Source organism: Mesoplodon mirus (genome assembly GCF_964341445.2).
Source record: "Mesoplodon mirus genome assembly, contig: HAP1_SCAFFOLD_513, whole genome shotgun sequence".
Lineage (NCBI taxonomy): Eukaryota > Metazoa > Chordata > Mammalia > Artiodactyla > Ziphiidae > Mesoplodon > Mesoplodon mirus.
In genome coordinates this window covers 439,925-511,726 of record NW_028295483.1, presented here as the reverse complement: position 1 = coordinate 511,726, position 71,802 = coordinate 439,925, and the positions used below count along the sequence as shown (strand labels likewise).

Sequence of the window (71,802 nt, the reverse complement as noted above, 5' to 3'; positions counted from 1 at the left end):
AATATTGAACTTCTAATAAAATAAATAAAACATTTTAATAATTGATATTAATAATCAACTTCAAAATTAAATTTCTTTGTCTGCATTTTCTGTTCAATTTTAAAAGAGAAGTCGCTTTCAGTAGTGTTCCAAAGTGAGTGATCGCACCTTCTATGATATGAAAAGAGATCCGATTGCCATTAGCTGTTCTTAAGTGCTGAACATAACTGAGAGAAATTTTAACAAGACACTCTCTGTCACTGGCAGGAAATCCATCTCCGTCCTTTGCGGGGGCAGTACCGAGCTCGTGTTTTAATGGACGCAAATGCAAACCGTGGTTCTCACATGACTTTCTGAAGAGCCCCTGCATCAGGCCCAGGTACCTTGAGTGGACTAAGTCTCACTTTACGGCAGTGGCATCAGATGGTGGCTACAGAAGGTTGCCAACGTCCCTTTGTGCTCTTACAGGCTCTGCAGACCTGGGGACGAAAGGACCAAGGAACTGTGCCCTCAGGAATCCCAAGTGACTGGAGGGACACAGCGTCGGGGCCCCAGGCAGTGTCACCCACTATTCAGGAGGTGGGTGGAGGCTCCGCAGCTTCAGTTCATCCAGTCCCTTCCAGTATTTAAAATTGTTGTCAAGATGCTGCATTAACTCAGGCAGGTCTACAAAGGTGTCCCAAGCAACAAACATGTCTGTGATGAAATAGTCAATGAAAGAGACTTGGGATTTGGGGATGCTGCAGGTATTTCTGTCAAAAACTGGCATCACCACAGGCAAGTCCTGTCGCTTCTCTTCATCAGTCTGAGAAAAACATTCTTCTGAGATACGTGCGGCCCACTCGATGCCCTTTTCCAGCATGTTCCCAAATGCTGGGATGGTGCCTGCCCCTCCTACTGCAGCAGCCTTGCTGTGGTAGGTAGATGGCACGTTGTCTGGCCCAAAGTAGGAAGAGAAGCGGTGCTGGGTGCCCCACTTAGTCCTGCCCGAAAGTTAAGTGGTCTGGATGCCTCTGAATGAGTGAGGCCTGGGGCTGACACACCAACTCCAAGGCTCCCACTGGCCGTAGGGGTTGCAGGTCACATGAACAGTGGGCCCGGTGTGGTGTAGGCAAAGAGCGAGCTACCGTCCCAGTACTGGGCATCCTGGTGGCAACTCCAAAGCCAGTAGCAATGGACACAGCCCTGGGGAGAATGCCTGGGTTGTCGTCAAAGGCCCGCTGTGTGTTGCTGGTGGTGGTGAATAGGGAAGAGGGCAAAGCTGACTGCAGGAGGCTGACTCGCGGTGGCTAGGCTGCAGGAGTGGCTAGGACTTCATCTTGTGCTGAGGCTGCTGGGTTTTCCAATAGAAAATACTGGTTAGGCCTCTGCCCATCATTGTGCCCCAGTTTGGCCTGAGACGGGAGGCCTGGGTGCAAGGAAGCTTGAAGTGTTGGGCTATCTGTTGGTCGCATTGCAGGTAAATGTGTCGAGGCATAGACTGAGGCTACCAATGGGTGGTGTGTTCCCAGACTGGGAACAGCCCAGTGAAATGGCTGTTAGTTCTGCCAGGAGACAGGGGCAGATTGGAAAATGACAGCTTGGGAAGGAGGTGTGGTGTCCATAGGTTCACTGGCAGAGCTTCTGCCTGCTGAAGCCGTAAGTGGGGGGCTGGGAAAACAGGAGCCGAATGGAAAATGACAGCCTGGGAAGGACGTGTGTTGTCCATAGGTTCAGTGTCAGAGGTTCTGCCTGTTCAAGCCGAAATGGGGGGCTGGGGAAAAGAGGAGCACAGTGGAAAATGACAACCTGGGAAGGAGGTGTGTGATCCATAGGTTTAGTGTCAGAGCTTCTGCCTGCTGAAGCTGTAAATAGAGGGCTGGGGAAAACAGGATCCGAATAGAAAATGACAGCCTGGGAAGGGGGTACATTGTCCATAGGCTCAGTGTCAGAGTTTCTGCCTCCTGAAGCTAAAATGGGGGGCTGGGGAAAACAGGACCCCAATGGAAAATGACAGCCTTAGAAGGAGGTGTGTTGTCCATAGGTTCAGTGTACGAGCTCCTGCCTGCTGAAGCAGGAAATGGGGGGCTGAGGAAAACAAGAGCCAAATGGAAATTGAAAGCCTGTGAAACAGGTGTATTGTCCATAGGTTCAGTGTCAGAGCTTCTGCCTGCTGAAGCAGTAAACGGGGGGGGGGGGGGGCTAGAGAAAACAGGAACCTAATGCAAAATCACAGCTTGGGAAGGAGCTGAGTTGTCCATAGGCTCTGTGTCAGAGCTTCTGCCTGCTGAAGCCATAAATAGGGGTCTGGGAAAACAGGAACCTAATGGAAAATGACAACTTGGAAATGAGGTGTGCTGTCCATAGGTTCACTGTCACAGCTTCTGCCTGCTGAAGCCGTAAATGGGGGGCTGGGGAAAACAAACGTCAAATGGAAAATGACAGCCTAGGAAGGAGGTGTGGTGTCCATAGGTTCAGTGTCAGAGCTTCTGCTTGTTGAAGCCGTAAATGGGGGGCTGGGGAATACAGAAGCCAAATGGAAAATGACAGCCTGAGAAGGAGGTCTGTTTTTCATAGGTTCAGTGTCAGAGCTTCTGCATACTGAATCCGTAAGTGAGGGGCTGATGAAAATAGGAGCCGAGTGGAAAATGACAGACTGGAAGGAGGTGTGGTGTCCATAGATTCAGTGTCACAGCTACTGCCCTCTGAGCTATGATTGGGGGGCTGGCGAAAACAGGAGCTGAATGAAAATGACATCCTGGGAAGGAGGTGTGGTGTCCATAGGTTCCGTGTCAAAGTTTCTGTATGCTGAAGCCATAAATGGGGGGCTGTGGAAAACAGGAGCCCAATGTAAGAAGACAGCCTGGGAAGGAGGTGTGTTGTCCATAGGTTCAGTATCAGACCTTATGCCTGCTGAAGCCGTAAATGGGGGGCTGGGGTAAACAGTAACCGAATGGAAAATAACAGCTTGGGAATGAGGTGTGTTGTCCATAGGTTCAGTGTGGGAGCTTCTGCCTGCTGAATCCGTAAGTCGGCGTTGGGGAAAACAGAAACCGAGTGGTAAATGATAGCCTGGGAAGGAGGTGTGTTATCCACAGTTTCAGTGTCAGAGCTTCTGCCTGCCGAAGCCGTAAATGGGCGGCTGGGGAAAACTGGACCGTAATGGAAAATGACAGCTTGGGAATGAGGTGTGTTGTCCATAGGTTCAGTGTCAGAGCTTCTGCCTGCTGAAGCCCTGAATAGGTGGCTGGGGAAAAGAGGAGCTAGATGGAAAATGACAGCCTGGGAAGGAGGTGTGTCTTCCGTAGGTTCAGCATCAGAGCTTCTGCCTACTGAATCCTTAAAGGTGGGTCTGGTGAAAACAGGAGACGATTGGAAAATGACAGCCTGGCTAGGAGGTGTGTTTTCCATAGGTTCAGTGTCAGAACTTCTGCCTGCTGAAGTGGTAAATGGGGGGCTGGGGAAAACAGGAGCCGACTGGGAAATGACAGCCTGGAAGGAGGTGTGGTGTCCATAGGTTCAGTGTCACAGCTACTGCCCTCTGAGCCATAAATGGGGGACTGGGGACAACAGGAGCTGAATGAAAATGACATCCTGGGAAGGAGGTGTGGTGTCCATAGGTTCAGTGTCAAAGCTTCTGTTGGCTGAAGGCATAAATGTGGGACTAAGAAAACAGGAGTCGAATGACAAATGACAACCTGGGAAGGAGGTATGTTGTCCATAGGGTTAGTGTCAGAGCTTCTGCCTCCTGAAGCCTTAAATGTGGGGCTGGTGAGAACAGGAGCTGAGTGGAACATGACAGCCTGGGAAGGAGGTGTGTTGTTCATAGGTTCAGTGTCAGAGGTTCTGCCCGCTAAAGCCATAAATGGGGGCCTGGGGAAATCAGGAGCCTAAGGGAAAATGACAGCCATGAGGGAGGGCTGATAGTCATAGATTCAGTGTCGGAGTCTCTGCCTGCTGAAGCCATAAATGTGGGGAGTGGGAAAACAGGAGCCGAAAGGAAAATGACATCCTGGGAGGGAGGTGTGTTGTCCATAGGTTCAGTGTCAGAGCATTACCTGCTAAAGCCGGAAATGTTGGTCTGGGGAAAACAGGAGCCGAATGAAAAATGACAGCGTGGAAGCAGGTGTGTTGTCCGTAGGTTCAGTGTCAGACAGAGCTTCAGCCTGCTGAAGCTGTAAATGGGGGGGCTTAGGAAAACAGGAGCCGAAGGTTAAATGACAGCCTGGGAAGGAGGTGTGTTGTCCGTAGTTTCAGTGTCAGAGCTTCTGCCTGTTGAAGACATAAATGGGGCGCTGGGAAAAACAGGAGCCGACTGGAAGATGACAGCCTGTGGAGGAGTTGTGTTCATAGGTTCAGTTTCAGAGCTCATGCCTGCTGACACCATAAATGGGAGACTGGGGAAAACAGGAGCCAAATGGACAATGACAGCCTTTGAAGGAGGTGTGTTGTCCATAGATTCACTGTCAGAGCTTCTGCCTCCTGAAGCCGTAAATGCGGGACTGGTGAAAACAAGAGCCTAGTGGAACATGACACTCTAGGAAGGAGGTGTGTTGTGCATAGGTTCCGTGTCGAGGATCTGACTGCTGAAGCCATAAATGGGGGGCTGGGGAAAACAGGAGCCAAATGGAAATTGAAAGCCTGGGAAAGAGGTGTGTTGTCCATAGGTTCAGTGTCAGAGCTTCTGCCTGCTGAAGCCGTAAATGGGGGCTAGAGAAAACAGGAACCTAATAGCAAATGACTGCTAGGGAAGGAGGTGTGTTGTCCATAGGTTCCGTTTCAGAGCTTCTGCCTGCTGGAGCCGTAAATGGGAGTCTGGGGAAAACAAGAGATGAATAGAAAATTACATCCTGTGAAGGAGGTGTGGTGTCCATAGGTTCAGTGTCAGAGCTTCTGCCTGCTGAAGCCGTAAATGGGGGGCTGGGAAAGCAGGTGCTGAATGCAAAATGACAGCCTAGGATGTAGGTGTGTTGTCCGTAGGTTCAGTGTCAGAACTTCTGTCTGCTGAAGCCGGAAATGGGGGGCTGGAGGAAACAGGAGACAAATGGAAGAAGACAACCTGAGAATGAGGTGTATTGTCCATGGGTTCAGTGTCAGAGCTTTTGCCTGCTGAAGCCGTAAATTGGGGGGCTGGGGAAAGCAGGGCCTTAATGGAAAATGACAGCATGGGAAGGAGGTTTGGTGTCTATAGGTTCAGTGTCACAGCTTCTGCATGCTGAAGTCGTAAATGGGGGGCAGGGGTGATCAGGAGCCAAAGGGAAATTGAAAGCCTGGGAAAGAGGTGTGTTGTCATAGGTTCAGTGTGAGAGCTTCTGCGTACTGAATCCTTAAATGTGGGTCTGGTGAAAACAGGAGACGAGTGGAAAATGATAGCCTGGCTAGGAGGTATGTTGTCCATAGGTTCAGTTTCAGAACTTCTGCCTGCTGAAGCGGTAAATGGGGGGCTGGGGAAAACAGGAGCCAAATGGAAAATGACAGGCTGGGAGGAGATGTGGTGTCCATAGGTTCAGTGTCACAGCTACTGCCCTCTGAGCCATAAATAGGGGACTGGGGGAAACAGGAGGTGAATGAAAATGACATCCTGGGAAGGAGGTATGGTGTCCGTAGGTTCAGTGTCAAAGCTTCTGTTGACTGAAGGCATAAATGGGGGACTGAGAAAACAGGAGTCCAATGAAAAATTACAACCTGGGAAGGAGGTATGTTGTCCATAGGTTCTTTGTCAGAGCTTTTCCTGCTGAAGCCGTAAATGGGGCGCTGGGAAAATAGGAGCCAAATGGAAAATGACAGCCTGGGAAGGAAGTTTGTTGTCCATAGTTTCAGTGTCTGAGCTTCAGCCTGCTGAAGCCGGAAATGGGGGGCTTTGGGAAGCAGGAGGCAATTGGAAAATGAGAGTCTGGAAGGAAGTGTGTTGTCCATACCTTTAGTGTCAGAGCTTCTGCCTGATGGAGCCACAAATAGGGGGCTGGGGAAAACAGGAGCCAAATGGAAATTGAAAACCTGGGAAAGAGGTGTGTTTTCCGTAGGTTCAGTGTCAGAGCTACTGCCTGCTGAAGCCGTAAATGGGGGCTAGAGAAAACAGGAAACTAATGGAAAATGACTGCTAGGGAAGGAGGTGTGTTGTCCATAGGTTCCGTTTCTGAGCTTCTGCCTGCTGGAGCCATAAATGGGGGTCTGGGGAAAACACGAGATGAATGGAAAATGACATCCTGTGAAGGAGGTGTGGTGTCCATAGGTTCAGTGTCAGAGATTCTGCCTGCTGAAGCCGAAAATGTGGGGCTGGGAAAGCAGGTGCTGAATGCAAAATGACAGCCTAGGATGTAGGTGTGTTGTCCGTAGGTTCAGTATCAGAGCTTCTGCCTGATGAAGCCAGAAATGGGGGGCTGGGGAAAGCAGGGCCCTAATGGAAAATGACAGCCTGGGAAGGAGGTTTGGTGTATATAGGTTCAGTGTCAGAGCTTCTGCCTGCTGAAGCCGTAAATGGGGGGCAGGGGTGAGCAGGAGCCAAATGGAAAATGACCGCCTGGGAAGGATGTGTGTTGTCCATAGCTTCAGTGTCAGAGCTTCTGCCTGCTGAATCCATAAAGGTGGGGCTGGTGAAAACAGGAGGCGAGTGGAAAATGATAGCCTGCGAAGGAGGTGTGTTCTCCATAGGTTCAGTGTCAGAACTTCTGCCTACTGAAGCGGTAAATGGGGGGCTGGGAAAACAGGAGCCCAGTGGAAAATGACAGCCTGGGAAGGAGGTGTGTTGTCCATAGGTTCAGTGTCAGAATTTCTGCCTGCTGAAGTGGTAAATGGGGGGCTAGGGAAAACAGGAGCCCAATGGAATATGACAGCCTGGGAAGGAGGTGTGTTGTCCGTAGGTTCAGTGTCAGAGTTTCTGCCTGCTGAAGCTGTAAATGGGGGGCAGGCGTGATCAGGAGCCCAATGGAAAATGACCGCCTGGGAAGGATGTGTGTTCTCCATAGCTTCAGTGTCAGAGCTTCTGCCTGCTGAAGCTGTAAATAGAGGGCTGGGGAAAATAGGAGCCAAATAGAAAATGACAGCCTGGGAAGGGGGTGTGGTGTCCCTAAGTTCAGTGTCAGACTTTCTGCCTCATGAAACTGGAAATGGGGGGCTGGGGAAAACAGGAGCCCAATGGAAAATGACAGCCTCCGAAGGAGGTGTGTTTTCCATAGGTTTAATGACAGAGCTTCTGCCTGCTGAAGCCTAAATGGGGGCCAGGGGAAAATGGGCCAAAGAGAAAATGACAGCCTGTGAAGGAGGTGTGGTGTTCATAGGTTCAGTGTCAGAGCTTCTGCCTTTTGCAGCTGTAAATGGGGCATTGGGAAAACAGGACCTGAATGGAAAATGACAGCCTGGGAAGGAGGTGTCTTGTCCATAGGTTCAGTGTCTGAGCTTCTGCCTGCTGAAGCCGTAAATGGGGGGCTGGGCAGAACAGGAGCCAAATCGAAAATGACCGCCTGGGAAGGAAGTGTGTTGTCCATAGATTCAGTGTCAGAGCTTCGGCCTGCTAAAGCCGTAAATAGAGGGATGGGGGAAACAGGAGCCAAATCGAAAATGACAGCCTGGGAAGGGGGTGTGGTGTGCATAAGTTCAGTGTCAGAGTTTCTGCCTCCTGAAGATGGAAATGGGGGGCTGGGGAAAACAGGTGCCTAATGGAAAATAATAACCTGGGAAGGCGGTGTGTTGTCCGTAGGTTCAGTGTCAGAGCTTCTGCCTGCTGAATCCCTAAATGGGGGACTGTGAAAAACAGGAGCCCAATATAAGAAGACAGCCTGGGAAGGAGGGTGTGTTGTCCATAGGTTCAGTATCAGACCGTATGCCTGCTAAAGCTGTAAATGGGGGGCTGGGGAAAACTGTGACCTAATGGAAACTAACAACTTGGGAATGAGGTGTGTGGTCCATAGGTTCAGTGTGAGAGCTTGTGCCTGCTGAAGCCCTAAATGGGGCGCTGGGGAAAACAGGAGCTGGGTGGAAAATGACACCCTGCGAAGGAGGTCTGTTGTCCATAGGATCAGTGTGGGAGCTTCTGCCTGCTGAAGCCATAAATCGGCGTTGCGGAAAACAAAACCGAGTGGTAAATGATAGCCTGGGAAGGAGGTATGTTGTCCACAGTTTCAGTGTCAGTGCTTCTGCATTCTGAAGCCCTAAATGGGTGGTTGGGGAAAAGAGGAGCCGGATGGAAAATGACAGCCCGGGAAGGAGGTGTGTTGTCCGTAGGTTCAGTGTCAGAGCTTCTGCCTACTGAATCCTTAAAGGTGGGTCTGGTGAAAACAGGAGACGATTGGAAAATGATAGCCTGGCTAGGAGGTGAGATGTGTTGTCCATAGGTTCAGTTTCAGAACTTCTGCCTGCTGAAGCGGTAAATGGGGGGCTGGGGAAAACAGGAGTTGAATGGAAAATGACAGCCTGGAAGGAGGTGTGGTGTCCATAGGTTCAGTGTCACAGCTCCTGCCCTCGGAGCCATAAATGGGGGACTGGGGACAACAGGAGCTGAATGAAAATGACATCCTGGGAAGGAGGTGTGTTGTCCCTAGGTTCAGTGTCAAAGCTTCTGTTGGCTGAAGGCATAAATGGGGGACTGAGAAAACAGGAGTCGAATGAAAAATGACAACCTGGGAAGGAGGTATGTTGTCTATAGGTTCTTCGTGAGAGCTTTTCCTGCTGAAGCCATAAATGGGGGGCTAGGAAAACAGGAGCTGAATGGAAAATGACAGCCTGGGAAGGAGGTTTGTTGTCTATAGGTTCAGTGTCAGAGCTTCTGCCTGCTGAATCCGTAAAGGTGGGGCTGGTGAAAACAGGAGCCGAGTGGAAAAATGAATGCCTGGAAGGAGGTGTGGTGTCCATAGGTTCAGTGTCAGAGTTTCTGCCTGCTGAAGCCGTAAATGGGGGACTGGCAGAAACAGGAGACCAATGTAAGAAGACAGCCTGAGAAGGAAGTGTGTTGTCCATAGGTTCAGTGTCAGAGCTTCTGCCTGCTGAAGCCGTAAATGGGGGGCAGGGGTGATCAGGAGTCAAATGGAAAATGACAGCCTGGGATGGCAGTGCGTTGTCCATAGCTTCAGTGTCAGCGCTTCTGCCTGCTGAAGCTGTAAATAGAGGGCTGTGGAAAATAGGAGCCAAATAGAAAATGACAGCGTTGGAAGGGGCTGTGGTGTCCATAACTGCAGTGTCAGACTTTCTGCCTCCTGAAGCTGGAAATGGGGGGCTGGGGAAAACAGGAGCCCAATGGAAATTGACAGCCTCTGAAGGAGGTGTGTTTTTCATAGGTTTAATATCAGAACTTCTGCCTGCTGATGCCTAAATGGGGGCCACGGGAAAACAGGGGCCGAACAGAAAATGACAGCCTGTGAAGGAGGTGTGGTGTTCATAGGTTCAGTGTCAGAGCTTCTGCCCTTTGCAGCTGTAAAGGGGGCATTGGAAAAACAGGACCGGAATGGAACATGACAGCCTGGGAAGGAGGTGTGTTATCCATAGGTTCAGTGTCAGAGCTTCTGCCTGCTTTAAGCCTTAAATGGGGGGCTGGGAAAATTATAGCTGAATGGAAAATGACAGCCTGGGAAGAGGTGTGTTGTCCATAGGTTCAGTGTCTGAGCATCTGCCTGCTGAAGCTGGAAATGGGGGGTTGCGGAAAACGGGAGCCGAATGGAAAATGACAGCCTGGGAAGGATGTGTTGTGTCTATAGTTTCAGCGTCAGAACTTCTGCCTGATGAAACCCGTAAATGGGGGGCTGGGGAGAACAGGAGCCAAATGGAAAATGACAGCCTGGGAAGGTGGTGTGTTGTCCATAGGATCAGTGTGCGAGCTACTGCCTGCTGAAGCCCTAAATGGGGCGCTGGGGAAAACAGGAGCTGGGTGGAAAATGACACCCTGGGAAGAAGGTGTGTTGTCCATAGGTTCAGTGTGGGAGCTTCTGCCTGCTGAAGCCGTAAATCGGCATTGGGGAAAACAGCGCATGGTAAATGATAGCCTGGGAAGGAGGTTTGTTGTCCACAGTTTCAGTATCAGAGCTTATGCCTGCTGAAGCCGTAAATGGGCGGCTGGGGAAAACAGGAAGCTAATGGAAATTGACAGCTTGGGAATGAGGTGTGTTGTCCATAGGTTCAGTGTCAGCGCTTCTGCTGGCTGAAGCCCTAAATGGGTGGCTGGGGAAAAGAGGGGCCCGATGGAAAATGACAGCCTGGGAAGGAGGTGTGTTGTCCGTAGGTTCATTGTCAGAGCTTGTGCCTACAGAATCCTTAAAGGTGGGTCTGGTGAAAACAGGAGATGATTGGAAAATGATAGCCTGGCTAGGAGGTGAGATGTGTTGTCCATAGTTTCAGTGTCAGAACTTCTGCCTGCTGAAGCTGTAAATAGAGGGCTGTGGAAAATAGGAGCCGAATAGAAAATAACAGACTAGGAAGGGGGTGTGGTGTCCATAAGTTCAGTGTCAGACTTTCTGCCTCCTGAAGCTGGAAATGGGGGGCTGGGAAAAACAGGAGCCCAATGGAAAATGACAGCCTCTGAAGGAGGTGTGTTGTCCATAGGTTTAATGTCAGACCTTCTGCCTGCTGAAGCCTAAATGGGGGCCATGGGAAAACAGGTGCCAAAGAGAAAATGACAGCCTGTGAAGGAGGTGTGGTTGTTCATAGGTTCAGTGTCAAAGCTTCTGCCTTTTGCAGCTGTAAATGGGGCGTTGGGAAAACAGGAGCCGAATGGAAAATGACAGCCTGGGAAGGAGGTGTGTTATCCATAGGTTCAGTGTCAGAGCTTCTGCCTGCTGAAGCGGTAAATGGGGGGTGGCGGGCTGGTGAAAACAGGAGCTGACTAGAAAATGACAGCCTGGGAAGGAGGTGTGTTATCTATAGGTTCAGTGTCAAAGCTTCTGCCTGCTTAAGCCTTAAATGGGGGACTGGGTAAACTGCAGCCGAATGGAAAATGACAGCCTGGAAGCAGGTGTGTTGTCCGTAGGTTCATGGTCAGAGCTTCTGCCTGCTGAAGCCATAAATGGGGGGGCTGGGAAAACAGTAGCCGAATGGAAAGTGACAGCCTGGGAAGAGGTGTGTTCTCCATAGGTTCAGTATCTGAGCTTCTTCCTGCTGATGCTGTAAATGGGGGGCTGCGGAAAACGGGAGCCGAATGGAAAATGACAGCCTGGGAAGGATGTGTGGTGTCTCTAGGTTCAGCGTCAGAAATTCTGCCTGCTGAAGCCGTAAATAGAGGGCTGGGGGAAGCAGGAGCCGAATCAAAAATGACAGCCTGGGAAGGCAGTGTGGTGTGCATAAGTTCAGTGTCAGAGTTTCTGCCTCCTGAAGTTGGAAATGGGGGGCTGGGGAACACAGGAGCCCAATGAAAATGACAGCCTGGGTAGACAGTGTGTTGTCCATAGGTTCAGTGTCAGAGTTTCTGCATGCTGTAGCCCTAAATGGGGGGCTGTGGAAAACAGGAACCCAATGTAAGAAGACAGCCTGGGAAGGAGGTGTGTTGTCCATAATTTCAGTATCAGACCTTATGCCTGCTGAAGCCGTAAATGGGGGGCTGGGGTAAACAGTAACCTAATGGAAAATAAGAGCTTAGGAATGAGGTGTGTTGTCCTTAGGTTCAGTGTGGGAGCTTCTGCCTGCTGAAGCCGTAAATTGGCGTTGGGGAAAACAGAAACCGAGTGGTAAATGATAGCCTGGGAAGGAGGTGTGTTATCCACAGTTTCAGTGTCAGAGCTTCTGCCTGCTGAAGCCTTAAATGGGCGGCTGGGGAAAACTGGACCCTAATGGAAACTGACAGCTTGGGAATGAGGTGTGTTGTTCATAGGTTCAGTGTCAGAGTTTCTGCCTGCTGAAGCCCTAAATGGGTGGCTGGGGAAAAGAGGAGCTAGATGGAAAATGACAGCCTGGGAAGGAGGTGTGTTTTCCGTAAGTTCAGTGTCAGAGCTTCTGCCTACTGAACCCTTAAAGGTGGGTCTGGTGAAAACAGGAGACGGTTGGAAAATAATAGCCTGGTTAGGAGGTGTGTTTTCCATAGGTTCAGTATCAGAACTTCTGCCTGCTGAAGTGGTAAATGGGGTCTGTGGAAAACAAGAGACGAATGGAAAATGAGATCCTGTGAAGGAGGTTTGGTGTGCACAGGTTCATTGTCAGAGCTTCTGCCTGCTGAACCCGGAAAAGGGAGGCTGGCGAAAACAGGAGACCAATGTAAGAAGACAGCCTGAGAAGGAGGTGTGTCGTCCATAGGTTCAGTGTCAGAGCTTTTGCCTGCTGAAGCCGTAAATGGGGGGCAGGGTTGATCAGGAGCCAAATGGAAAATGCCCGCCATGGAAGGAAGTGTGTTTTCTATAGCTTCAGTGTCAAAGCCTTGGCCTGCTGAAGCTGTAAATAGAGGGCTGGGGAAAATAGGAGCCGAATAGAAAATGACAACCTGGGAAGGGGGTGTGGTGTCCATATGTTCAGTGTCAGAGTTTCTGCCTCCTGAAGCCGTAAATGGGCAACTGGGGAAAACAGGATCCTAATGGAAAATGACAGCTTGGGAATAAGGTGTGTTATCCATAAGTTCAGTGTCAGAGCTTCTGCCTGCAGAAGCCCTAGATAAGTGGCTGGGGAAAAGAGGAGCTAGATGTAAAATGACAGCCTGGGAAGGAGGTGTGTTTTCCGTAGGTTCAGTGTCAGAGCTTCTGCCTGCTGAAGCTAGAAATGGGGGCCTGGCGGAAACAGGAGACCAATGTAAGAAGACAGCCTGAGAAGGAAGTGTGTTGTCCATAGGTTCAGTGTCAGAGCTTCTGCCTGCTGAAGCTGTAAATAGAGGGCTGGGGAAAATAGGAGCCGAATAGAAAATGACACCCTGGGAAGGGGGTGTGGTGTCCATAAGTTCAGTGTCAGAGTTTCTGCCTCCTGAAGCTGGAAATTGGGGGCTGGGGAAAACAGGAGCCCAATGGAAAATGACAGCCTCCGAAGGAGGTGTGTTTTTCATAGGTTTAGTGTCAGACCTTCTGCCTGCTGAAGCCTTAATGGGGGCCAGGGGAAAACAGGGGCTGAAGAGAAAATGACAGCCTGTGAAGGAGGTGTGGTATTCATAGTTTCAGTGTCAGAGCTTCTGCCTTTTGCAGCTGTAAATGGGGCATTGGGAAAACAAGAGCTGAATGGAAAATGACAACTTGGGAAGGAAGTGTGTTATCTATAGGTTCAGTGTCAAAGCTTCTACCTGCTTAAGCCTTAAATGGGGGACTGGGAAAACTGGAGCCGAATGGAAAATGACAGCCTGGAAGCAGGTGTGTTGTCCATAGTTTCATGGTCAGAGCTTCTGCCTGCTGAAGCCGTAATTGGGCGGCTGGGAAAACAGTAGCCAAATGGAAAGTGACAGCCTGGGAAGAGGTGTGTTCTCCATAGGTTCAGTATCTGAGCTTCTTCCTGCTGAAGCTGTAAATGGGGGCTGTGGAAATCGGGAGCCGAATGGAAGATGACAGCCTGGGAAGGATGTGTGGTGTCTCTAGGTTCAGCGTCAGAACTTCTGCCTGCTGAAGCCGTAAATAGAGGGCTGGGGGAAGCAGGAGCCGCATCGAAAATGACAGCCTGGGAAGGCGGTGTGGTGTGCCTAAGTTCAGTGTCAGAGTTTCTGCCTCCTGAAGTTGGAAATGGGGGGCTGGGGAAAACAGGAGCCCAATGAAAATGACAGCCTGGGAGGGCAGTGTGTTGTCCATAGGTTCAGTGTCAGAGCTTCTGCCTGCTGTCGCCCTAAATGGGGGGCTGTGGAAAACTGGAGCCCAATATCAGAAGAGAGCCTGGGAAGGAGGTGTGTTGTCCATAGGTTCAGTGTAAGAACTTATGCCTGCTGAAGCTGTAAATGGGGGTTGGGGAAAACTGGAACCTAATGGAAAATGATAGCTTGGGAATGAGGTGTGTTGTCCATAGGTTCTTTGTCAGAGCTTTTCCTGCTGAAGCCGTAAATGGGCGACTGTGAAAACAGGAGCCGAATGGAAAATGACAGCCTGGGAAGGAGGTTTGTTGTCCATAGTTTCAGTGTCTGAGCTTCTGCTTGCTGAACCCAGAAATGGGGGGCTTGTGGAAACAGGAGCCGAGTGGAAAATGAGAGCCTGGAAGGAAGTGTGTTGTCCATAGTTTCACTGCCTGAGCTTCTGCCTGCTGAAGCCACAAATGGGGGGCTGGGGAAAACAGGAGCCAAATGGAAATTGAAAGCCTGGGTAAGAGGTGTGTTTTCCATAGGTTCAGTGTCAGAGCTTCTGCCTGCTGAAGGCATAAATGGGGGCTTGAGAAAACAGGAACCTAATGGCAAATGCCTGCTTGGGAAGGAGGTGTGTTGTCCATTGGTTCCTTTCAGAGATTTTGCCTGCTGAAGCCGTAAATGGGGGTCTGTGGAAAACAAGAGACGAATGGAAAATGAGATCCTGTGAAGGAGGTTTGGTGTCCACAGGTTCATTGTCAGAGCTTCTGCCTGCTGAACCCAGAAAAGGGGGGCTGGCGGAAACAGGAGAACAATGTAAGAAGACAGCCTGAGAAGGAGGTGTGTCGTCCATAGGTTCAGTGTCAGAGCTTTTGCCTGCTGAAGCCATAAATGGGGGGAAGGGTTGATCAGGAGCCAAATGGAAAAGGCCCGCCTTGGAAGGAAGTGTGTTGTCTATAGCTTCAGTGTCAAAGCTTCGGCCTGCTGAAGCTATAAATAGAGGGCTGGGGAAAATAGGAGCCGAATAGAAAATGACAGCCTGGGAAGAGGGTGTGGTGTCCATAAGTTCAGTGTCAGAGTTTCTGCCTCCTGAAGCCGTAAATGGGCAACTGGGGAAAACAGGATCCTAATGGAAAATGACAGCTTGGGAATGAGGTGTGTTATCAATAGGTTCAGTGTCAAAGCTTCTGCCTGCTTAAGCCTTAAATGGGGGACTGGGAAAACGAGCCGAATGGAAAATGACAGCCTGGAAGCAGGTGTGTTGTCCATAGGTTCATGGTCAGAACTTCTGCCTGCTGAAGCCGTAAATGGGGGGCTGGGAAAACAGTAGCCGAATGGAAAATGACAGCCTGGAAGCAGGTGTGTTCTCCATAGGTTCAGTATCTGAGCTTCTTCCTGCTGAAGCTGTAAATAGGGGGCTGCGGAAAACAGTAGCCGAATGGAAAGTGATCGCCTGGGAAGAGGTGTGTTCTCCATACGTTCAGTATTTGAGCTTCTTCCTGCTGAAGCTGTAAATGGGGGGCTGTGGAAAACGGGAGCCGAATGGAAAATGACAGCCTGCAAGAGGGGTGTTCTCCATAGGTTCAGTATCTGAGCTTCGGCGTGCTGAAGTTATAAATGGGGGGCTGCAGAAAACGGGAGCCGAATGGAAAATGACAGCCTGGGAAGCAGGTTTGTTGTCCATAGTTTCAGTGTCAGAGCTTCTGCCTGCTGAAGCTGTAAATAGAGGGCTGGGGAAAATAGGAGCCAAATAGAAAATGACAGCCTGGGAAGGGGGTGTGGTTTCCATAAGTTCAGTGTCAGACTTTCTGGCTCCTGAAGCTGGAAATGGGGGGCTGGGGAAAACAGGAGCCCAATGGAAAATGACAGCCTCCGAAGGAGGTGTGTTTTCCATAGGTTTAATGTCAGAGCTTCTGCCTGCTGAAGGCTAAATGGGGGCCAGGGGAAAACAGGGGCCGAAGAGAAAATGACAGCCTGTGAAGGAGGTGTGGTGTTCATAGGTTCAGTGTCAGAGCTTCTGCCTTTTGCAGCTATAAATGGGGCATTGGGAAAACAAGTCCCGAATGGAAAATGACAGCCTGGGAAGGATGTGTGGTGTCTATAGTTTCAGGGTCAGAACTTCTGCCTGATGAAACCCATAAATGGGGGGCTGGGGAGAACAGGAGCCAAATGGAAAATGACAGCCTGGGAAGGCGGTGTGTTGTCCATAGAATCAGTGTGAGAACTTCTGCCTGCTGAGGCCCTAAATGGGGTGCTGGGATAAACAGGAACTGGGTGGAAAATGACACCCTGGGAAGATGGTGTGTTGTACATAGGTTCAGTGTCAGAGCTTCTTCCTACTGAAGCCCTAAGAGGGGGACTGTGGAAAACAGGAGCCCAATATAAAAAGACAGCTTGGGAAGGAGGTGTGTTGTCCATAGGTTCAGTATCAGAGCTTATGCCTGCTGAAGCCGTAAATGGGGTGCTGGGGAAAACTATGACCTAATGGAAAATTACAGCTTGGGAATGAGGTGTGTGGTCCATAGCTTCAGTGTGAGAGCTTGTGCCTGCTGAAGCCATAAATCGGCGTTAGGGAAAACAAAACCAAGTGGTAAATGATAGCCTGTGAAGGAGGTGCATTATCCACAGTTTCAGTGTCAGAGCTTCTGCCTGCCAAAGCCATAAATGGGCGGCTGGGGAAAACTGGACCCTAATGGAAAATGACAGCTTGGGAATGAGGTGTGTTGTCCATAGGTTCAGTGTCACAGCTACTGCCCTCTGAGCCATAAATGGGGGACTGGGGAAAACAGGAGCTGAATGAAAATGACATGCTGGGAAGGAAGTGTGTTGTCCATAGGTTCAGTGTCAAAGCTGTTGGCTGAAGGCATAAATGGGGGACTCAGAAAACAGGAGTTGAATGAAAAATGACAACATGGGAAGGAGGTATGTAGTCCATATATTCTATGTCAGAGCTTTTCCTGCTGAAGCCCTAAAAGGGGGACTGTGGAAAACAGGAGCCCAATATAAGAAGACAGATTGGGAAGAAGGTGTGTTGTCCATAGGTTCAGTATCAGAGCTTATGCCTGCTGAATCCTTAAAGGTGGGGCTGGTGAAAACAGGAGCCGAGTGGAAAAATGACAGCCTGGAAGCAGGTTTGTTGTCCATAGGTTCATGGTCAGAGCCTCTGCCTGCTGAAGCCGTAAATGGGGGGCTGGGAAAACAGTAGCCGAATGGAAAGTGAGAGCCTGGGAAGAGGTGTGTTCTCCATAGGTTCAGTATCTGAGATTCTTCCTGCTGAAGCTGTAAATGGGGGGCTGCGGAAAACGGGAGCCGAATGGAAAATGACAACCTGGGAAGGATGTGTGGTGTCTCTAGGTTCAGCGTCAGAAATTCTGCCTGCTGAAGCCGTAAATAGAGGGCTGGGGGAAGCAGGAGCCGCATCGAAAATGACAGCCTGGGAAGGCGGTGTGGTGTGCCTAACTTCAGTGTCAGAGTTTCTGCCTCCTGAAGTTGGAAATGGGGGGCTGGGGAAAACAGGAGCCCAATGAAAATGACAGCCTGGGAAGACAGTGTGTTGTCCATAGGTTCAGTGTCAGAGCTTCTGCCTGCTGTCGCCCTAAATGGGGGGCTGTGGAAAACAGGAACCCAATGTAAGAAGACAGCCTGAGAAGGAGGTGTGTTGTCCATAGGTTCAGTATCAGACCTTATGCCTGCTGAAGCTGTAAATGGGGGTTGGGGTAAACTGGACCCTAATGTAAAATGACAGCTTGGGAATGAGGTGTGTTGTCCATAGGTTCAGTATGGGAGTTTCTGCCTGCTGAAGCCGTAAATCGGCGCTGGGGAAAACAGAAACCGAGTGGTAAATGATAGCCTGGGAAGGAGGTGTGCTATCCACAGTGTCAGTGTCAGAGCTTCTGCCTGCCGAAGCCTTAAATGGGCGGCTGGGGAAAACTGGACCCTAATGGAAAATGACAGCTTGGGAATGAGGTGTGTTCTCCATAGGTTCAGTGTCAGAGCTTCTGCCTGCTGAAGCCCTAAATGGGTGGCTGGGGAATAGAGGAGCTAGCTGGAAAATGACAGCCTGGGAAGGAGGTGTGTTTTTCGTAGGTTCAGTGTCAGAGCTTCTGCCTACTGAATCCTTAAAGGTGGGTCTGGTGAAAACAGGAGACGATTGGAAAATGATAGCCTGGCTAGGAGGTGTGTTTTCCATAGGTTCAGTGTCAGAACTTCTGCCTGCTGAAGCGGTAAATGGGGGGCTGGGGAAAACAGGAGCCAACTGGAAAATGACAGCCTGGAAGGAGGTGTGGTGTCCATAGGTTCAGTGTCACAGCTCCTGCCCTCGGAGCCATAAATGGGGGACTGGGGAAAACGAGCTGAATGAAAATGACATCCTGGGAAGGAGATGTGGTGTCCATAGGTTCAGTGTCAAAGCTTCTGTTGGCTGAAGGCATAAATGCGGGACTGAGGAAACAGGAGTCGAATGAAAAGTGACAACCTGGGAAGGAGGTATGTTGTCCATAGGTTCTTTGTGAGAGCTTTTCCTGCTGAAGCCATAAATGGGGGTCTGTGGAAAACAAGAGACGAATGGAAAATGAGATCCTGTGAAGGAGGTTTGGTGTCCACAGGTTCATTGTCAGAGCTTCTGCCTACTGAACCCGGAAAAGGGGGGCTGGCGGAAACAGGAGACCAACGTAAGAAGACAGCCTGAGAAGGAGGTGTGTCGTCCATAGGTTCAGTGTCAGAGCTTTTGCCTGCTGAAGACGTAAATTGGGGGCAGGGGTGATCAGGAGCCAAATGGAAAATGCCCGCCTTGGAAGGAAGTGTGTTTTCTATAGCTTCAGTGTCAAAGCTTCAGCCTGCTGAAGCTGTAAATAGAGGGCTGGGCAAAATAGGAGCCAAATAGAAAATGACAGCCTGGGAAGGGGGTGTGGTGTCCATAAGTTCAGTGTCAGAGTTTCTGCCTCCTGAAGCCGTAAATGGGCAACTGGGGAAAACAGGATCCTAATGGAAAATGACAGCTTGGGAATGAGGTTTGTTGTCCATAAGTTCAGTGTCAGAGCTTCTGCCTGTTGAAGCCCTAAATGGGTGGCTGGGGAAAAGAGGAGCTAGATGGAAAATGACAGCCTGGGAAGTAGGTGTGGTGTTCATAGGTTCAGTGTCAGAGCTTCTGCCTTTTGCAGCTGTAAATTGGGCATTGGGAAAACAAGAGCCGAATGGAAAATGACAACCTGGGAAGGAGGTGTGTTATCTATAGGTTCAGTGTCAAAGCTTCTGCCTGCTTAAGCCTTAAATGGGGGACTGGGAAAAGTGGAGCCGAATGGAAAATGACAGCCTGGAAGCAGGTGTTTTGTCCATAGTTTCATGGTCGGAGCTTCTGCCTGCTGAAGCCGTAAATGGGGGGCTGGGAAAACAGTAGCCCAATGGAAAGTGACAGCCTGGGAAGAGGTGTGTTCTCCATAGGTTCAGTATCTGAGCTTCTTCCTGCTGAAGCTGTAAATGGGGGGATGCGGAAAACGAGAGCCGAATGGAAAATGACAGCCTGCAAGGGGTGTGTTCTCCATAGGTTCAGTATCTGAGCTTCTTCCTGCTGAAGCTGTAAATGGGGGGCTGCGGAAAACAGTAGCCGAATGGAAAGTGACAGCCTGGGAAGAGGTGTGTTCTCCATAGGTTCAGTATCTGAGCTTCTTCCTGCTGAAGCTGTAAATGGGGGGTTGCGGTAAACAGGAGCCGAATGGAAAATGACAGCCTGGGAAGGATGTGTGGTGTCTCTAGGTTCAGCGTCAGAAATTCTCCCTGCTGAAGCCGTAAATAGAGGGCTGGGAGAAGCAGGAGCCAAATCGAAAATGACAGCCAGGGAAGGCAGTGTGGTGTGCCTAAGTTCAGTGTTAGAGTTTCTGCCTCCTGAAGTTGGAAATGGGGGGGCTGGGGAAAACAGGAGGCCAATGAAAATGACAGCCTGGGAAGGCAGTGTGTTGTCCATAGGTTCAGTGTCAGAGCTTCTGCCTGCTGTCGCCCTAAATGGGGGGCTGTGGAAAACAGGAACCCAATGTAAGAAGAAAGCCTGAGAAGGAGGTGTGTTGTCCATAGGTTCAGTATCAGACCTTAGGCCTGCTGAAGCCGTAAATGGGGGTTGGGGAAAACTGGACCCTAATGTAAAATGACAGCTTGGGAATGAGGTGTGTTGTCCATAGGTTCAGTATGGGAGTTTCTGCCTGCTGAAGCCGTAAATCGGCGCTGGGGATAACAGAAACCGACTGGTAAATGATAGCCTGGGAAGGAGGTGTGCTATCCACAGTGTCAGTGTCAGAGCTTCTGCCTGCTGAAGCCTTAAATGGGCAGCTGGGGAAAACTGGACCCTAATGGAAAATGACAGCTTGGGAAAGAGGTTTGTTGTCCATAGATTCAGTGTCAGAGCTTCTGCCTGCTGAAGCCACAAATGGCGGGCTGGGGAAAACAGGAGCCAAATGGAAATTGAAAGCCTGGGTAAGAGGTGTGTTTTCCATAGGTTCAGTGTCAGAGCTTCTGCCAGCTGAAGCCGTAAATGGGGGCTTGAGAAAACAGGAACCTAATGGCAAATGCCTGCTTGGGAAGGAGGTGTGTTGTCCGTTGGTTCCTTTCAGAGCTTCTGCGTGCTGACGCCGTAAATGGGGGTCTGTGGAAAACAAGAGACGAATGGAAAATGAGGTCCTCTGAAGGAGGTTTGGTGTCCACAATTTCATTGTCAGAGCTTCTGCCTGCTGAACCCGGAAAAGGGGGGCTGGCGGAAACAGGAGACCAATGTAAGAAGACTGCCTGAGAAAGACGTGTGTCGTCCATAGGTTCAGTGTCAGAGCCTTTGCCTGTGGAAGCCATAAATGGGGGGCAGGGGTGATCAGGAGCCAAATGGAAAAGGCCCGCCTTGGAAGGTAGTGTGTTGTCTATAGCTTCATTGTCAAAGCTTCAGCCTGCTGAAGCTGTAAATAGAGGGCTGGGCAAAATAGGAGCCGAATAGAAAATGACAGTCTGGGAAGGGGGTGTGGTGTCCATAAGTTCAGTGTCAGAGTTTCTGCCTCCTGAAGCCATAAATGGGCAACTGGGGAAAACAGGATTCTAATGGAAAATGACGGCTTGGGAATGAGGTTTGTTGTCCATAAGTTCAGTGTCAGAGCTTCTGCCTGCTGAAGCCGTAAGTGGGTGGCTGGGGAAAAGAGGAGCTAGCTGGAAAATGACAGCCTGGGAAGGAGTGTGCTTTCCGTCGGTTCAGTGTCAGAGCTTCTGCCTACTGAATCCTTAAAGGTGGGTCTGGTGAAAACAGGAGACGATTGGAAAATGGCAGCCTGACTAGGAGGTGTGTTTTCCATAGGTTCAGTGTCACAGCTACTGCCCTCTGAGCCATAAATGGGGGACTGGGGACAACAGGAGCTGAATGAAAATGACATCCTGGGAAGGAGGTGTGGTGTCCCTAGGTTCATTGTCATAGCTTCTGTTGGCTGAAGGCATAAATGCGGGACTGAGAAAACAGGAGTCGAATGACAAATGACAACCTGGGAAGGAGGTATGTTGCCCATAGGTTTTTTGTGAGAGCTTTTCCTGCTGAAGCTGTAAATGGGGGAATGGGAAAACAGGAGCCGAATGGAAAATGACAGCCTGGGAAGGAGATTTGTTGTCCATAGTTTCAGTGTCTGAGCTTCTGCTTGCTGAACCCAGAAATGGGGGGCTTGTGGAAACAGGAGCCAAGTGGAAAATGAGAGCCTGGAAGGAAGTGTGTTGTCCATAGGTTCACTGACTGAGCTTCTGCCTGCTGAAGCCACAAATGGGGGGCTGGGGAAAACAGGAGCCAAATGGAAATTGAAAGCCTGGGTAAGAGGTGTGTTTTCCATAGGTTCAGTGTCAGAGCTTCTGCCTGCTGAAGGCATAAATGGGGGCTTGAGAAAACAGGAACCTAATGGCAAATGCCTGCTTGGGAAGGAGGTGTGTTGTCCGTTGGTTCCTTTCAGAGCTTCTGCCTGCTGAAGCCGTAAATGGGGGTCTGTGGAAAACAAGAGACAAATGGAAAATGAGATCCTGTGAAGGAGGTTTGGTGTCCACAGGTTCATTGTCAGAGCTTCTGCCTGCTGAACCCGGAAAAGGGGGGCTGGCGGAAACAGGAGACCAATGTAAGAAGACAGCCTGAGAAGGAGGTGTGTCGTCCATAGGTTCAGTGTCAGAGCTTTTGCCTGCTGAAGCCGTAAATGGGGGGCAGGGGTGATCAGGAGCCAAATGGAAAAGGCCCGCCTTGGAAGGAAGTGTGTTGTCTATAGCTTCAGTGTCAAAGCTTCGGCCTGCTGAAGCTATAAATAGAGGGCTGGGGAAAATAGGAGCCGAATAGAAAATGACAGCCTGGGAAGGCGGTGTGGTGTCCATAAGTTCAGTGTCAGAGTTTCTGCCTCCTGAAGCCGTAAATGGGCAACTGGGGAAAACAGGATCCTAATGGAAAATGACAGCTTGGGAATGAGGTGTGTTATCAATAGGTTCAGTGTCAAAGCTTCTGCCTGCTTAAGCCTTAAATGGGGGACTGTGAAAACGAGCCGAATGGAAAATGACAGCCTGGAAGCAGGTGTGTTGTCCATAGGTTCATGGTCAGAACTTCTGCCTGCTGAAGCCGTAAATGGGGGGCTGGGAAAACAGTAGCCAAATGGAAAATGACAGCCTGGAAGCAGGTGTGTTCTCCATAGGTTCAGTATCTGAGCTTCTTCCTGCTGAAGCTGTAAATGGGGGGCTGTGGAAAACGGGAGCCGAATGGAAAATGACAGCCTGCAAGAGGGGTGTTCTCCATAGGTTCAGTATCTGAGCTTCGGCGTGCTGAAGCTATAAATGGGGGGCTGCGGAAAACGGGAGCCGAATGGAAAATGACAGTCTGGGAAGCAGGTTTGTTGTGCATAGTTTTAGTGTCAGAGCTTCTGCCTGCTGAAGCTGTAAATAGAGGGCTGGGGAAAATAGGAGCCAAATAGAAAATGACAGCCTGGGAAGGGGGTGTGGTTTCCATAAGTTCAGTGTCAGACTTTCTGGCTCCTGAAGCTGGAAATGGGGGGCTGGGGAAAACAGGAGCCCAATGGAAAATGACAGCCTCCGAAGGAGGTGTGTTTTCCATAGGTTTAATGTCAGAGCTTCTGCCTACTGAAGGCTAAATGGGGGCCAGGGGCAAACAGGGGCCGAAGAGAAAATGACAGCCTGCGAAGGAGGTGTGGTGTTCATAGGTTCAGTGTCAGAGCTTCTGCCTTTTGCAGCTATAAATGGGGCAATGGGAAAACAGGTCCCGAATGGAAAATGACAGCCTGGGAAGGATGTGTGGTGTCTATAGTTTCAGCGTCAGAACTTCTGCCTGATGAAACCTTAAATGGGGGGCTGGGGAGAACAGGAGCCAAATGGAAAATGACAGCCTGGGAAGGCGGTGTGTTGTCCATAGAATCAGTGTGAGAGCTTCTGCCTGCTGAAGCCCTAAATGGGGTGCTGGGATAAACAGGAACTGGGTGGAAAATGACACCCTGGGAAGATGGTGTGTTGTACATAGGTTCAGTGTCAGAGCTTCTTCCTGCTGAAGCCCTAAGAGGGGGACTGTGGAAAACAGGAGCCCAATATAAAAAGACAGCTTGGGAAGGAGGTGTGTTGTCCATAGGTTCAGTATCAGAGCTTATGCCTGCTGAAGCCGTAAATGGGGTGCTGGGGAAAACTATGACCTAATGGAAAATTACAGCTTGGGAATGAGGTGTGTGGTCCATAGCTTCAGTGTGAGAGCTTGTGCCTGCTGAAGCCATAAATCGGTTTTGGGGAAAACAAAACCGAGTGGTAAATGATAGCCTGTGAAGGAGGTGCATTATCCACAGTTTCAGTGTCAGAGCTTCTGCCTGCTGAAGCCGTAAATGTGCGGCTGGGGAAAACTGGACCCTAATGGAAAATGACAGCTTGGAAATGAGGTGTGTTGTCCATAGGTTCAGTGTCAGCGCTTCTGCATTCTGAATCCCTAAATGGGTGGCTGGGCAAAAGAGGAGCCGAATGGAAAATGACAGCCTGGGAAGGAGGTTTGTTGTCTATAGGTTCAGTGTCAGAGTTCTGCCTGCTGAATCCTTAAAGGTGGGGCTGGTGAACACAGGAGCCGAGTTGAAAAATGACAGCCTGGAAGCAGGTGTGTTGTCCATAGGTTCATGGTCAGAGCCTCTGCCTGCTGAAGCCGTAAATGGGGGGCTGGGAAAACAGTAGCCGAATGGAAAGTGACAGCCTGGGAAGAGGTGTGTTCTCCATAGGTTCAGTATCTGAGCTTCTATCTGCTGAAGCTGTAAATGGGGGGCTGCGGAAAACGGGAGCCGAATGGAAAATGACAGCCTGGGAAGGATGTGTGGTGTCTCTAGGTTCAGCGTCAGAAATTCTGCCTGCTGAAGCCGTAAATAGAGGGCTGGGGGAAGCAGGAGCCGCATCGAAAATGACAGCCTGGATAGGCGGTGTGGTGTGCCTACGTTCAGTGTCAGAGTTTCTGCCTCCTGAAGTTGGAAATGGGGGGCTGGGGAAAACAGGAGCCCAATGAAAATGACAGCCTGGGAGGGCAGTGTGTTGTCCATAGGTTCAGTGTCAGAGTTTCTGCCTGCTGTCACCCTAAATGGGGGGCTGTGGAAAACAGGAACCCAATGTAAAAAGACAGCCTGAGAAGGAGGTGTGTTGTCCATAGGTTCAGTATCAGACCTTATGCCTGCTGAAGCTGTAAATGGGGGTTGGGGAAAACTAGACCCTAATGGAAAATGACAGCTTGGGAATGAGGTGTGTTGTCCATAGGTTCAGTATGGGAGTTTCTGCCTGCTGAAGCCGTAAATCGGCGCTGGGGAAAACAGAAACCGAGTGGTAAATGATAGCCTGGGAAGGAGGTGTGCTATCCACAGTGTCAGTGTCAGAGCTTCTGCCTGCCGAAGCCTTAAATGGGCGGCTGGGGAAAACTGGACCCTAATGGAAACTGACAGCTTGGGAATGAGGTGTGTTCTCCATAGGTTCAGTGTCAGAGCTTCTGCCTGATGAAGCCCTAAATGGGTGGCTGGGGAAAAGAGGAGCTAGCTGGAATATGACAGCCTGGGAAGGAGGTGTGTTTTCCGTAGGTTCAGTGTCAGAGCTTCTGCCTACTGAATCCTTAAAGGTGGGTCTGGGGAAAACAGGAGCCAAATGGAAATTGAAAGCCTGGGTAAGAGGTGTGTTTTCCTTAGGTTCAGTGTCAGAGCTTCTGCCAGCTGAAGCCGTAAATGGGGACTTGAGAAAACAGGAACCTAATGGCAAATGCCTGCTTGGGAAGGAGGTGTGTTGTCCGTTGGTTCCTTTCAGAGTTTCTGCGTGCTGAAGCCGTAAATGGGGGTCTGTGGAAAACAAGAGACGAATGTAAAATGAGATCCTGTGAAGGAGGTTTGGTGTACACAGGTTCATTGTCAGAGCTTCTGCCTGCTGAACCCGGAAAAGGGGGGCTGGCGGAAACAGGAGACCAATGTAAGAAGACAGCCTGAGAAGGAGGTGTGTCGTCCATAGGTTCAGTGTCAGAGCTTTTGCCTGTTGAAGCCCTAAATGGGTGGCTGGGGAAAAGAGCAGCTAGATGGAAAATGACAGCCTGTGAAGTAGGTGTGGTGTTCATAGGTTCAGTGTCAGAGTTTCTGCCTTTTGCAGCTGTAAATGGGGCATTGGGAAAACAAGAGCCGAATGGAAAATGACAACCTGGGAAGGAGGTGTGTTATCTATAGGTTCAGTGTCAAAGCTTCTGCCTGCTTAAGCCTTAAATGGGGGACTGGGAAAAGTGGAGCCGAATGGAAAATGACAGCCTGGAAGCAGGTGTGTAGTCCATAGGTTCATGGTCGGAGCTTCTGCCTGCTGAAGCCGTAAATGGGGGGCTGGGAAAACAGTAGCCGAATGGAAAGTGACAGCCTGGGAAGAGGTGTGTTCTCCATAGGTTCAGTATCTGAGCTTCTTCCTGCTGAAGCTGTAAATGGGGGGCTGCGGAAAACGAGAGCCGAATGGAAAATGACAGCCAGCAAGAGGAGTGTTCTCCATAGGGTCAGTATCTGAGCTTCTTCCTGCTGAATCTGTAAATGGGGGGCTGCGGAAAACGGGGGCCGAATGGAAAATGACAGCCTGGGAAGGATGTGTGGTGTCTCTAGGTTCAGTATCAGAACTTCTGCCTGCTGAAGCCATAAATCTGCGCTGGGGAAAACAGAAACCGAGTGGTAAATGATAGCCTGGGAAGGAGGTGTGTTATCCACAGTTTCAGTGTCAGAGCTTCTGCCTGCCGAAGTGGTAAATGGAGGGCTGGGAAAACAGGAGCCGACTGGAAAATGGCAGCCTGGAAGGAGGTGTGGTGTCCATAGGTTCAGTGTCACAGCTACTGCCCTCGGAGCCATAAATGGGGGACTGGGGACAACAGGAGCTGAATGAAAATGACATCCTGGGAAGGAGGTGTGGTGTCCCTAGGTTCATTGTCATAGCTTCTGTTGGCTGAAGGCATAAATGCGGGACTGAGAAAACAGGAGTCGAATGACAAATGACAACCTGGGAAGGAGGTATGTTGCCCATAGGTTTTTTGTGAGAGCTTTTCCTGCTGAAGCTGTAAATGGGGGAATGGGAAAACAGGAGCCGAATGGAAAATGACAGCCTGGGAAGGAGATTTGTTGTCCATAGTTTCAGTGTCTGAGCTTCTGCTTGCTGAACCCAGAAATGGGGGGCTTGTGGAAACAGGAGCCGAGTGGAAAATGAGAGCCTGGAAGGAAGTGTGTTGTCCATAGGTTCACTGCCTGAGCTTCTGCCTGCTGAAGCCGTAAATGGGGGTCTGTGGAAAACAAGAGACAAATGGAAAATGAGATCCTGTGAAGGAGGTTTGGTGTCCACAGGTTCATTGTCAGAGCTTCTGCCTGCTGAACCCGGAAAAGGGGGGCTGGCGGAAACAGGAGACCAATGTAAGAAGACAGCCTGAGAAGGAGGTGTGTCGTCCATAGGTTCAGTGTCAGAGCTTTTGCCTGCTGAAGCCGTAAATGGGGGGCAGGGGTGATCAGGAGCCAAATGGAAAATGCCCGCCTTGGAAGGAAGTGTGTTCTCTATAGCTTCAGTGTCAAAGCTTCGGCCTGCTGAAGCTGTAAATAGTGGGCTGGGCAAAATAGGAGCCGAATAGAAAATGACAGCCTGGGAAGGCGGTGTGGTGTCCATAAGTTCAGTGTCAGAGTTTCTGCCTCCTGAAGCCGTAAATGGGCAACTGGGGAAAACAGGATCCTAATGGAAAATGACAGCTTGGGAATGAGGTGTGTTGTCCATAAGTTCAGTGTCAGAGCTTCTGCCTGCTGAAGCCCTAAATGGGTGGCTGGGGAAAAGAGGAGCTAGATGGAAAATGACAGCCTGGGAAGGAGGTGTGTTTTCCGTAGGTTCAGTGTCACAGCTTCTGCCTGTTGAAGCCGGAAATGGGGGCTTGGTGGAAATAGGAGACCAATGTAAGAAGACAGCCTGAGAAGGAAGTGTGCTGTCCATAGGTTCAGTGTCAGAGCTTTTGCTTGCTGAAGCCGTAAATGGGGGGGGGCAGGGGTGATCAGGATCCAAATGGAAAATGACCACCTGGGAAGGATGTGTGTTGTCCATCGCTTCAGTGTCAGAGCTTCTGCCTGCTGAAGCTGTAAATAGAGGACTGGGGAAAATAGGAGCCAAATAGAAAATGACAGCGTGGGAAGGAGGTGTGGTGTCCATAAGTTCAGTGTCAGAGTTTCTGCCTCCTGAACCTGGAAATGGGGGGCTGGGGAAAACAGGAGCCCAATGGAAAATGACAGCCTCCGAAGGAGGTGTGTTTTCCATAGGTTTAATGTCAGAGCTTCTGCCTGCTAAAGCCTAAATGGGGGCCAGCGGAAAACAGGGGCCGAAGAGAAAATGACAGCCTGTGAAGGAGGTGTGGTGTTCATAGGTTCAGTGTCAGAGCTTCTGCCTTTTGCAGCTGTAAATGGGGCATTGGGAAAACAAGAGCCGAATGGAAAATGACAGCATGGGATTGAGTTGTGGTATCTATAGGTTCAGTGTCAAAGCTTCTGCCTGCTTAAGCATTAAATGGGGGACTGGGAAAACGAGCCGAATGGAAAATGACAGCCTGGAAGCAGGTGTGTTGTCCATAGGTTCATGGTCAGAGCTTCTGCCTGCTGAAGCCATAAATGGGAGGCTGGGAAAACAGTAGCCGAATGGAAAGTGACAGCCTGGGAAGTGGTGTGTTCTCCATAGGTTCAGTATCTGAGCTTCTTCCTGCTGAAGCTGTAAATGGGGGGCTGCGGAAAACAGGAGCCGAATGGAAAATGACAGCCTGGGAAGGATGTGTGGTGTCTCTAGGTTCAGCGTCAGAAATTTTGCCTGCTGAAGCCATAAATAGAGGGCCGGGGGAAGCAGGAGCCGCATCGAAAATGACAGCCTGGGAAGGCGGTGTGGTGTGCCTAAGTTCAGTGTCAGAGTTTCTGCCTCCTGAAGTTGGAAATGGGGGGCTGGGGAAAACAGGAGCCCAATGAAAATGACAGCCTGGGAAGGCAGTGTGTTGTCCATAGGTTCAGTGTCAGAGCTTCTTCCTGCCGTAGCCCTAAATGGGGGGCTGTGGAAAACAGGAACCCAATGTAAGAAGACAGCCTGGGAAGGAGGTGTGTTGTCCATAGGTTCAGTATCAGACCTTATGCCTGCTGAATCCGTAAATGGGGGGCTGGGGTAAACAGTAACCTAATGGAAAATAAGAGCTTGAGAATGAGGTGTGTTGTCCTTAGGTTCAGTGTGGGAGCTTCTGCCTGCTGAAGCTGTAAATCGGCGTTGGGGAAAACAGAAACCGAGAGGTAAATGATAGCCTGGGAAGGAGGTGTGTTAACCACAGTTTCAGTGTCAGAGCTTCTGACTGCTGAATCCTTAAATGGGCAGCTGGGGAAAACTGGACCCTAATGGAAACTGACAGTTTGGGAATGAGGTGTGTTGTCCATAGGTTCAGTGTCAGAGTTTCTGCCTGCTGAAGCCCTAAATGGGTGACTGGGGAAAAAAGGAGCTAGATGGAAAATGACAGCCTGGGAAGGAGGTGTGTTTTCCGTAAGTTCAGTGTCAGAGCTTCTCCCTACTGAATCCTTAAAGGTGGGTCTGGTGAAAACAGGAGACGATTGGAAAATGATAGCCTGGCTAGGAGGTGTGTTTTCCATAGGTTCAGTGTCAGAACTTCTGCCTGCTGAAGTGGTAAATGGAGGGCTGGGGAAAACAGGAGCGAACTGGAAAATGACAGCCTGGAAGGAGATGTGGTGTCCATAGGTTCAGTATCACAGCTTCTGTTGGCTGAAGGCATAAATGCGGGACTGAGAAAACAGGAGTCGAATGAAAAGTGACAACCTGGGAAGGAGGTATGTTGTCCATAGGTTCTTTGTGAGAGCTTTTCCTGCTGAAGCCATAAATGGGGGTCTGTGGAAAACAAGAGACGAATGGAAAATGAGATCCTGTGAAGGAGGTTTGGTGTCCACAGGTTCATGGTCAGAGCTTCTGCCTGCTGAAGCCGTAAATAGGGGGTTGGGAAAACAGGAGCCCAATGAAAATGACAGCCTGAGAAGGAGGTGTGTTGTCCATAGGTTCAGTATCAGACCTTATGCCTGCTGAAGCCGTAAATGGGGGTTGGGGAAAACTGGACCCTAATGGAAAATGACAGCTTGGGAATGAGGTGTGTTGTCCTTAGGTTCAGTGTGGGAGCTTCTCCCTGCTGAAGCCGTAAATCTGCGCTGGGGAAAACAGAAACCGAGAGGTAAATGATAGCCTGGGAAGGAGGTGTGTTATCCACAGTTTCAGTGTCAGAGCTTCTGCCTGCCGAAGCCTTAAATGGGCGGCTGGGGAAAACTGGACCCTAATGGAAAATGACAGCTTGGGAATGAGGTGTGTTTTCCATAGGTTCAGTGTCGGAACTTCTGCCTTCTGAAGTGGTAAATGGAGGGCTGGGGAAAACAGGAGCCAACTGGAAAATGACAGCCTGGAAGGAGATGTGGTGTCCATAGGTTCAGTGTCACAGCTACTGCCCTCGGAGCCATAAATGGGGGACTGGGGACAACAGGAGCTGAATGAAAATGACATCCTGGGAAGGAGGTGTGGTGTCCCTAGGTTCATTGTCATAGCTTCTGTTGGCTGAAGGCATAAATGCGGGACTGAGAAAACAGGAGTCGAATGACAAATGACAACCTGGGAAGGAGGTATGTTGCCCATAGGTTTTTTGTGAGAGCTTTTCCTGCTGAAGCTGTAAATGGGGGAATGGGTAAACAGGAGCCGAATGGAAAATGACAGCCTGGGAAGGAGGTTTGTTGTCCATAGTTTCAGTGTCTGAGCTCCTCCTTGCTGAACCCAGAAATGGGGGGCTTGTGGAAACAGGAGCCGAGTGGAAAATGAGAGCCTGGAAGGAAGTGTGTTGTCCATAGGTTCACTGCCTGAGCTTCTGCCTGCTGAAGCCACAAATGGGGGGCTGGGGAAAACCGGAGCCAAATGGAAATTGAAAGCCTGGGTAAGAGGTGTGTTTTCCATAGGTTCAGTGTCAGAGCTTCTGCCTGCTGAAGCCAGAAAAGGGGGGCTGGCGGAAACAGGAGAACAATGTAAGAAGACAGCCTGAGAAGGAGGTGTGTCGTCCATAGGTTCAGTGTCAGAGCTTTTGCCTGCTGAAGCCATAAATGGGGGGAAGGGTTGATCAGGAGCCATTGGAAAAGGCCCGCCTTGGAATGAAGTGTGTTTTCTATAGCTTCAGTGTCAAAGATTCGGCCTGCTGAAGCTGTAAATAGAGGGCTGGGGAAAATAGGAGCCAAATAGAAAATGACAGCCTGGGAAGGGGGTGTGGTGTCCATAAGTTCAGTGTCAGAGTTTCTGCCTCCTGAAGCCGTAAATGGGCAACTGGGGAAAACAGGATCCTAATGGAAAATGACAGCTTGGGAATGAGGTGTGTTGTCCGTAAGTTCAGTGTCAGTTCTTCTGCCTGCTGAAGCCCTAAATGGGTGGCTGGGGAAAAGAGGAGCTAGATGGAAAATGACAGCCTGGGAAGGAGGTGTGTTTTCCGTAGGTTCAGTGTCACAGCTTCTGCCTGCTGAAGCCGGAAATGGGGGCCTGGCGGAAACAGGAGAACAATGTAAGAAGCCAGCCTGAGAAGGAAGTGTGCTGTCCATAGGTTCAGTGTCAGAGCTTTTGCTTGCTGAAGCCGTAAATGGGGGGCTGTGGAAAACAGGAGACGACTGGAAAATGGCAGCCTGGAAGGAGGTGTGTTTTCCATAAGTTCAGTGTCACAGCTACTGCCCTCGGAGCCATAAACGGGGGACTGGGGAAAACAGGAGTTGAATGAAAAATGACAACCTGGGTAGGCGGTATGTTGTCCATAGGTTCTTTGTCAGAACTTTTCCTGCTGAAGCCGTAAATGGGGGGCTGGGAAAACAGGAGCCGAATGGAAAATGACAGCCTGGGAAGGAGGTTTGTTGTCCATAGTTTCAGTGTCAGAGCTTCTGCCTGCTGAATCCGTAAAGGCAGGGCTGGTGAAAACAGGAGCCTAGTGGAAAATGATAGCCTGTGAAGGAGGTGTGTTGTCCATAGATTCAGTGTCAGAGCTTCTGCCTGCTGAAGCTGTAAATAAAGGGCTGGGGATAATAGGAGCCAAATAGAAAATGACATCCTGAGAAGGGGGTGTGGTGTCCATAAGTTCAGTGTCAGAGCTTCTGCCTCCTGAAGCTGGAAATGGGTGGCTGGGGAAAACAGGACCCCAATGGAAAATGACAGCCTCCTAAGGAGGTGTGTTTTCCATAGGTTTAATGTCAGACCTTCTGCCTGCTGAAGCCTAAATGGGGGCCAGGGGAAAACAGGGGCCAAAGAGAAAATGACAGCCTGTGAAGGAGGTGTGGTGTTCACAGTTTCAGTGTCAGAGCTTCTGCCTTTTGCAGCTGTAAATGGGGCATTGGGAAAACAAGAGCCGAATGGAAAATGACAGCCTGGGAAGGAGGTGTGTTATCTATAGGTTCAGTGTCAAAGCTTCTGCCTGCTTAAGCCTTAAATGGGGGACTGGGAAAACCGGAGCCGAATGGAAAATGACAGCCTGAGAAGGATGTGTAGTGTCTCTAGGTTCAGCGTCAGAACTTCTGCCTGCTGAAGCCATAAATAGAGGGCTGGGGGAAGCAGGAGCCGAGTCGAAAATGACAGCCTGGCAAGGCGGTGTGGTGTGCCTAAGTTCAGTGTCAGAGTTTCTGCCTCCTGAAGTTGGAAATGGGGGGCTGGGGAAAACAGGAGCCCAATGATAATGACAGCCTGGGAAGGCAGTGTGTTGTCCATAGGTTCAGTGTCAGAGCTTCTGTCTGCTGTAGCCCTAAATTGGGGGCTGTGGAAAACACGGGCCCAATGTAAGAAGACAGCCTGGGAAGGAGGTGTGTTTTCCATAGGTTCACTGTCAGAACTTCTGCCTGCTGAAGCGGTAAATGGGGGGCTGGGGAAATCAGGAGCCGACTGGAAAATAACAGCCTGGAAGGAGATGTGGTGTTCATAGATTCAGTGTCACAGCTACTGCCCTCGGAGCCATAAATGGGGGACTGGTGAAAACAGGATCTAAATGAAAATGACATCCTGGGCAGGAGGTGTGGTGTCCCTAGGTTCAGTGTCAAAGCTTCTGTTGGCTGAAGGCATAAATGTGGGACTGAGAAAACAGGAGTCGAATGAAAAATGACAACCTGGGAAGGAGGTATGTTGTCCATAGGTTCCTTGTCAGAGCTTTTTCTGCTGAAGCCGTAAATGGGGGGGCTGGGAAAACAGGAACACCAGGGGGAGAGGCCCTCTGCTGCCCATGAGTGGTCCCAAATATGGGCTGTGGTTTGGTTTGGGGGCCAAAAGGATGGTTAAAATTGGGGTGGCCTAGGGCACCATCGGCAGATGTGCGGTGATGGACACTCTTACCCCTGCAGGGTGCCTCTGCTCCACCCTGAAACCTGGGAGAGACCTAAAAATTACAGCTTGGAAAGAGGCTGTCGTGTCCATGTATAAATCAGAGTGTGCAGTAGACTGGAAGGTGAAACTTCCCGATGCCGTGGCCATGCTGGTGGAAGGGATTCCCATAGAACTTATTGGCCGCCCGGTTAAAATAGGGGGATTGATGGTAGGGACTGGAAGAGGGGTAAGTAAGTATAAAGGGGGGCTAGAATCTACACAAACAGGTGTTGGGGGTTCCTTTTCGTGGAATGGTGGCTGGAAGGAGAAAGCCTGGATGCTAGGAGGTGTGGGGAGTTCAGAAATAAGAGGTGTGTGGCTGTGACTGAATGAAAAGGTCCTTCATTCTTCTTTAGTGGAATTCCCAAAATGGGATCAGAAGCTGAAGGAGGAAGAGAATCAGCAGGACTGGCAGCTTAGGGACTGTGTATCTTGTTTCCTGATCAATATTAGGTGTTGGGGAAGGTGGAGGGGCAGACAGGATGAGGGACGTGGAATATAGGTCGGCCAAGGCGGTGGTAGCAGCAGGGACCTGCAAAGTGTGAGTGGCCGTGGGCAGGGAGTCTGCAGTGTGTGAGGCAGGTGGGGAGAGAGAAGGGGCAGGCTGAGGGGCACTGCAGTCTTCCTTGACTGTCCTTAATATGATTCAGGATCTTGTTCCACTGACAGTCAGTGTTCTTCTCCAAGGTGCCTGGGTTTTTGGCAGCAGCTAAGCGCAGAAGCTTAGGAGGGGACAGCTCACCTTGATCCCATGTCAGTGCCTCGATCCCTGATGGGAGTGACCTCAGCCCTGGCAGTGGCAGAAAAAGCGGCAGGGGAATCCCCCTTGCAGGGCCTACTGCTGGTAGATACCAGGGAAGAGGAGCTTTTTGATGGGATGCGTGAAGACTTTTCACGCTGCAGCTCCTTCCCAGCCATCAGTGAGCCTGGTGATTTGGGCTGGTGGTCTTCACCCAGCACTTCTTTTGTTGGCCTCTCCAGCAGCAGGGAGCAGCATGCGGTTGGGGCAGAGAACACCATGGCATGGGATGGGACCTTCACCTCCCTCTCCTTTGGGGAAGGAAGTGGGAGGTGACTGGATGGTACCAGATTCCTAACGTTGACTACCTGCTCAGGGCAGAAGTAGTATTTGGAGTACTCTGATAGCTATCCTAATAGATAACATTTTGTTCATTTCAATAGTTTTAATGAGAGAGCTGGGAACTAGGGACACACAGCATCAAGGTTTTTATAATGCATTTTGTAAGAGTTCTTTTTAAGTGTGTACAAATATAGAAAATATATGCACTCATATACACCTCTGTTGTTTTATTTAGCGCTTTACAAGAGCCCCTCAGTGAAGGGGTAGTAGCAGCTCTCAGTATCCTTCCTTTATGATGAACTTAATTTATGCAAAGTTACATCATAATTTATTTGTAACTGTGAAACTAGACTTAGTTATTGAGTAGACCCTCCCTAGAAACCTATGGCATTAATAAAACCAACAAAAATTTGTTCAATTTCCAATGATACACACACTACAGACTGAATTATGGGCCATCCATTTTAATGAAGGGAAGAAGTGCTGTAACAAATACAGAGCAAACGGAATATGAAGTTTTGTCCTCCATTAATATTAGTGACGGGTAAAGTGGGCTCCAACGCCTTCAAGGTAGCTGTAGACCATCATCTCTGTGTCATGGGCAGAGGGATGTTCAGCCAGGATGTCTTTCTCTGTCACTGAGAAAAATTTCCATAATATATAATGATACTTACTGAAACAGATATGGGGCATTTGGGTAATTAGGAATCCGTTAGCATATTTTTCTCTCTTCTCTTTTTCATATATGTCATCTTTTTCAGCAGATGTGTTTGGCTAATATTGGGAGGTAACACGAGTAAGAAAGGATATGATAAGATTCCTTAGACATTCTTGTTTCTTAAAAAAGAACTGCTTCCTTTCTCTGTTAGAAGTAATTTCATATTCAGATGGAAAGCATGGCTTCCCGAAGCTGTTAACATGTTCACTTAGTCTTGGATGTGACCAGTAGCACAGAACTCTGGTGGAACTCAGTAAGACTCCAAATGGTAGCAAGTCAGCATGTCATGGAAAGCACACCATAAGCAGGGTAAAAACTAGATGTGCAGGGGCAGCAGGAATGGTGGCAGGCACACATATTGCACGTGTCTCCTCTGCTCATGCGTACATTTTATCGTCCCATAAACGTTCCTTACAAAACGTAAGTTCAAAGATAAAATTATTAAGAATTTCAAGACAGCAGTAGCAGAGCATGAAACCAAGCAAGCGTGGGGCCTTCCTGAGCATTGTTCATGAGGGACGTGATAAACTGATAAAACAACCAAGGCTCTGAGATACCCACACCATGTCAGTGACAGAAGTCCAAGCTACAGATATTGAAGGAACCCTCAATGCCGCTCAGGTACCGAAAGCCCTGTCACTGAGAATGAACCAAAATATAAATTTGGGAGGATAATTTATGGACATTTAGGACTTTGGATTTTTAACCCACAATAACAAGAAAACTTCATTTCAAAAGAAAGTGTGAGGTCTTCAAGTTTGCTTTGGTTATTGAGGGTCCTTTGTGGTTACATATCAATTTTGGGGTCGTTTCTTCTATTTCTGCAAAAATAGGGGATTTTGATAGGCATTGTATTAAATCTGTAGATAGCTTTGTATAATATGGACATTTTAACAATAGTTCATGAACATGGGGTATCTTTCCATTTATTTATGTCTTCCTTAATTTCTTTCAATAATGCTGTAGTTTTTGTTTGTTTTTTTTTTTTTTTTTTTTTTTTGCGGTACGTGGGCCTCTCACTGTTGTGGCCTCTCCTGTTGTGGAGCACAGGCTCCGGACGCGCAGGCTCAGCGGCCATGGCTCACGGGCCCAGCCGCTCCGTGGCATGTGGGATCTTCCCGGACCGGGGCACAAACCCGTGTCCCCTGCATCGGCAGGTGGACTCTCAACCACTGCGCCACCAGGGAAGCCCAATGCTGTAGATTTCAGTGTACAAGTCTTTCATGTCTTTCGTTAAGCTTATTCCTAATTATTTTCTTCTTTTTGATGGTATTGTAAATGGAACTGTTCTCCTAATTTCTTTTTCAGATTGTTCATTGTTAATGTACAGAAATGCAAGTGATGTGTATATGTTGATTTCTTACTCTGCAAACTTTGCTAAGTTGTTTTATTCTAATAAATTTTTTGTGAAATATTTAGCATTTTCTATATCTTTTTCAATAGTTTCCCTTTCAGCCTAAGTGTATCCTTAAATCTAGGGGACATTATGACCTCCATCTGAGGCTTTCATCTTAATTATCAACTTATTCAGAGTCTTAGTTGGTTAATGTTCTCCTTATTGTTTGCCACTTTGGAGAATCCAACAAAATGTTCTACTCAAGGTGAGACCTCTTTTCTCTTCCACCTCTGAACCTGAATATCACTTATTACTTACTTCATTCTCTTAGAAGTTTAGCATTTGAAGTTTAAGTGGTGATCCTTCTTAAAAGAGGTCAATATGCTCACCGAATTCAAGACCTCTGGTGAGTTGTGTCAAGTGTATAGGAATCATATTGACTTCTTGGCTGTTAGCACCCCTGGAAACATTTCTAAAGTGGCATTTGAGCTTGATATTCAGGTTTATTGGACACCACATTAAAGAGGTTAACAGAATAAGAGTAGGCTGGTCTTTCCTAAAGCAGACTTTATTCAAGAGTGACCTTGTAGCCACGTGCATCAGGCTCATCCTCATTGAGTCACTGAGAGCCCTCAACCCCCCTAAACTGTAAACTCCTTATAGACAAGAATTATATTTTATAGCTGTTGTTCCCCTTCCCTATGCCTAAACATGCCTGAAATAGAAGGTGCCTCTACGAACAGGTGTTGCTTTATTTTAAACTACATTAAGTACATGTATATGTTCATTTCCCTCTGGGAAAGGAGGCTGCATTCCACAGGATTCAAATATCAAGCCTTTAAACTTCTTTGAACCCATAGATATATAAGTAGTTGCATAACTATCCTCCCTCTATACAACTCTAAGATGATCATATCAAAGTATGGTCATTAATTGTTTTTAATTGCAAACAGATAATAAAGCAAAAGGAACTTATTCCACCAAAGTAAAGGCCAAAGTTCGAAAAGACAAATTAATATGGGATTTGTTACTATTTAAATAGTAAAGAACACTGACAAGAAATATCACAGTGCTGGTTGCTATTATCATCTTTTCATTTTCCATTACAGTTGTTTATATTATCTTCATGGAGTTTCACTGAAGTTATCAAGGTTTTTGAATAGTCAAATTAAAAACCAAAATCCCTTGAAATGCCAATACAAAGAAAAATGAGTCAGAACATGAAAAAATGCTTTAGACAAGTTGACAACACATATTCTTTGCTCATTTCTCTTTTTGAGAGAAGTTCCTTTTTATTCGCACCCACATGTACAAGACACTGAATAAAATACAACCCCATCACTCGATGGTGATAAAAAAAGGAAAGACAAGCTGTTTCCAGAAAATTCCTCTATTTATTCCTAGTATCTTGTTGCATCTGGCAAAAAAGAGCATTTTGAAATATTCTCTGAAGTTTTGTATTTTATAATTTGCTTATTTATCTCAATTTAAACATTAAAAACACATGAGAAATATTTTGACATTTGGCATTTGACTATTCCTATCTATTTCCTTAATGTTTCCTTTGCCTCCTATGATGATCTTTTGGGATAGACAGCACATACCGCTCTCATACTCCCCAGACTCTACAGCCCCATACACATGCAAAATAGCTTGTGGGGATGTGTTAACATACACTTGGTTGAGGCAGGAAGGCTGTAGAATACATCGTTTATACACCTCAACATTTTAAGTGTTTTTGGAAAGTAACCCTAGTTTGAGTGCAAATTCCATCGATTTATCAAATGCATTTCAGGTATACCTAGATATGTCCAGTCAAATGGAAAGGCTATATTACTGGGAGACTATTTACATGAGCAAGTGAAAAGAAATCAGTGGAAGAATATATTATAACCAAGAGTCAGATATAATAGGTCAATCAAATAGAATGTAGATCCCAGAAGCATATCCACACATATAAGGACAATTGAATTTTCAACAGAGGTTCAAAGCCAATTTAGAGGAGAAAGGATAGTCTTTTTGACAAATGATGCTAGAAGCATGTAGTACACGGATATTGTGCATAGATAGCCATATGCAAAATTATGACCTCTGATCCCTACTTCACACCATATAAAGAATTAACTAAATGTAGATGAAAACATGAATCTCTAAAACATGGACAGAATCTTTTTGACCTTGAGTTAAGTGAAGATTTCCTACAGATGATACCAGAAACAAGATCCATAAAGGAAAAAAAGTGATAAATTGGGTTTCATCTTTGGAAGCCATTATTAATAAAAGCCACAGGTTGGAAAAAAATATTTACAAATTATATACATGAAAAGACTTGTATCTCTAACACATATAGAACTCTCAAAACTCAGTAATTAGAAAAAATTTTAAAAATTAACAGTATGGGTAAAAATATTTTAAAAGAGATCCTGCCAAGGAGGTGTACGGATGCAAATAAGCACAGGAAGTTGCTCACTGTAATCAATTATTAGCTAAATGAAAGTGAAAGCCCCAGGAGATACCACTACATTCCTATTGAATGTCTAAAATTAGAAAAGTCCAACCACACCACTTATTGGTGAGGCAGTGTAGGAACTGGAAGTCTTTTACACTGCCAGTGGGAAGGAAGGTGTCATAGTCACTTCAGTCAACAGTTTGGCTGTTTCTTTATAAGTTGAACATACACCTACCGTATGATCCAGCCTTTCTGCACCTAGATATTTATGCAAGAAAAATGAAAGTATATGTTCATACAAAGACTTGTACATGGATCATCATAGCATCTTTATTTTTAATAGACAGAATTGTAACAACCTCAAGCACGCATCAACAGGCGAATGAATAAACGTACTGTGGTATCCTCATACAGTGAAACACTACTCAGCAAAACAAAGTGATAAACTATTGATAGCCACAAAAATATGAATTACTCTCAAAATGATTACATTGAGTAAAAGAAGCCAGATAAAAGAGTCCTCACTGTGTGAATCCCTTTATATAAATTTCTAGAAAAATGCAAACACATCTATAACGATAGAAAGCATATCAGTGGCCATTTGGGGATGTGGAGGGGTGGAATGTGAGGGGGGAAAAGGGGCTTTATGAATGAGGCATAAAAACACTTGCAAGTGATGGATATGTTCGTTTTCTTGATTGTGTTGGCAGTTCCATGGGTATATGCATAGTTCAGAACTTAAATTGTGTTCTTTAAGTATGTGCAGTGTACCGTGTGTCCGTTATATTTAACAGAGCCATTAAAAAAGGCTAAGAACAGACGTTTGTCTCGACAAATGTAGCAAAGAACAGAAAAGTCAAGTACAGTATGATCTCTGTCCATTGAATTTTCCTATACTTTATTTCCCTCAAAAAATATATCCCAGTTCTTAAAAGAGATGGGACTCTTAATAAAAGGTAAAAACAAAACAAAACAAAACAAAACAAAAACCGGCAAAGCCATCAGCAGGGTGAGCTCCAGCTACTTTTCAATTGTGAGACACTAGGTGCACGGTGCAGACATGCCAGGATGTTTGTTCTTCCTGCACAATATTTTAGAGAGGAAATTAATCCACCCCTGTTAAATGCCTGCAAGTGACGGCCAGAGTGGAGTTTGGAGAATGATGGCTGTGATCTTTAATATGGTTGTGCCTTTGTAAAGACTCTCACTCAGAATTTCCAGGGTAATTTTGGAGTCAACTTGTTTTTGTTTTTTGGATGATATATATGTCTTAACTCACCTCAAGAATATATACACGTAGACTTGAAGTTAGGGACCAGCTGGTATAAATTTGTGTGGTTATCTCCTGACCTTACCTTGTAGCTTCCTTTTGTTCCTTGATTGTAGTTAAGCTTCATCTTCCCTCAAGGCCTTTGTATTTGCTGTTCCCATGTCTTGGAAATAATATTTACAGAAAAATTGTCCATAAATGATTCCTTTCTATTTGGCACTCATCTCTTAAAGATATTTTTTCCTTGATTGTCCTACGAGCCTAACTCAGTCCCAATTTATCAGATTACCTTACTTCTTTCACAGAATAATAATAAAAACAAATATTATCTTTGGTGTCTCTTTGTATTTAGATGAACTTCTTCCCAAAGAACTCAAGCCCCGCAGTGACAGAGGTTGTTACTTTTCTTATCTCTTATTCTGTGTCTTAGAACTGTGTCTGGCATGTAGTAATCACTTGAGGTCTGTTGACTGGGTAAAGAAGATGTGAGTAGATGAACAGATTTGGAGTTATTTGAGGTCGTGCTTAATGACGGCTGGTGTTGGTGATTCAAATTGTAGGTTTTAGAGTTGGAAGTGATCTTGCTGGTCTCACAGCTACAGCAAAACTCTCCCTACTGTAACATCCCTGACAGACGATCAAGTCTGAGCTTGAATAACTGTATATGGAAGACCCTAACCAGGGCACCCTCCTAGTTCTCTTCAAGCAGATCACAACTTTCCATGGGAGTTTGCTCCCAGTTATTCAGCTGTAATTAGGAGAAAACGGTTTGACTTACCCACAATCATCTTCTCATTCTCCCTGTTCTAGTTCCTAGAGAATAGACAGGAAGAGTTTCCTCTAAATTACATCCTTTGGATTTGCATTCTTGCTTGTACCAAAATAAACACCATGCTATGGCAAAATTCCCCTTGATTGTCTGCCACTTATTGCTACATTGCTTGTTAGTGTTTAGAAATAATTTGTCTTAATGTTCCACATTATAACTGATGGAGTACCTAAATAAAAGAGCTCTCAGTGTTATGTCAGAAGCAATCATACAGATATTTTAACTTACCCTTTTCATGTATTTAATGCTGATGCTGTGTGGAATTGAGCAATAGAGTCACCACATTATTGCCATTGATGAAAAAACATATTTATGGTGAAATTTTTGGTAACTTTGAAAGCTTTACCTGATGCGGAAATTGTCAGCTACATCTTAGAGCTCTGAGCATTTCTCAAAAAGCTGTGATACGAAACATCTCTGCCTTTTCTTGTATTTCTGTTATGTTCAACCACTTCACAAAAAGCATTCTTCATATTCCTGAAATAATGATGGGCTTAGTTGAGATTCTTTTGGGACCTAAGGGACCCACATGTGTTCATAATAGTGTTGAGTTACACAGAGCCTGGATGTTTGGCTCCAGACTGAAAGCCCCATGGAGTCGCTTTTTCACATCTGTTTACCAGTGTGTATGAATGGGAGAAAACCAAAGTTCTGGTTCATTTGATCAAGGTGAGCCAAAGTCCTTTTACTTTTGCTGTGACAAACAGGTAAAGAGGTGTAAAATATCTGAAACCAGCCACTTAGGGTTTGGTAGAATGCTTAGAGAATATACAACAAAAAGAAAAACAAGTGAGTACTGCTGGCAAACTGTTTCAAGGACAGCTAACGAAATAATAATAATAGTAACAACAATAGTAAGGTTGATTTTAAAAGACTTAAGAGTGGCATAGATTCCTAACCACTCTACATGTATTAACTCCATGCCACAGCTTTGTAGAATGGGTGAGGTTATTAACCCCTTGTTTTTTAAAAAGGAAGTGAAACAAAGAAGAAACACTCCTGAAGTCCCACCACTAATAAGTGGTAAAGCTGGGGGAAAAAGATCCAGGCAAATTAATTTCAGAGTTAGTGGTCTTAACCAGTAGGTTATGTCCCACAGGTAATATTTGCACGTTTTGAAATCACTTTTCAAATACTATTTCTACCCCTAAAGTACACAGGGAATACCCAGAGAAATTGGCATTATAATTATTGTTATTTCTTTGCCAATAATCTGTTAACTTTTGGCAGTTCAGTATCCTTCCCCAACTTCTTAAAAATTCAGCCAACAATCCCAAAAAAATAAGGGCTAGTGAAAATAAATGTCTTCTAAATCCAGTTCAAGAGAGCAACTAAAACCTAAGGCCCCCAAGGATGTAAAAGAGAAAGCAAAAGAAAAGAAGAGACAAGAAGCCCAAACCCAATGATTAAGCTCCACGTTGTTAGGTAAAGGGGCACTTAACTAATGCTTCTTTAACACCTTGTGCACAGAGACATGGCTCTACAGAAGCCAAGGAGTCTCCCTTTCATCACTGATTCATGGTATGCTTCTGGCAGGGTCACTTCCTTCTTTGAGCCTCAAAGCTTTTCATGAATATAATGAGGGAATTAGAACAAAGTGAGCTCTCACAAGCCAGCTCTCATGTTCTCTCGTGGTACCTGTGAGTCTAGGTAAGTGCTGAATGTCGTTAACATGACAGGTTATATTTTTCTTAACCATTTCTCTTCTCCTGATTTTTATGTAATTTCTAATACATAGTAGAATACTAGAAAAGAAAAAATACCAAACTGAAAAGTAACTGATACACTAACTTTCCATTCTCATTTCACTGCCAATTCAGCCAAAAGCCATCTGTAGAATTCTGATGCAGACCATGAAAACACACTCTAATTGTTCCAAAGTCTTTGCCATACTTGGTAGTCCTGTGATTTCCATTGGCAGAACTATCTTGGACTGTCATCTGCAAATCAATGAAAAAGAAATTAAGTAATAGGAATTCATATCAATGGTATTGGAGAAAGAAATCCTTGAAGTTATCTTATTGTGTGAACCTTCATCCATGTACAAAATCGACAAGAAAAGTTAAGCTTTAAAGGCAACATATTCCCATGAATAGAAGGGAGAACATAACACAAACAATATACAATGCTGAAATTATGTACATGCACATATATACAAGTGGTCTTGAAATATATTCCAGGATATTAATTGGATTAAGTTTTGGGGCACTAAAGCATTTTTTCTCATAGAGAACATTATTCTTTAAGACACATACAGACACACACATATCTGCCCTGCTGGCCTCTCATAGTTTCAGTTGATTCCAATCATTTCCCCATATATTTATTCTCAGATTAATGATTTTTGAACAAGTGTTCATCTCTTTAGAAATACCTGTGCCATGACCGCAGAGTGCTCAGATTTTTTTTGGCATTTGGTGGCATATGATGGGGAAAATGATGAGTTGTGTGACAGGAGAGGTACAAGGTGAACCTTAGAGTAAGTAAGACTTTGTGCATAGTTCTTAATCCCAAAAGGAAAAGAGAAGGATAGCAACAGCAGTCATTGGAATAAAGGACCTCTCAGATGAATCAGCATTAGGATAATTCATTGGTTACTGACTGTCCAGTCATTTTACGTTATAAAGTATTCCTGAGTGACTGCATCATTTTATGAAAGGATCTACCTAACTATAGCTATGTCTTGCTGGAATTAGTTTAGATGGCAATAATGTGCATAGAGAATGGCAATTCTGAATTCATGTCTTCCCAAAATTGAAGACACTCATTAAGGTACAAGTTTACCCAACACCAAAAATGATTTATCCATACTATACTAACTGAGACTGTGTCTTACCATTCTTGTTTGTTAAAGGAGATAACAAGGCTAACTTTTAGTAGAGTAATAGCAGTATACTTAGAAAATGCTTTCAGGTTAAGTTTTGTAAGCAAAGTTCAGTGTTCACCCACCAAAAGCAAATCAGCTCATTTAGTATTGCAGGAAATGCCTTCATACATTTTCATTGCCACTAAAGGAATTGAAAACACCTGTTGGATATATTCCCTCCTAGAATGTCATTTGTACACTTATTCCTAATAGGACCTGTTATTTTAAAAGCAAACTCCTATTATACAGCGCAGAATAGATACTCAGTATTTTTAGTGATCACATGGTTTGGGGTTCTAAGATTTGGGCTCAGACTTGCATTTCAAGCATTGCAATCTGGGCTTGTTAAATGATTTCCTTGCAACCAGGAAAAGTTGTTTATCTGAATCTAGAGCCCAATTAAGTAAATGTGATAGTGGTGATAGTGGTTGATGAAGCAGACTAGCATAGCAGCTAGGGCAATTATGGACAAGTTCCTTTCAACCTCTCTGTGCCTCAGTGTCTTCCTCTGAAACTGAGTTTCTTCATCAATGGTGATAAATACTGGTACCAATCTGACAGACTTATTGGAAGAAATGAAGGAGTTCACAAATTTCCTAAAGGCTTAATGTTTAGCTTGTCGTTACTAAATGCTGGTAATTAGTAGTAAAACAATATCCCTCTATTATTTATTATATCAAAATAATAATGATAAGGGCCTGTAATTTTATTTATTTATTTATTTAGTTTTGTTTTTTGCGGTACACAGGCCTCTAGCTGTTGTGGCCTCTCCCATTGCGGAGCAAAGGCTCCGGACGGCAGGGGCAGCGGCCATGGCTCACGGGCCCAGCTGCTCCGTGGCATGTGGGATCTTCCCGGACCGGAACACGAACCCGTGTCTCCTGCATCGGCAGGCAGACTCTCAACCACTGAGCCACCAGGGAAGCCCAGGGCCTGTTATTTTAGTAGTTCTATTTTTGGTCATATAGTTTAGACTAACACATATTGTTTAAATGTGAAACCAAGAAGAAAAACAGTTTTGTTTCTTAAACCTGGTCAAGGCACCCAAATCACCTAATTCAGAAATGTTTCTAATTTGGCATCTGCTTTGAATCTGTCACATCCAGAGAAAGTTTATTGTCTCAGAAAGTGACAGCCTTGTATTTGTGTAGCATAGAAAAGAAGATACAAGCTAGATAAGATACATATACCCCTTATCCTAGTCATGCCACATAGAGTGCAAAACTATTCCTGCTGGGTTCAAACATTGTGATCCAGAGCCTGCCATTGCCTATTATCAGGAGCAGCAAAGGGTAAGAACCGTATGTGTTTTCCCTTAAGTTGTTCTACAACACAGATACTGTCAATCAGCGTCTGATACTACCCTCCCCATGGACAAACTTCTGTGCTCTTTTGAGCATGCTCAGATGGAGTCTACCATCAGTGTGGTGGGAGTTCACTTCGCTTCAAGTGTGTCCACGTTGAAGGGTGAAATTAACACATACTAACGAAATTGTGGCTGTCCAAACTAGGAAAATAGTTAAAGAATCAGGACAGGAAGAATCAGGCAAATACTCATTTGGCATCAACCCAATAAAAAAGCTTCTTGGTGAGAAAATAGTTGCCAAAGATGAAAACCCAGAATAGTGCTACTTTAGCCTAACCACAGTGTCAAAGCAAATAACACACATACACAAAACGCAAAAGGAAGCCCTCTTCACACTAATGCCCCAAAGTCCTTTATGGGTCTTCAAATTGAGCAGGTATGTTGGTTGATTACTTGGGTAATTTCTCTGAAAATATTGTCAGTCATCACACTTGTGTCTCTGTGTATGTATTACTCCTTGGTATACGTGTATATAATTTACATATGTATGTATCATATATATCCTCACATTTGAGTACAGATAATAGTTTAAGCCCATAGGTGATAATAAAAATGGTTTAACAAAGATGATGTATTACTTATAACTAGTGTATCTGGTAAAAATCTCTGTTTGAAGATCCTTCAAAAGACCAGAGATTATTAAAAATAAGAGATTAAAACTGACTCTAAAAGCCTCAATTTTAGACAGTGAGTTTAGGTTCCCTAATACCTGGATTTACGTCCAGAGCTGGGATCTTGACACCCACATCTAACTTATTTGCAGATCGGAAATCTGGCCTGGCTATATTACTTCCATTCTTCCATATGAAACTGGTCTTACCCTCTGTGCTGATGTGAGCCATAAACTGCTCCGAATGGAAACTGCTTATGATTTAATATCACACACTCGTGAAAAAGCCAGAGGAGAAGATGCAAAAGAGAAATTCTTAAAAAATTAGTTGGGTCATCTGTTCTTACAAAGTATGTCTGCTTTTTGGAAACCTATCCAATCACTTTGACTTTTTTTCATTAGAGATGTTCCTAGGGTTTTTGAATGATTAAATGTAGACATTCAGAAGTAGAAATAGCATGAAAATGGCAAGAATCACTGGATAATTTTTCTCATCTGGTTGTACAGCATGGGAGAGGAACATGTGTCAGTTGTAAACTCTGAGGCTCTTGTGAGGCCTACTGTTAACTCAGTTGTTGGCTCTGAACGCTCACTTGCACTCAAGAGAGTACGCATCTTCCAAATTTCTCTTTTCCTTTCTCTGTCTAGCTATTTTTAAAAATTGGTGCTTAATTACAATCTACTAGAAAATTTCCATTCGAAGGAAGCTTTTATTTTTAATCTCCCTCTACACCAGAAATCTTAAATTGATAAGAGGATGTTTTGGCTAAGTAACCTTAAATCCAATCTTTAAGAAGAGCAAAGTTGGAAGACTCGCACTTTCTAATTTCAAACCTTATTATGAAGCTACAGTAACCGAGACAGTGTGACGCTGGTGTAAGTATAGACCTAAAACTCAGTGAAACAGAATAGGGAATCCATGAATTAACCCTCACTTTTATAGTCAGTTGACTTGAACAAGGGTATGGAGATAATTCAATCAGGGAAAGAACAGTCTTTACAACAAGTATTGCTGGGATAGCTGGATATTCACCTGCCCCTTCATCACAGGATACACAAAATTAACTCAAATTCACTAAAAAATTAACTCAAAATAGACCTAACTAAAAGAGGTAAAAATATAAAATTCTTAGAAGAAAACATAAGAGTAAATTTTGACTTTGAGTTAGGCATAAACCTTATTAGATAAGACACCAAAAGCACAAGTAATGCCCAAAGAAACAAATAAATTGGACTTAACCAAATAAAATGTTTGTTCTTTAAGGTATACTGTCAAGAAAGTGAAAAGACAACTGGCAGAACAGGGGGAAATACTTGCAAATCACATGTAGTAAATAATTTGTATCTACATACATAAGGAATATTTACAACTCAATAAAAGAAACTCAACTTTAAAAAATGGGCAAAGGATCTGAATAGACATTTCTCCAAATAAAATATACAAATGGCCAATAATCACATGAGAAGATGCTCAACATCATTAGCCATGAGGGAAATGCAAATTAAAGCCACAATGAAATGCCACTTCCTATCTACTAGGATTGCTAAAATTTAAAAAGGAAGATGTTAACAACTGTTGGCAAGGATGTGTAAAAATTGAAACCAACCATTATACACTGCTGGTATATGTATGGCCTCTTTGGGAAACAGTCTGGCATTTCCTCAATGTGCTAAATATAGGATTACCATACGACCCAGCAATTCCACTCCAGCTTATATACCCAAGAGAAATGAAAACATATCCACCACAATTGGTATATGAATGTCCACAACATCACTATTCATAATAGCTTGAGCATAAACAACCCAAATGTTCATTAACTGGTAAACGGATAAACACAAATGTGGTATATCTATACAATGATATATTATTTGTCAATAAACTGGAATGAAGTAGCAATACATGCTACAGCATGAATGAACCCTGAAAATATTATGCTAAGTGAAAGAAGCCAGTCAGGGAAGATCACATATTATTTGACTCAATTTATATGAAATGTGATGAGTAGGCAAATGCATAGGGACACTAAGTAAACTAGTGGTGGTTTAAGGACTGGGGGAATTGGGTGGAAACAAGGAGTGACTGCTCATGGTTCAGGTGTTTCTTCTTTGGGTGATGAAAATATTCTAAAATCGCGTTATGATTGCATTACTCGGTAAGTATACTAAAAAACATTGGACTGCACACTTAAATGGGTGAATTGCATGTTATGTGAATTAATCTTAACAAAGCTATATATATCCTGCAATTACCTGTAGGATTTTAAACCACTTCTTTCTTACATGGTTTCATGCAATAACGTCAGGAATAATACCACATATTACATTTATTCCACAGGTATGACAACAGAACCTATAGGGTGGATGGTATTACTTGGGAGAAGTCTCCCAGCTCTACATTTACAAGATCGGATGGCAGTGAAACCTCCTTTGTAGACTATTACAGGGAGTTATGAAATTTTATTTCTTCAAACATATTTGTCTTAAAATTTTTCATGTTATACAATTAAGTATATTTCTCAAGTCTTAGTTAGACACATATATATGTATTTGTATATATTCTCCTTTTGGGGTATTATAGCGTGGCTTATATCTGTTATCCATGTATTCAGTGTTTTGTGTATAGGGTAATGTCACATAATTAGAATGGCTCCAAGATGGCCCTCCCTGTCAGGCTTAGAAGTGGCTATGGATGTTTTGACCATGTAGATGGATTGTTAGGTAGAAATAAAATATGGTAAGACTTCAGAAATGAGAACTTTATGTAGGAGTTTCAGCCCTACAGAACTTGGTTCAAAAAGGAGAAAAAATGACCAGTTACAATCTGAGATGATGTCTGTTATGTGCTAAATCTCATAATTCATGGATTCCTCTATTTATTTATTTATATTTGCCTGTGTTGGGTCTCCGTTGCTGTGCGCGGGCTTTCTCTAGTTTCGGCGAGTAGGGACTACACTTCATTGTGGTGCGCGGGCTTCTCATTGTGGTGGCTTAGTTGCTCTGCGACATGTGGGGTCTTCCCGGACCACCGAACGAACCCGTGTCCCCTGCATTGGCAGGCGGATTGTTAACCACTGTGCCACCAGGGAAGTCCCTCCTCTATTTTTTTAATTTTTAATTTTTAATTTTTTTTTTTTGCGGTACGCGGGCCTCTCACTGTTGTGGCCTCTCCCATTGCAGAGCACAGGCTCTGGACACGCAGGCTCAGCAGCCATGGCTCACGGGCCTAGCCGCTCCACAGCATGTGGGATCTTCCCACACCAGGTCATGAACCCATGTCCCCTGCATCGGCAGGCAGACTCTCAACCACTGCACCACCAGGGAAGCCCTCCCTCCTCTATTTTTAATTTGAGTGCTCACAAATAAACTCAGGCCAGTTGGTGAGGTTGGTTTTCTAGCTTTAGCAGATGAGAGAAAGGTAATTGAAGGAATGGCAGATATTTGTGGCAAATGGAAAGAACTTATAGATGGATGCTTTTTTTTAAGAAAGCTTGTATTATACTGGGAGTCAAAACATAGCTACTTGGAACAATTGCAGGTACATAACCCTCTGACATCCCTTCAAGGGAGGGTTATTATGACATTATCCTCATTTGTGTTCCACACTTATTACTTGTTCATTCAATCCCAAAAGCATTTAGTGAGTGCCTATTGTATATCTTGGGTATACATTAGTAAGACTATTTAGTTCTCAGCTCTTAAGGCACTTGCATTCTCATGGCAGACAGAGAGATGACAAACGAGAAGAAAACTATTCTAATAGTTATAAGGGATATGGAGATAATTAAAATTGGGTGGTACTATGGAGAACATCTGGTGGCTATTAGTCTGCAAGGTCATGGATATCTTCTCTGTGAAGCTGATATGTAAATGGCAGCAAGGAGCGAGCTAGGTACGGATGAGGGAGAAGAGGTAGAACAAAGGCACTATTTTTGGGGTGGGCATGGTGTACCCAGAGCCCAAACTAGGCTGGAGTGTTCTCTAGAGAAGTAAATTGGATTTTATTGTCAAATCATATTATGTAGGGCTTCCCTGGTGGTGCAATGGTTGAGAGTCTGCCTGCCGATGCAGGGGACACGGGTTTGTGCCCCGGTCCGGGGAAGATCCCACATGCCACGGAGCGGCTGGGCCCGTGAGCCATGGACACTGAGCCTGTGCATCCGGAGCCTGTGCTCCGCAATGGGAGAGGCCACAACAGTGAGAGGCCCGCATACAGAAAAAAAAATCATATTATGTAGATATTTGTAAGATTTCTGTCTAATATACAGAGAATGGGCTGTACGGGGGTAAAAATGGAGGCAGGAAAACCAGTGAGGAGGTTATTAAATCAGTTGACTTAAGTGATGATGGTGGCCTGGAGCAGGATGGGAGAAGTGGGTGAAAATGGAGAGGACATAGTGAAGGCTTGGTTGTAATAAGTGTAATAAGATTGTTCTGGGATGAGATAGGCACAGATGGAATTGCAACCTGAAATATCAGTAAGTTAATTTTAAAAGGTTTATTTCTGGCTTGAATAAAGTCTAATGAGAGTCAGGGAGACTCAGTGATCTCATCTGTTACCATTTTGTGGCTCTACCATCTCAACAAGAGGACTCCAAGGTTGTCATGTTAGAAGAAAAGAGGTAGAAGCAGCATACTGGCTCTTAGGTCCCTTAGACTGAAAGTGATAGGCTAATGCACTACTTTCACTCATATTTCTTTGTTAAAATTCAGTCCTATAGCCTGAACCTACCTAAGTGGACACTCTTTTCTTTCGTGTACAGATGTGGTGAGTTCAGTATCATCTCTCTGCCAAAGGGGGTAAAAAAAGTATGCTCTTTGGGCATGCTGATGAGTCTGGAGTCCCACGGTGTAAAGCCTGGAGTTTTCATTTTGGGAATTATTAGCTCTTACCTAGTCTTGGATTTTGATATGCAGTCACCTAGGCAGAATATATAGATGACCAAGAGAATGTAATATTTCAGGAAAGAAAGATATGCGTCTCTGTAGAATGTTAAGATGAGGTTAAATGAGAGCGTATACATATGCCCCAATTCACCAAACTGTACACATTATGGGCAGATTTTTGTATACCAATTATACCTCAATAGAGCTGGGGGAAAAATACACAGTGAAGAGTATATTGAGTTTCATAGCATGGAGTTCACTGCCAAGAGCAAATTGTGTAATGGTGGGCATTGAAGTCCAGGTGGAGGGTACTGAAGGAAAAATTTAGCAATGTTTGCATAGAAGGGAAGAGAAATGCTATGTAGATGAAGGATTTTTTTAAGTCAGAGAATACTACAGTGTGTGTTTATCCTGGTATAACTAGAGAAGGAGAAATTGTTAATACGGAAGGCAAGATAAATGAGGGGTAATGATAGGAACAAAATCCCTGAAGGAAAGAAGAGGTTAGAATCCATAGCTGTAGTAGAGATTACAGACCCTTTTCTGGAGCAGGACACATCCTCCATAGTAATCAGAGGGCAAGAAGAACATACATATGTGTAGAGAGAAGGCAAACACTGGGCAGAATATAAGTGTATTCCTGTCTGAATCCTCAGACATTCACTTCTCAGTGAGTATGAAGCAAGACCATTGGCTGAGTTAGTTGATGGGCAGCGATGAGGGAGATGTATAGCAGATTTGAGAAGAGATGAGAAAGTGTGAAATGCTGGTTTTTTGAACGGGTAGGAAGCATAACTAGGGAATCTGAACAGAACACCCCTTTTAGATTGTGGCAGACTAACTCTAGAACCAGTCAGCAGGGTTTGGTTGTTGGTTGCATGGGCAGAACAGACAGCTGGGTTTTACCAGGGTTTGAGACTTGCCAACGTAGCATGATCAAGGCATAGTGAAGGAATGAATGGCATTTGTGAGGACGTGATTGTGACAGGCTATGGAATGCAAGCTGGGGAAGTAAGGGAGGTGAGGCTGTGAGAGAGTTAAGGACCTCTCTCCTTCTCAGTTTATGTGTGCTGATTCCTCCACCTAGGCTGATGTTTGCTTGTTCATCCTACAAATTTTATCTCAAAGATCTTTGATTAAGAAGAGCCGTTCTGGGTCCATCCATGTTGCTGCTAATGGCATTATTTCATTCTTTTTTCTGACTGAGTAATATTCACTTGTGTGTGTGTGTGTGTATACACCACAACTTCTTTATCCATTCATCTGTCGATGGACATATGATTTACTTATATGTGCAATCTAAAATATGACACAAATGAACATATCTATGAAACAAACAGACTCACAGGTACAGAGAATAGACTTGTGGTTTCCAAGTGGGAGGGAGTCGGGGAGGGAAAGATTGGGAGTTTAGGATTATCAGATGCAAACTATTATATATAGGATGGAACAACAACAAAGTCCTACTGCATAGCACAGGGAACTATATTCAATATCCTGTGATAAACCATAATGGAAAAGAATATGAAAAAGAATATACATATGTATAACTGAGTCACTTTGCTATATAGCACAAATTAACACAGTATTGTAAATCAACAATACTTCATAATTTTTTTTAAAAAAGAGCCATTCTGGATATCCCAACAGTACCCCTCCCTCCCATGCATACACTGACCTGCAACATCAGGCCTCTGTGAGGTCACCCTTTTCTGTTATGTACTTGTATTTCATAACACTTATCCCAATTTGTAATTATATATTTGGGTGATTTTTATAAATCTCTCCCCTCCCCAATAGACTATGAGTTTCATAGGACTAGGAGAGCTATGATTCTGCTCTTTGCAATACATATCTCTTATACCTTACACCATGACTGACACATAGTAGTTCATACACATAGGTTGTAATAGATAATTCATGCATGTTAGAATCAGAGAGTAGTGGAATTAGTAATAATTTGAGAGAGTGTGTCACATTAAGGCAAACTACCTTCTCAGCATGTGTTGATATATAGAGTCTTACATGTAAACATAAGAAAATGGTTCCAGCAGATTTACTTGAGTGAAATGGATGTGCTGAAATATTTGAATGACTAGGGTAGTCTCAGGATGCCCTGGTAGGAGCTGAGTCTCATAAGAGTCTCATAATGAGATCTGGGAAAAACTGCTGAATTCATAGATGAGGCATTAGAAAGTAGGCACAATCCTACCTTTCAAATAATGGAAATAGGGACAACAGGACTGATTTGTTTTTTGGACCTAAAACAATAGACTGCAGGTTTCTTCTTCAGCAAAGATGGGTTTATTTGGGATCAGTGGAGAATTGCAATTTGGGGTCTGCAACCCTGGTGAGCCATGTGCAAGTCCCACTTGAGGAGGACAGGAGAACCCTTTCATAGAAGAGAAAAGAAAGTTGGAAGGGCTTTAGTAAACAAAGAGACCATGGCTTTTCATTGGCCAAGGTCTTGCCTGGGAAGAAGAGAAGTCTTTCTTCTTCCTGTTGGGCTCTGCTATCATGGCAGGGTATGAGAGAGCTCCCCCTCTGGTCTCCTGACTCTATTTAATTGAGGTTTGTTTATTTTTTTATTTTTATTTTTATTTATTTTTTATTTTTTTTTACAAATTTAATCAGTTATACATATACATATGTTCCCATATCCCCTCCCTTTTGCATCTCCCTCCCACCCTCCCTAGAGGTTTGTTTATTTTTTACAAAAGCTATAAGAAATGGGAAGTGTGATTTCTAAAGTTCTCTATAGGAGGAAGAGCATGTCCAAAGGCTTTGATAAACTGGGTGATAGGAGCTGTGGATGAAGCTTAAAATGATGCCATGATTCTACATGCATGTATATACCTGCACAAGTGCCCTCCTTAAAGAAGGGTCTAGGACAAGGAAATAGGGGGTGAATCTTAGCTGCCTTCAAATAACTACAGTGCTTGAAGGAAAAAATATATAATCTGCAACAATAGCATGAGAATTAATAGTAGCCACCCAGCTTGAAAAGAAAAGAGCCATGAAACCTCGATTTGAAGTCTTCTTGCCCAAAGTTGGAACTCCTTTTGAAGCTCTCAGATGCTTAAATGACAGATGATACCAGAATTCATGTGGTTAACTTATTGATGAGGACCTTGCTAATAAGCAGCTTAGGAAGATCTACAAAGAATCTCCACTTTGTGTTGGGGAGTAAAGTCACTCTGTTGTACAAGAATTTGCTGCCTTAGGGATAGGAACTTCTGTATGTGATGTCTTAGAAGATGCCTTTCCCTACTGGAAGCAGAGACTAAGGGTTTAGGGGAAATAAAGTAAGAGGAATGTTGGGAATAGATCTGGAATTGCCACTCTAAAAAGTTGCCAGGTTTTTTTGTCCCCCATTAGTAGAGGAATCCTCTTGAAAATTCTCAATATGTTTTAGAAACTTTCAAGGCATTACTGTGGTGAGAAAAACATACTACACAAGTCTCACCCATCTACATCTATAATAAAAAGGGTAGCACAATGATTCCATTATGTTTTGTGGGTGTTCTACTCTCCTTGGCCATCTATGTTTATAAGTGATCCCTGGGACATCAAATTAAGAGAATATTAAGAGTGTTTTGGAGGCTTTCTTAAACTGGGGGAAACAATATCACCACACCTCTAGGCCTCCATTTGTGATCCGAAAATGCACTTTTGTACCTATTTATTTGATGTTACTAAGGTTTTGCTAATAGGCATGCCAGTGTTCGTTTTTCTGTTGAACAGCACTGTGGTACAGTGGTCACTACCTTAAATCAGCCACTTTTGATCACCAAGGGCAAATGGAAAATGAGCCGACAGGACACACTCCATCAACCTATAATGCTGGTTCCTGAGCTATGCCACCTGACAGGTACTGTGGATTTATACCATTTTCATAAAAGAGAGCCCTTCTTTAAAGTCACCAATATTACTTTACAGGATTTTCACAAGACTCCACATGACCCAGACTTGCTCTCTCTGATTTTCTTCTTCTTCCGGATACAACAGTTAAGTTTTCTCTAATAGAAATCTATTCTTGCTAGTTTGGAGTGTTATCTTTCGGATTTTTTTTTTTAAGGCTTAACGGATGACCTGCATAAAGACTACAGAATGATGAGAGAGTAGTCCACCTATATGAGGATGGATCCAGGTAGAAGGCAGCATAAATTGCTAACATTCATGGATGCTTTAAGGGAGTAAGTGCGTGGCAATTCCCTGGCTGTCCAGTGGTTAGGACTCCATGCTTTCACTGCTGAGGGCCTGGGCTCAATCCCTGGTCAGGAAACTAAGATCCTGCAAGCTGCACAGGGTAAGTGCTACTTTTCTGTGTGTGTGAAGTGGAGACCTGTGTGGATCACTTGGCATCTCAGATTCTTCAATTAAAAAGTGACAGTTGGGGCTTCCCTGGTGGCACAGTGGTTGAGAGTCCGCCTGCCGATGTGGGGGACACGGTTCGTGCCCTGGTCCGGAAAGATCCCACATGCCGGGGAGCGGCTGGGCCCGTGAGCCATGGCCACTGAGCCTGCACGTCCGGAGCCTGTGCTCTGCAACGGGAGAGGCCACAGCAGTGTGAGGCCTGCGTACCGCAAAAAAAAAAAAAAAAAAAAAAAAAAAAGTGACGATTGGGAAGAAAGTGATATTTGGGGAGTGGGGAGGTGCAACTCTATTTTTTTCTGTCATTGCAGTGTCAGAGGAGGCCAAGAGGGGCTAAGAATGAAATAGATTCTAAGTGTCTGCACAAATGTGAGAACAAAGACAAGATTGAGTCTTAGGGAGTTTACCTGTAGCATCTTGACACAAAACACAAGCAATAAGGAACTTTAGATGAGAGGAACACTGACTTGTGTTTTGCAAATGGATAATTGCCTCTGCATATTTTCTTGGATTTGAGCATGTGGAAATATTTTTTCTTTCAGAAATAATACTGTGCAAAAGGAGCTTCGAGACTGGAATTTGGAACTTGAGACAGAGTTTTTATTCTTTTCTGGAAGAATTTTGCAAGATGTAAGAATTCATCAAGGAAGAAGAATTGTAAGACAGCTGCAGAATTGTCACGTCAAAGTTGGGTCAAATTAGTAACAACCCAAAGGGGAACTAACTCGGTCATGTCATAACTATGACTGCTGTTTTCAGACTACCTGTCATTTCCATATGAGAGGACAAGCCATCATTTAATAAGAATACAGGTAACATGCTTGGCATATAGTAGACTCTGTATTATATCTTTATTAGTATTGTGCACATTCTCTCATAGTAAAATGATCTTCCAAATGTATCCTTAAGAGTCAAATACCTAAAATCATAATAACCCATGGTATTCTAGTGTGACTAACCTATATCTTAAGGAAAAATAGCTGACATTAGACCAGATGTGAAAGACTACAATGTACATAGATTTCCTTGGACTGCCTTTTTTTTTTTTTTTTTTTTTTTGCGGTACGTGGGCCTCTCACCGCTGCGGCCTCTCCCGCTGTGGAGCACAGTCTCTGGACGCGCAGGGCCAGCAGACATGGCTCACGGGCCCAGCCACTCCACGGCACGCGGGATCCTCCCAGACCGGGGTGCGAACCCGTGCCCCCTGCATCAACAGGCGGACTCTCAACCACTGCACCACCAGGGAAGACCTGGACTGCCTTTTTAAGTCAGCGTTTAATTCCACCCCCAGGATTCTCATCTCAGTTGTTCGTGATTTCATAGATCCGTGAACTTTGAATATCTGTCACGTGCAATCTTATGTTACCTGTTCTTGTCCTTCAGCATTTTGAATGAGCATTATAATGACAGTAGAAAGCAAGTGGTTTGTTGATTTCTTAATTTTAATGGACCTTTACCTAGAATATAATGTGTTGGAGCTTTTCAGGATCAACTGACAAATGAGAATTTCATGTTTAGATTTCATGTAAAACTCTGTCCAAGTTCTTACTCTGTATCTTGTGGGGAGGGGTAACAAGGGAGGGCTTTACTTTTTTTGCAAACATGTTTGAAAACATGTCAGCTTTTGTATTCATTAGTTATAATAAACTTATTTTTAAAGTACTTAAAAAATCTTGTCATGGCTGAAGTTTAAAATGGTAATGTTTCAATGGGAGATAGCACAGATTTACAGTGGAAAGGATTGTAAATGGATAATTGCCTTTGCATATTAGATGATGTTGGTTTTCTTTTTTTTTAATGAAGTTTTATACCATGTCTTGGAATTCTCTTCCAGTTTGACAACCATAATGAAGATTGGTCAAGAAACACAAGGGTACCTGTACTTAGAGCAATGTCACTGGATCATTGGCTAATACTCTACACTAAGGGAAATTATGGAACAGCCCTTACCTTTCAGCAGAATCTACAGAAAATCACACCCAAAATGGGCATAATTGTCAGAAATGCAAAACTGTAAGTAGAGCAGAAATTATCTACAATTTCAAAATCGATTGCTGGCAATTTGAAAGTGGAAAAACTTCTTAAATTGTAGGAATCTGTCACGTTATCCAAACTCTGAAAGTGTGTAAGCAAAAAAGTAAAGTCTGCTCCAGCCCACACATATTAAATCAGGCTTTTGTGATCTATGGATTTCTGGCTATTGGGCTACATCTTGAAGACATGAGAATTAGCAACTTGATATGAGTGGACGGGGGAGGAGGGAATAGCAAAAACTACTTCCCAGTCTTGTTTCCAAAAATTGAACTTGTTTTTGTCTTAAAAACCTTCAACTGAAATACTTACCTTGGCAGTTTATCTTGCCTTGTTTTATATCATGTTTCATTGGCTGTATAAAATGTGACATGTTTCACTGTTCATTACTTTTGAAGTATAGATGAAATACTTATTTTCTAGGCTTGAAGCAGATGATACAGTCCATTCTTATATAAGCACCTTTGAAAAACATGCTTCACAAAAAACACAGATTGTAAGTGTCTATTTGATGTGTGCCCCGTCCTTAGTGAGCTGCATTTGTATGTATTTTAGAATTTGGATGTTGCCATTGGTTTCCTAAACCAGCCAGAAAATATAAATTTACCCCTATAATGTAGCTGAATACAGACTTTGGGGTTTAAGCTACTACTTAATATCACCATGTTATGCTCATTCTTTTAGGCTTGAGGACTTAGAATTATCTTTTAAGTCTCAGATTAAAAAACACCATACAAATATTAAGTAATATGGATTATGGTAGGCACACATTCATCATTTCTCTCTCCAGCTGTAACCTGCAAAGTCTATGATCTGTTCTCTTCCAGTAAGTGTTCTTTCTTTTGTCTGGTATTTTTCTTGGGATTTTTCCTTTCTCCCATCTGTTGTCACTACGTTGTATCTGAATTACTAAAGCAACATCTTTTTCCTTTCTTCCTTGGATTCTTTTCCCAAACTCATCTCCCATTCTTCCCTCATCATCCAGGATGTTCTTTATATTTATCTATCTATCTATCTATCTATCTATCTATCTACCTATCTATCTATCTTGGCAGTGCCAGGTCTTAGTTGCGGCATGTGGGCTTCTTAGTTGTGGCATGCAGGGTCATTTAGTCGCAGCATGTGGACTCTTAGTTGTGGCATACGGGATCCAGTTCCCCAACCAGGGATCGAACCTGGGCCCCCTGCATTGGGAGCGTGGAGTCTTACCCACTGGACCACCAGGGAAGTCCCCAGGATGCTCTTAAAAGGGATCTTTGTTTCTTGATCCTGAAACCAGGATATTCCTCCTCTTGTCTTTTCCATAGAGCCTAGACTTTTCTCTCCTTTCAGCTTCTACCAAGCAACCTTGTAGGCTACTCTGAAGGATACCTTCTGTGAGCCATTATTATACTCAAATGAAATGTCTTACTTTTGAAATCCTGTTCTTAAATCTGTGTCTTGCTTCCTGTTACTTTGATTGAATGCCATGCTTCATGCTTCTCTGGTGCTGTAGCCTTAAATGCTCAGCTAGGTCAAGGAAGCCTCTGGTGGGACTCAGCAAAGCATCACGTGTTAGAATGGAGTTCAAGAGGCCTTGGTGGTGGTTTGCATCCCAACTCATCACATGACTTTCTTTGTTCATTTAGCATCTGCCTAGAAAGTGAAAGACTGCCTTTCTAATTGTGGGAATTTCTCTTAAGAAAGTTTATCTGAAACTTGAATGGGAATTTGCCCCACTTTTACTAATTTATCCTAGTTTTGCTTTTTGGAACAATATCTTTTATTCAGGGCAGTCCCTTAAATATTTTAAGGTATCTTTTCAAATGGTGGGGAGAGCATGCCTACAATCTTATGCATTCCAAACAACTGGGAATGACCAATAAAATAGGAACTGGAAATTATGTGTAAAACATCTTCTGGCACAAATGTAAGTCTCCCTAGACCAGGAACAGAGGGGAATTCTCGTATATAAGCAGGGGTGAAGCCATGTGGCTCACAAATTTCAAACGCTGTGTGGCGCTGGGTGGGGGCCAGAACCAGGCTGTGTAAGGTAATCCACTGAATGTGATGGGAAGACATCAAGTCAAATATTTATATTATATCCCAAATTAAACATTAACTTCCCAAATATTAATATGAATTGGTGGTAACACTACCAAGAGTTCATAAGTACTCACATAGTTTGGGAATAGTAAAGAATTTAATTCCTATAAACGTGTGAGCTGGTGGAGTAAGGCAGAAATAGAGGAAATAAAAGCATAGGTAAACTATAGACAATTTTAAAACCAGGAAGGAAAAGCAATCTAGCACTGTATTAATAATTTAAGGCTAAAAGAATAAAAATAGCCCTCTTACACATAACATTAATAACCTATTCCTCAAAATCAGATATTGGCAGTAAAAATGGCAACTGTGAACATAGTCCCTGTTATTTTAAATAGAGAATCTTTTACAAATTTTCTGTTTAAAAATGAGTACACACCAATCCAATCTAAAACCTCCACTATCTATTTTCCTGAATATTTTAAAACTTTTTTCTTTTCACTTTATATTTTCAGACTTACAGGAAGAGTTGCAAAGACAGTACAAATCTCTCAATAACCATCATCCAGATTTCCCAACCAGTAAATTTTAGCACATTCCTATAATCATTCTCTCCCTCTCTATATCTACCTACATATAATCATTCTTTCCTTCTCACTATATATACATATATATGTATATATATATACACGTGTCATTATTCATAGTAGTTACATGTGTATATATATGTTTTTTCCTGAGCCATTTATCTGATCTATACCCCTAATCCAAATTCTTCCAATCATTCCTTTTTACAGCAAAATAAATTCTTTGGTCCATCAAGGGTCACCTGAGGCATCTAACCAACAGGCTTTTTCAGTCTTCTTTTAATCTGGGAAGTATCTTCAATCTGTCTTTGGGTTTTATGGCCTTGACATTTTAGAAGTGTACTGGCCAGTTATTTTATGGAACAATCCTCAATATAGGTTTGCCCATTTCCTTATGACTAGATTCAGGTAATGCATTCTTGCAGAATATCACAGAAGTATTCTATGGTTTACTAAATCCATCATATTTGGAAGACCATGATGTTGATTTAACTGGTCTTTTTTTTTTTTCTTTTCATGGTTTAAGTCATCAGCTCTCCATGTAATAATTTTTTATCATTATTAGAGTTTAGTTGATGTACAGTGTTGTGTTAGTTTCTGCTGTATTAACTGGTCATTGTAATTTTGCTCATTTGATTAAGTTGAGGTCTGGTAGGTTTCACCATTATAAAGTTACTGTTTTATCCCTTTGTAATTGATTAAAGTTATTATGGTGCGACACTTTGAGACTATGCAAATGTTCTGTTTCTCATTGAAGTTTCACTCATTAATTTTAGCATCCATTGAGGATTCTTGTCTGAAACAGTTGTTAGTTAACATAGTCTCACCAAATAGTGATGTCTATGTTTCCAATATCCCTTCTATATTTATTAGTTGATATTTTATTATAAGGAAGAGCTCTTCATTCTTACTTATGTAAACACAGACTCATGGATTCTTATTTAATGGATCATAATCTTTTAATCTCATTGGATGCTCACTTTGTCCCCTTCACACTCACTATCCTACGAAAGAAACTACTTCCCTGACTTCTTATCACCATAGCTTAATGTTGTCTGTTCTTGAACTTTACCTAAAGAGCCATGTGGCTTCAGTCTTGTGTTGGTTTTTCTTTGGCTCAGCATTGAGGTTTATCTTTGTTGGGTGTAGCTGTAGTTTTTTGTTCTCTTGCTCTAGATAGTAACCCATTGTTTTTAACTTAATGCATCCTATTGTCAAACATTTGGGATATTTGTAGTTTTGCTATTACTACAAATAATCATGACTACTATCATGACTACTTTTGTACTTGTCTTTAGTGCTCATATGTATGCATTTCTGCTGGGATGTACCTGGGAGAAGAATGTTCCTTGTCACTAGATGCTGCTAATCAGATTTCTAAATGGTTATACCAAGGTGGTACACACCCACCATCAGCTGGAACATTCTCATAGCTTCATGTCTTTAAAGCATAGTATTATAAATCGAATCTGTTTAGAGTGGTAGGCTCAAGATTTAACACGAGTACCCTTTCCTTGGCAGGACCTGGTCTTTGATTTCTGTCCTTCTCCCTCTTTGAGGAGAGGCTGTTAGTCTTTTCAGAGCCTCCCAACCTCTCAGCCATGTTTACTGGGATGGACAGATACCTCAGGAGAGAATGCAGCCTCAGTTGCTGGGATCACCTCTCTGGGTCCCTACTTCTCTCCTATCTTAATCCTATCATTCTTTATTGCCTTGTTAAACTGGCTGAGCCTGAAACAGGCATGTTTCTATATCTTCATCAGCTTGAATAGCTCTTAAGAGGAGACAGGTCCATGCTATTCCAGAAGCTGAAATTTTAGGAGACAATATTAGCTGACCACTCTCAGGAAACTCAGATCAGCAGATTTAAAAAAAAAAACAGAATCTAGAAGATTTTAAACTTGTACCTAAAAGCTTGACCTATTAACCTACTCACATATATATATATATATATATATATATATATATATATATATATATATATAGAGAGAGAGAGAGAGAGAGAGAGAGAGAGAGGAAGGAGAGACAGGGAGATGTGTGCGTGCACGTGGGCATGCATGTGTGTGTGTGTGTGTGTATAAAATATGGACTCAAAAGATTAGGTGCTCTTTAAAAGTGCATCTATAAGTTCATTTTGTCTTTGTCTTCAACTGATCACACTGGGCTTGGAGAAACCTAGCCAAATAATGTAGGACCAGGATCCTATCGACCACATACACTGACCACAGTACATTACAATTAGAAATCATTAAACCACGTACACCTGAAGAAACCATTATTTTTTTAAGTAACAGTGATATTAGAGAGAATAATGGAAATTTATTAAACTCTTACAACCGAGGGACTATATAAATAAGTACTAGGCATCAAAACGTGGGTGACACAGCAAACTAGAAATGAGACCAACAGCCCTTGACGAATACACTGGGAATGAAGTCTGGATTTTAATGCACCAAGAACCAAGTCAACCAAAGTAAAATAGAATGAATGAAATCAACAGTAAAAAGAGAAACTAAATAGAAAACAATCTGCAAATAAATCTAAAGCTTTGGAAAAGTTAAAATTAGATACTGTCAAGAATAAAGAAAAAGAGTAAGTCTCAACAACACTAGGAATAAATAGAGTTCATTATTAGAGATTTGCTGGTGGTTAAGGAAATATTAGGAGAACACCATGGGCTAGAGTGGGCCACTAAGTTCGAAATAGGTTGTTTATATTTTTCAAAAAAACTGGTTAGTGTGGTGAATTATAGTGTGGTGAATATTTCTTAGTCCATGCAGGTAATGCATTTAATAAAATCTCATACTTCTTCATGTGAAAAGAAAAACTCACTTAATCTACAATGAGAAAAGAATTATCCTAATCTGATAAAGAACGTCTGCCAAAAACTTCTATAAGCATCATTATGTTCAAAAGAATATACTGATGATTTTTCCCATTAGTCAGAAACAAGGCAAGCAGTAGCCTCTCTTCCTAACTGCTCAGTGTCCTACTGAAGGTCCTGGCGAGGGTTTGGAAACTTGCTCTGCTGCTTGTAAATCAGGCAGTTTCCATAACAGCCCCCAAGCTTGTTTGCTGGTGGGGGCAGATAATAGTATTTATCTCAGTCGATTGGTGAGAGAATTAAGTGAATCAAGTAGAATGCTTGGGAAGTGCCCACACAGAGCCATCATCCCATCAACGGTGACTGTCCTGAGGACGGTATAGATCAGTCTGTGTTTTTAACCCACCCATATTGACTTCATGATAAACTTCTGGAAATGGAATGACTCCTGGGAATGGAATGACTAGGATGAAAGGGTTTTGCAAGTTTAAAGGATCGATGCATATTGCCAAATGCCTGTCTCGCAGCCTGTCTCTTCCATACACTCACACTCACACTTGTTGAATGCAGTGTGATTCTAGACCCTTCACCCTCATGGATTCAGATATCTATTTAATAAATAGTCTCTACTTTGTCAGTGCTCCACCTATATAGCTTCCTCGACACGCATCCATTTCTCACATCACTGTGTTCTTGCATTTTGGGGAATGTCATGTTTGCTTTCTTTCAAGGTCCTTTTCTTGCTGCCCACTGAAAATAAAGAAATTTATGAAGGCATAAAAAGATATCTGTGTGTCAGTTACCCGATTCCAAGCCAGTGTGTGTTGAAACGGACCTTAGAGAGACCATCACTACAAAGATTGCCCTACAGATGAACTGCAAGCTAGGAGGTGCCCTCTGGAAGGTGGATATAGAAGTACGTGGGGATTTTGTTGCCTTCTCTTGCTTTCATCTGTCTTTGGTAGAATTTGTTAAGGTCCTATTTAATTGGAAATTTGCTTTGTGTTCTAACTCAAGCTGCTACCTGGTTTAAAATTTAAGTTGCAGAATGCAATGTTCATCATTATCGATTGTTTCCATGGTATTGTACATCGACGGAAGTCAGTCGCAGGATTTGTGGCAAGCATCGATCCAGACTTGATGCGGTGGGTAAGCTTTGGCAGACAGTGTTTAGTGGGGAGCTATCTGGAGGCCAGATAGGAGAGGCGGACCTAACACACATTGTTGGCAAGCTCCATGGGCAAGTTGTTCTTAGAGATGTGCTCTCCTGATCTTCTGGCAAAGTCAGGCTCCCAGAACATTCTGTATGGAAGCCTCTGATCATTCTCTATTGCTGCCTAACAACTATGACAAAATATGGCAGCTTAAGACGACACTCACATGACCATGGACAGTCCTGTGGGTCAGATGTTGGGCACTGCGTGGCTCTCAGGGCCTTACAAGGCCAAGATTTTGTTTTTTGGCTGCACTGCGCAGCATGCGGGATCTTAGTTCCCTGACCAGGGATTGAACCCATGCCCCCTGAGGAGGAAGTGCAGATTCTTAAACACTGGACAACCAGGGAAGTCCCAAGGCTAAGTTAAAAGTGTCACAGAAGCCACATTCTCACCTGGAGGCTTGGGATCCTCTTCCCAGCATACGCCGATGTGGCAGAGCCAATTTTCTTGTGATTGTGGGACAGAGGACCCCACTTCCTTGCTGGCTGTCACCTACAGCTAGTCTCAGCTTCTAGCTTTCCATCCACATTCCTTCTGATGTGCTCCTTGCCTCCCCTCCAACTTCCAACCCGCCAATTCACACTGTGCTCTTGTTCTCTTTTGAATCTCTCCATCTTCCTCTTCTGTCATCAGCCAAAGAAAACTTGCTGATTTTAAAGGAGCTCATGAGGTCGGATATCATCCATCTGGAGACTCTCCTTATCCTAAAGTCAACTGTGCCATATAACATCATCACAGGGGCTAGATCTCAGTATGTTCACAAGTTCCAAGGATGAGGACAGGTAGAATTCTGCCAACCGCAGGATTTGATCAGTGAGCCTCTGCATAGGGACACATGAGGAAGCACTTAGGATATACGTGGGTGAAGACACCTATGGGAACATACCTAGTGGCCTGTAGGTATCATAAGATCTTGTCTTCATACATTTGTATATAATGTACCTGAATAAGGAGATGTGCTTCTATAGCCTATGATTCTCCTTTTCTCCAGGGACCTTCTTTTTTCTGTGCTTAGAGTAGAAAATAAAACCCATAGTGCAGATGGGTTTGCATATTCTTCTCTTGTGCATTATGGTATGTGGGACAGTCACAAACCACCACTATGTTCAATGTTGTTTGTGGCCCACCAAGTATAATTCCACAGTATCCTTTAAGGATCTTTTTTTTCCAGTCATACTCTAAATACAGTAACATGGATTTACTCTGCCTTTTTTAGTAGAAAATGTTGTGATAATAGGTAAAAAGTTAAGCTTGCATTCATGCAATAGATATTTTTGAGCACTTGCTATGTGTAAATACTGAGAATGCAGCAGTGAAAATGTAAAGCCAAAATACCTGATCCCATCCATCGGAGTACAGATTCAGATGAAGAGGCAAACATACATCATACCCTATCAGGTCATCCTAATACTCTGAAGTAAACAAAAACGCAATAAGGGGATAGAAACTCTAGACAAACAGGTGATTTTACTTGATACATTGAGCAGTGGTCACAATAGCTATTACTGTTTTGAAGCAAACTGCTCCCTCCAAAGCAGATTCATATAGATGAACCATTGTTTAAGACATTGAACTAGAAGTAGGAGTCTCCAGAAAAACACTGGGTTTGCACTTTGTGGAATTCCCCAGGAGCTGAAACAATATGAGTCATATGTATTCAAAGCATGTATAATTTGTAGTTAATGTTAACAAATGTTTCCATTCTTACTCTTTGTGTGCATGCAAAATGTTACAAAATGCCTAAGATATGTGAAGAGACCAATACTTGGATCTCTACAGCAGGATGAAGAATGGATCTTTAATTGGGTCCTCAACCACTGATAGTGAATTTTTTTTGGTCATGGATTAATTTCATCATTTTGATTCTGAATTAATCTTGTTTTCCAAACTAATGGCTTATTTTTCTCCATACAGGTGGTTCTCTCAATGCATCATCCAGCAATCGGGGCAGGAGCTTGTCAATGGGCTGACAACCTGTTTGCATAGTCAGTGCCTGGTGGAAGCTGGAGGGCTTGAGTCTATACTGGTGGAGATACTGTCCCCCCACCTGGGACATCTGGCAATGAGTGAAAACATTTTTCATTGTCACAATGGGGATAGAGTGCTAGGGATGCTGTTAAATGTCTTACCATGCATGGGACAGCAACACTCCCTGTCCCTGACCACCACAAAGAATTATCTGGCTCAAAATTTTCATACTGTTGTTAAGTATGGACTAGATTGAAGATTTAAGCAGTGTCCTGAAAGCTACCATGTTGACAAATGAACATAGAAGTTGTCAAAAACAGTGGCCACTTTGTTCCAAGTTATGGTTTATTTATATGTGTTTCTGACTTCCTTTCAGCTGCCTTGAAGCTCTGGTATGAACAAAATTCATCTCTGCCACATTCTACCATTGTGCATCGAGTTGGAGTGGGAGATGGACAGTTTCAAGCACTGATTGACCAAGAACTAAAACAGATGGAGTCCTACTTAGAAAATGCTTACAGAGGACACAAGTGGGTATATTACTCATTAAGTGCAGATTTTGTAAGCTTTACATTTTAGTTTCCGGGGGCAGGGGGAAATATCTACAACAGTTGTGATGTGTGAATTGGAAAGCTGGATACAGAGGGCTTCAGTGGATGGGTGGGGAGAAAAAAACAGACCCTTCCCACTTTGTGTTCCATGCCCATGTCAGAGGAGAAAGCAGAACTGAAGCCTTGCAGTAGCAGGTTGTTTCCCCATATGGAACCGCATGATTCTTCTCTTTTTCTAATCTCCTTCCAAACCTTGATGGAGGAGGGCTTGCTAACCTCAGATATTCCTAAAAATCCATGAACATAGCCTGTCAATGGTTTGTACTATCCAGATCCTTTATCCTGGAGTTCTGTACGTCCCAGGACTGGGGATTCCTCTCAGTTCCCTTCTCTGGCTTCACCTGTTTGTCAGTGAAGCCTGGCGCCCAGCACAGACAGTACTAGTAATCCTGACTTTGGGAGGAAGGGACGCTTCCCCTAGGATCTGAATGGCTATGAATAGAAACCTCCTCCTTTACTTCCTGAATCAGGCTCTTGGAGCTAAGACAGTAAAATTGGGGTGTGTGGAGAGATACCATCTGCAGACTCCTTTTAATGGCTCCTATGTGTGGGCTGTTTTTGACACTCTGAATGCTTCTGAGATAATGCAAAGCAAACAGAGTGACATTGATCTTAATCTTTTAAGTGTCAGACTAACTTTCATCGTGGTGAAGAAACAAACATCAGATTTTTTATTGAAAAGGATGAAGACTTGACAATCCATCTCCAGGAACAGTTATTGATTTAGAGGTGACTAGGATGGAATGGTAAGCCATCTTTCTTTATTTTAAAGATTCCTTTTTATTTAAATAGTAACAGAGTTTTTTAAGGTTTGCATGATTTGGACGAGAAAGGAAGAATTGACCTAAAGAAGGTTAAAAATGATAGGTATATTAGATGATAATTTTTTCTGTCTTCAATCATTTTGTTTTTCAGAGAATTTTAAAAACAGACAAATATTTATTGATCGTTCTATGATTCAGTTGTTAGGAAGAAGGCTAGAACTTCTGGTTAACTTTAGACTTCTAAGTGAATTATGCAAATAAGAAAGTTATGCAAAACCACAGCAAGAAATAAAACAGGACATTCATACCAACTGATAGGGAGAAATGAATTAAATTTGAAGGCAGAAACATTGATTTTTCTAGTAGAAGGCATGAAAGGATTGAAGAAAACAAAGCAAATGAAAAGTACAATTAACATAAAATGACATAAACATTCAATATTTACAATAAATTGGTTAACCTTACCACTTATATAACTTAGTTTGAATATATTCTGGTGATTTGCAGAGATGGATATTCCGATCTTTCCCTAAATCTCTGAATCACATTACCTATGACCATGTCTAACATGATAATTTGATGTTTGCTGCCTCTAGGCATCAGTGCATATGCTTGTGAGTTTAAATCCCATGAGTGTTATTGTCAATGATTTCACTGTCCTTTGTGGATTTGCTTTAGCAAATCATTGCTCAAAATTTAGCCAGGCTTCTAAATATAAAGGAAACTCTGTATCATAGATTTCTGTAAATTGTTACTTCAAAGACTAGGTTTGCTACATTGTTTTTCTTCTAAAATAAGCTTGATACCAATTATGTTCTATAATTCTAGGTATGACTTTTTTATTGTGAGTCAGTCTGTGAAAGAAGGCACTGGCACTGGCACTCCCACTCATTATAATGTCATCCATGACATGCTTTACTTGAGCCCAGATGCAGTACAGAGTCTAACTTACATACTATGCCACATGTATTACACTTTTTTAGTAAGTATTCTTTTTCTTTAATTTGGTAATGTGCATCTGTTAATCCTATACTCCTAATTTATTGCTCCCCCCTGCACTTTCTTCTTTGGAAACCATAGGTTTGTTTTCTGTCGCTGTGAGTCTGTTTCTGCTTTGTAAATAAAAATAAGTTCATTTGTATGCTATTTTTTGGGTTCTACATGTAAGTGATATCAAATAATATTTGTCTCTGATTTACTTCACTTAGTACGATAATATCTAGGTCCATCCATGTTACTGCAAATGGCATTATTTCATTCTTTATGAATGAGTATTATTCTATTGTATACACCTACCATATCTTTGTCCATTCATCTGCTGATGGACATTTAGGTTGCTTTTGTGTCTTGGCTATTGTAAATAGTGCTGCTATGAACATTGGGGTACATGCATATTTTTGAATTAGAGCTTTCATCTTTTCTGGATATACGCCCAGGAGTGGGATTGCTGGGTCATATGGTAGCTCTGTTTTTAGTTTTAAGGAGGCTCCGTACTGTTCTCCATAATGGCTATGGTATTTTTTGATACTGATTTTCCTTCAGATCTGTGAAACTGTTCAAAATTGAATCTACTTTTTGAACCTTGGATATCCATAAAAATTTAAACTTAGGGAAAGTAGATATAAAGGTAAAAAAAAATTTTTAGTTGATCTTTCTCCTAAAGGGTATCATCCGAGTTCCTGCTCCTTGCCATTATGCCCATAAGCTGGCTTACCTGGTGGGCCAGAGTCTTCACCAAGAACCACATGGATCTCTGTCAAAAGTCTCTTTTACCTTTAACATAGAGAAGAAAGCATGATGGGATGTTGAAAACCACAATTTGTAAATTTATTTTCTCATTCTGCATCTGTACATCTGAAATTTTTTTCCTAGATGCACGATCAGAGTTTAAAACCATTCTTGACTGGACATGGATGAGACTCCAAGTGTGTTATGCTATTTTCAATACTACCACTAACTTAACATGAGGCTTCTCTTCTCCAGGCGGGAGAACTGACAGTGAGAGTTTTGTTTTACAATTTACCTCTCAAATGTGTTACAAGGACTTTATGATTAAACATGCCTGAATATTCTGTACTCCAAGCAATGCTGCTCTAATTGTAAAGGTTGGGGGACTTCCCTGGTGGTGCAGTGGTTAAGAATCTGCCTGCCAATGCAGGGGACACGGGTTCGAGCCCTGGTCCAGGAAGATCCCACGTGCCGTGGCACAACTAAGCCCATGTGCCACAACTACTGAGCCCACATGCCACAACTACTGAAGCCCACGTACTCTAGGGCCCATGCCCTGCAACAAGAGAAGCCACCGCAATGAGAAGCCCGTGCACCACAATGAAGAGTAGCCCCCACTCACCACAACTAGAGAAAAGACTGCACACACCAATGAAGACCAAACGCAGCCAAAAATAAATAAATAAATAAATAAATAAATTTTTTTAAAAAGGTTGGTCATTAGTCACATGGAGAATATATATATCTATGAACAAGTAAATTCTACTTGGAAAATCATACCTACTTTATTTTTGTAACATCCTTTTTCTCAAGGACAACAAAGACATAAAAGTGGCAAAATTAAATGGGAATTTATTTGTGTGTAATATTTTGTATGAAAGAAACAACCTATGTATGAAATAGTTTGTTCTTTGTACCTGCATGGGAATCTGAATTTTTTCTGGTGGAGCTGCAGTAAGGAGAGCTTTGCGATTTAAAAGTTGGTGGCTCAGGAATGTAATATTTTGTCACTTTTTCCACAAAGAAGGTAAATTAAGGGCTTTGTTAGCATTTCTGTTTAATTCATTCTCTTGTGCATGTCTAAGAGTGACATTATTGTGTTAGCTGTATCATCATCAGAAGAAAGTCTTGAATAAGTTGTTTAAATGAAGCTATCATGTTTTTCCTGAAAGCAGACACATTTTTTTTCTCTCTCCACTTAAAACTATCTTTAAATAGACTTAAGAAACAATATGAGGGACTTCCCGGTGGCTCAGTGGTTAAGAATCCACCTGCCAATGCAGGGGAGACGGGTTCAAGCCGTGGTCTGGGAAGACCCCACATGCCGTGGAGCAGCTAAGCCTGGGCGTGACAACTACTGAGCCTGCACTCTGGAGCCCGCGAGCCACAGCTACTAAGCCCACACACCACAACTACTGAAGCCCACACGCCTAGAGCCCATGCTCCACAACGAGAAGCCACCGCAATGAGAAGCCTGTGCACCACAATGAAGAGTAACCCCCACTCACCGCAACTAGAGAAAGCCCGCACACAGCAACAAAGACCCAACAGAGCCAAAAATAATTAATTAATTTATTTATTTATTTATTTATTTAAAAAACAATATGTGAAACTTTTGTTCTCTTATACTCCTAGAGTGTTTTTTTTTTTGAGGTGGGGTAGTTAGGGGGCTTCAAATACATCAAAAAGGATATGTTTAAAAACAATATAATTGCTTTGATTATAGGTTAATCAATTTAGGTTTGCAATTTGAACCCATCTTATAAGAAACAAAATTAAAACAATTCTTTTAAATATACTGTAATCCAGGTAACGTCCTACCTAGCTGTATTGCTAATAATGATAAATATAATATAGGATATGGTCTCCATGATTAAAGATAACACATTCTTTTCTAAAGCTAGAATTTGATTTATGATAATACATTTATGGTAGTACATTTCTAGAGAGCTACAAAAATCACTTGGAACAAATTCAAAGTAATGAGAACTTTCTGAACATTTCTTATAAATGCAATACAAATATTATTTATTCACAAAACTATAATGTCTAGAATTATAAATTTAAAATGTGATTCAATAAAGGTATTCATGTTAAAATCACTGAATTCAGTCTTGTTATTAAAAATATGGTCTTGGGCTTCTTAATCTACTGATTAGAAAAAATTGTTGCTTTTGTAAGATGAATAGAAATATTGTGACCAGGACACCATCTGACTTTATTAGCCTACTAGTCCTTTATAAATTAGATGAAGGAAACTGGGTATCAAATATTTCTAGGGGAAAGTGGGCTTCCCTGGTGGTGCAGTGGTTGAGAGTCCACCTGCCGATACAGGGGACACGGGTTCGTGCCCCAGTCCAGGAAGATCCCACATGCCATAGAGCAGCTGGGCCCGTGAGCCATGGCCACGAGCCTGTGCATCTGGAGCCTGTGTTCCACATTGGGAGAGGCCACAGCAGTGAGAGGCCCGCATACCGCAAAAAAACAAAACAAACAAAATATATTCCTAGGAGAAAGCTTTATTGTTCCAAAGGCTTATAGATAAACTTTCTCCAGTGTATCATAGTACCTAAGTTTCACGTTACTGAGTAGCTTAGGAATGAATTTGGCCTAAGCAGCAATATAATATATAATCTAAGAATAATGAATTTCCTGACTCTGAGTTAGAGGTCTGATGTGGGCATTACTGGGCTAAAATAAATATCAGCAGGGCTGCATTCCTTTCTGGAGGCTGTAGGAGTCTGTTTCCTTCATTCTAGCTTCCAGAAGTTGTCTGCATTCCTTGCCTCCTGGCCCCCCTTCCATCTTCAAAGCCTGCAATGGCCAACGGAGTCATTCTCATATCCCACTGACACTGACTCTTCTGCCTCCCACTTCCACTTTTAATGGCCCTTGTGAAGATGTTGGGACCGCTTGGATAATCCAGGATATTCTCCCTATTTTAATGTTAGCTGATAGGCAGCCTAGCTCCATCTGCAACCTTAATTCCCTTTCCCCATATAAGGCAACATTTGGGTAGAATCCAAGGATTAGAACATAGACATCTTTGGAGGGGCCATTAACCTGCCACAGAGACATTGTCCAGGGCTGAGCGTGTCGGGGAACAGGGACACATGTGAATGTAGGAACTCCTTCCTCCAATGGGTGCCTCAGAATAAGAGAGACTTAGGGGAGCACCCACTGGAGTCTCAGGCAGCACAGCTCTTGAGCACCTGCCCCATGACCTGCACCCCTCTCCTCATCATTCTCCTCCCTCTCTGCATAGGTGAGGGCTGACCTGTTCTGGGTGGAATATTTGTGGGGGACCCCTCAGTTCTGCCCTGTACCCTCATTCACTTGGCTCACTCTTCCCTCTCTCCCTCTAGGGTCTTTGGCCCAGGCAGGGCTGACTTAGCCACCCTCAGCATCCAAGGGCCCAGGACAGATGGCCACCATCACCTGTACTGGAAATAGCAACAATGTGGGCAACCAGGGAGCAGCTTGGCTGCAGCAACACTCAGGCTGTGTCCTCACACTCCTGACCCACAAGTATGTTAACCCACTCTCAGGAATCACAGAGAGATTCGTGGGCTCTGGGTCAAGGCAGACTGGCTTCTCTCTCTCTGGTCTCCAGCCTGGAGATGAGGCTAATTATTAGTGCTCAGCATGGGACAGCAGCTTGGTGCTTGCATTGTGCTCAAGGTCCACAGGGAAGTGAGAGAAAGACCTTTGGGCTTCAGGCTACCTACTCGCTGCCCAGA

At 44.2% G+C, this 71,802-nt stretch overlaps 1 pseudogene across 1 annotated transcript; it reads left to right on the top strand.

Moving 5' to 3' along the window:
* Nucleotides 1–33,272: 33,272 nt before the first annotated feature.
* Nucleotides 33,273–68,132, top strand: LOC309797413 (piwi-like protein 3; annotated as a pseudogene). The gene is made up of 15 exons: nt 33,273–33,592; nt 45,200–45,396; nt 47,385–47,496; nt 53,678–53,804; nt 54,012–54,129; nt 54,850–54,964; nt 56,142–56,320; nt 56,762–56,834; nt 62,506–62,690; nt 62,816–62,919; nt 64,906–64,976; nt 65,336–65,489; nt 66,196–66,316; nt 67,163–67,316; nt 67,998–68,132. The product of its transcript is annotated as a piwi-like protein 3 (transcript).
* The last annotated feature ends 3,670 nt before the right edge of the window (nt 68,133–71,802 follow it).